General features: G+C 35.5%; 5 protein-coding genes across 7 annotated transcripts; 1 reads left to right on the forward strand and 4 right to left on the reverse strand.

Moving 5' to 3' along the window:
- Positions 1-8863: 8863 nt before the first annotated feature.
- On the reverse strand, positions 8864-9742 carry LOC131655781 (sufE-like protein 2, chloroplastic). Its single transcript, XM_058925590.1, has one exon. The coding sequence runs from the start codon at positions 9627-9629 to the stop codon at positions 9042-9044; it is 588 nt and encodes a 195-aa protein (XP_058781573.1). The 5' UTR covers positions 9630-9742; the 3' UTR covers positions 8864-9041.
- Positions 9743-18757: 9015 nt separating this feature from the next.
- LOC131661479 (uncharacterized) lies at positions 18758-22644 on the reverse strand. Its single transcript, XM_058931033.1, has 14 exons — positions 22441-22644; positions 22165-22324; positions 21799-22056; positions 21482-21656; positions 21249-21310; positions 20977-21140; positions 20743-20852; positions 20441-20499; positions 20209-20343; positions 19880-20127; positions 19627-19774; positions 19393-19468; positions 19220-19270; positions 18758-19096 (listed from the first exon to the last, which is right to left on the reverse strand). Exons 1-14 carry the CDS (start codon positions 22494-22496, stop codon positions 18882-18884), a joined length of 1917 nt encoding a protein of 638 aa, XP_058787016.1. The 5' UTR covers positions 22497-22644; the 3' UTR covers positions 18758-18881.
- Positions 22645-24188: 1544 nt separating this feature from the next.
- LOC131661480 (protein PECTIC ARABINOGALACTAN SYNTHESIS-RELATED-like) lies at positions 24189-31616 on the reverse strand. The gene is made up of 11 exons (XM_058931034.1): positions 31129-31616; positions 30935-30985; positions 30765-30855; positions 30256-30332; positions 29510-29598; positions 27158-27277; positions 26008-26124; positions 25774-25917; positions 25560-25683; positions 25256-25447; positions 24189-24969 (listed from the first exon to the last, which is right to left on the reverse strand). The coding sequence occupies exons 1-11, from the start codon at positions 31426-31428 to the stop codon at positions 24610-24612; spliced, it is 1665 nt and encodes a 554-aa protein (XP_058787017.1). The 5' UTR covers positions 31429-31616; the 3' UTR covers positions 24189-24609.
- A 7657-nt stretch (positions 31617-39273) lies between these two features.
- Positions 39274-45514, forward strand: LOC131661482 (coilin-like). Of its 2 annotated transcripts, none has more exons than XM_058931037.1 (13): positions 39274-39600; positions 39689-39753; positions 39867-40136; positions 40432-40638; positions 41123-41159; positions 41989-42096; positions 42355-42526; positions 42645-42676; positions 43338-43532; positions 43940-44011; positions 44094-44255; positions 44801-45038; positions 45147-45514. In XM_058931037.1, the coding sequence occupies exons 1-13, from the start codon at positions 39397-39399 to the stop codon at positions 45335-45337; spliced, it is 1953 nt and encodes a 650-aa protein (XP_058787020.1). In that variant the 5' UTR covers positions 39274-39396; the 3' UTR covers positions 45338-45514. The 2 variants fall into 2 exon arrangements, with proteins under 2 accessions (XP_058787020.1, XP_058787021.1); XM_058931038.1 differs by having other exon boundaries at positions 42370-42526.
- On the reverse strand, positions 44974-48781 carry LOC131661481 (protein-tyrosine-phosphatase MKP1-like). 2 transcript variants are annotated; one of them, XM_058931036.1, is made up of 2 exons: positions 46443-48781; positions 44974-45542 (listed from the first exon to the last, which is right to left on the reverse strand). In XM_058931036.1, exons 1-2 carry the CDS (start codon positions 48369-48371, stop codon positions 45525-45527), a joined length of 1947 nt encoding a protein of 648 aa, XP_058787019.1. In that variant the 5' UTR covers positions 48372-48781; the 3' UTR covers positions 44974-45524. The 2 variants fall into 2 exon arrangements, with proteins under 2 accessions (XP_058787019.1, XP_058787018.1); XM_058931035.1 differs by lacking the exon at positions 44974-45542 and having other exon boundaries at positions 45568-48781.
- Between the last annotated feature and the right edge of the window lie 23308 nt (positions 48782-72089).

Consider the following 72089-nt stretch of genomic DNA (forward strand, 5'->3'; position numbering starts at 1 on the left):
TACAAGTTAAGATCTAGATAGAAGATTTATTTTTCTCACCATTATTATGGATTAGTGATTGTATGAACTCGTGTAATATTTGTCAAAAATATATTGAACTATCTATGTTTAATAGGAAACTATTGGTCAGTGGAGTAGGCTTCTGAGAGGATGATATAGCTGAACCACTATACATCCCGGTGTAGACCTAATGCCTTAAATTTTTGGGTTAATATATGGTGTCTCAGACACTTGTCTGGTTGCTCTTAAGTCTGATGTGATGATTTTTGGACCGTCTCATGACCCAACAGTGGTATCAAAGCTCGTTTTGATTAGAGCTCCTTGTATCGAAGTCATTCGAAAAGGTGGTCGGGTGGCGCGTTCTGTTGAGTGCAGCAACGTCCTTGCAAGTAGAAATGGATATAAAAACTTACATTTGAGGGGGAGAGCATACCCATAAGAATGGATGAACTCACACTTGAGGGGAAGATTGTTGGTATATCAAGTGTGAGTATGAATGTCACATTGGGTGGAAAGTGAATGTTGAACACTTTATAAGTGAGAAGACTCCTTAAGGTTTTAGATTAATATGTGGTGTCTCACTTACTTGTGTGGTTGCTCCTAAACCCGGTGTGATGTGTGAGTGCACTTTCCCACTAGATGTTTTTATGATGTCAAAACTTAAGAAACTATTAGCATTTATGTACATTGAACAGTGTCTCCAAGTCATTATTTGTGCGAATACATTAGGGATCTTAGCATGCATCCAAAACATGTTAGAAAAATATATCATGCATCAAAAATGGATTACATAGCATCAAAAATCAGTTTCATGTTTGAAAAATCAATTTTTGCTCAAAAAACAAGTGTACAGGTCGACACACACAGGGTGCAGGTCGACACATGTACTGTTGTATTAAATCTTGTAGCTTCTGTTTGCATGAGTTGACACATGCAACATTTCAGATCGACATATACTAAAGAAATTACTTTTATGTGTCGACATATACGATTTTCAGGTCGACACATGTGCTATAATTTTAAAGCCTATAGCTTCTGTTTGAGTGTGTCGACAAATAACATGTTACAGGTCGACTCATAGCATTACATAGGTGTTGCACCCCAATTTTTTAAAAATGAGATCCCACCATATCCCAAGTAGTAGGATCACCATCATTATCATTATCATCATGCATATATCATTTGTTAACCAAAAATACAAAAATTATTGCTTGTTGCTTGTGTCCCAAGACAGGAGACTAGGCAAATTAGGGTTTTGAGGCTCACAAAGAAGTTAAAACATTCTCCTATGTTCAAAGGGTTTTCTCATCAATATACAAGTCCAAAGATGGCCCAGTTCAAGATCAACAACTTTCAAGATCACCTGAGGCCCCAAATTAGGGTTTTGACATAATTCCACTAGAGGGTTGACTTTTAATCAGGACATGACTCCAAGACTCAAATCATGATTCAAGGGAATCCAAATCAACATTATAATTCATTCACATCATTCATCAAATTACTATTGAAGACATTTGATCAAGAAAAATCAAGAAAATTCATCAAGGATCAAAAAGTCAACAAAAGTCAAAATTAGGGTTTTTAAGTGATTTTAACCTAATTTTATGAACTGCAAATTTTGCCTACACACTCAAAAATCTTCCAACATGAAATTTGTAGATCTTAATCAAACAAACAACTTTGTATATTCTCTAGTTTCCATCAAAAATTATTATTTTGAGAGATTTGGAATTTTGAAGATAATGTTCAAAAAACTTAGAAAAATTTTAAGTGTTTTCACTTGGATTTTTCTTAACTTTATGACCATTTTTCTCCATGATCCCAAAAGAATTTGAGGAAACATTTAACAAGTGACTTGAAGTATGTAGCAAGAGATTTCCAAAGAGACCAATAGCATGAAAATCCATGGCTTAATATATGAGATATGATTTTGCAAACAAGGCTCCATGAACACTTGAAAATGAAGAAGAACATGAAGAACAAGTTTGAATTTGATTCAAATCTGCAAGAATCAAGCCAAGACAGGTCCTTTAACTTGTTTAAGAGGCCATAATAAGAAGTTTACATGCTCTTTTGAACTATGATCCAAGTGCTTAAGCCATTAACCATTGAATCATTCCTTCAAGCATAAAGTTCACACTTCCATTTTGAAAAAGAGGCTTTAATCCAACCACTCTTGGATTGAGCCTCTAAAAATGTTTCTTCTGCAGCAAAATCACTTCAAACCTCACAAGAAACCTCTCCATACTCAGAATAAAGTCATGGAAGCATGCTTGAAGTTGTACCTTGCTCTTGGAACTCCAATTTTCACATAACTTCATGAATAAGCAATGTGGTACAAGTATCACATGTGAACTCAAACTTCTGAGTTTTTTCCCTCCACAAAACCTAAACTGTGCCTATAAATAAAGGGTATCACTCCCTTAATCAAATACACCAGAATTCTCCAAGTCACCTCTCACTTGAAATTCTCATTTTTCCTATCTTTGCATTTTTCTAGTGAATTTGAGTTCCATAAATTCTAAGTGTCAACCAAGGTTTCAAACAACTTCTAAATACCATTTAGAAGCTTTCTACCACTTCCACAACCTCTCAAAACCCCTCTAATCAAAAATCACCATTTTCACCTCCATTAAAGCTTCACCAAGGTTTTAACTTGCCAAAACTCAAACCAAACACAAACCTACCAAACCAGGCCTTCAAACACTTTCTATATACCTTATAGAAACTATCCATCATCTCCAAGCACTTAGCAAACACCTCAAACACAAAATCACTCTTCAACCTCCATTAAAGAGTTACCTTGAACCAAAAGTTTGAACCTTCCATTTGGCTCGTGCGTTTTCAGGCCTTTTGTTTCAGATACCTTCTATATCACATATAGAAGCTATTCAAACACTTAATCCAACTCTGTAACATCTGGAACCAAGAATTCCAGCCATTACTTTTCATTGTGTAGGTGCTATCAGGTTTGAAATTGTAGAGGTGATCAAAGCATTCTAAGCATTCAAACATCATCCCTGGACATCAAGCAAGCTTTCCAGATAGTTGCAGCACTTCTGTAACACCTCCAAGTAAGGATTCAACCTCCATTTTCAGAGGTATTAAACTCAAACTCGAGCATTCTTGTTTTTGGCATCATTATGAATGAAACTTTTTATCAATCTACTTGGAACAATGTGAGGAATGATAACCCTAAGGTTTTAGGGTTTAATTTTGTGTGTCCATGATTTAATTTGAAAATCAATAATTAGGGTTCTTAGTAATTTTCCAGAAATTCATGAGCTGTGATTTTAATTAATTTTTGAAAACTATATGGTTGAATTCGTGGTTTCATGTTGGTCATTTTAGAGTCTTAGTTTGTTAAATTTGATTAAGTTTAGAAGAATTTGAATTTGGCGCCATTGATGTCTTGTTGTTGTTCACGTTGAAGAAGATGAAGTGCTGGAAATTCCATTTAGGGTTCATTTTAAAATATAATGTTTTGAAGTCATGTACCTTATGACTACATCATTCTAGCAGAGTTGGTTATGTGTTTGTGTGTTGCGCGTGCGTAAGGTCTGGGGTTCGAATCCCCCTCGCCCTAGACCTTTTTGCTTCTTTTATTTTTTAACATTTTCCAACTTGTTTTCATATATAGTTAACTGAGATCATTACTCTATCACCACGCGCGCTTTGGCTGGATGGTGTGTGTTTTGAGTGCTGAGTCAAAGGGCCTGGATTCAAATCCTTATAGGGACAAAACCCAATTTTTTTTATCACTTATTTATTTCATTTTCTTCACAACTTTAAAAATAGAAAAATCAACCTTTTTTACTTGTTCTTTTTTTGTATGATTGTTTATGTTGTCTATTTTAATGTCATAAATTAAAAATCCAAAAATATTTATTTTTATCCCATTTAAAAATTAATCAAAATCATGTCTTTTTATGTATTAGAAAATCAACCAAAAAATCATTTTATTTTGAATATTTCTTCAAATTAACTTTGTATCTTTTTGTGAATATTTGTTTAGGGTTAGGATATTATGTCTTTGACTTTTTCATGTACCCTTAGACCAATTCTCTTTTAGAATTTGGTATTTAATCATTAAAAAATTAATTAGGTTTAGGTGTGATTCAAAATCCTAATCCAAACATATTTTAATCTTTGTTCACCCATGTTAAATGAACTTGTTTACTTTAATCATTGTCTCTTGTCCTTGTACATATGCTTGTTGATTTACATACTTGTGTTTTGTACTTATTTGTTTATCTTAACCATCATGATTTGTATATATACTTGTTGATTTTATCCTTGTATCCTTGTACTTGTTATCCATTATAATTGTATATATACATTATTTATCTAACCCACATGCATGAGTTTCATATTCATCATCCATCATTCATTCATATATGAATCCACCCAAAGGTATAAACATCCTTGCTCATTACCATTAATGATTATCATACTTACTTGTTTGTATTTTGTGACACATGTTATCACACACACACACACACACACACACTTGAGGTATCTATTGATTGTTTGCTTAAGTTGTTTGTTAAGCATCCAAAAGAATGAGAATGGTATTGACTAAAATTGTCAAAGTACTCAAACTCTTTGCCAATCTCTTTTATTTTGTGTTAAAGTATTGTTAAAGTTTTTCACTTCTTTTATGGTTTTGTATTGTTAAAGCTCAACCACCTCTTTGTTTTTAAAACCTTGGTACTAAGAGGAGAATTATTCTCGGTGAAACTACTCTTAGTCCATTGACCTTGTATTGTTAAAGCTTGGTCCCTTTTATTTGGTTTTGTATTATTAAAGCTCAACCACCCATTTGTTTTAAAACCTTGGTACTAAGAGAAGAATTATTCCTGGTGAAACTACTCTTAGTCCATTGACCTTGTATTGTTAAAGCTTGGTCCCTTTTTATTAAAAACCCGTTAAGTATTGTTAAAGCTTAAAACCCAAAAAGATTTTGGCCACTTTGGCCCCCTTTTATTTTTCCTTTTTAAGGGGAACTACAAAAGCTCTGACTTCCCTTTTCTTTAAAAGGGGTATGTAAGCCTAAGATGCGATGTCTTATCGAGCTCACTTTCAAAAACTTCTTTTCCCATCTCCACACTCTTTTTAAACAAGTTCACATATGTTTTCAAATAGATGTACACAAAAATAATAACATTTTCAAAGAGGTTCCCATGGGATACCATGGATATGAGGGGTGCTTAAAACCTTCCCCTTGTATAACAAACCCCCTTACCCAAATCTCTGATAAGTTTATTAGTTTTGATTTTAAAAACTTCTGTGGGTTTTATTCGCTCTTTCTCCCATTCCTTTTGGAAATAATAAAGCGCGGTGGCGACTCTTTTTAAAACAAATGAGCTAAGTCTTTCCCATGGCTTTAGTCTCACCAATTTCACCGCTACAATAGGTCAACACGTGACTTACATGTGTCGACACATGTTGTAGTTTTTCAAAAAATTTGCATTATTTTTCATATTTTTGGGTTTTCCTTTTGCCTCCAACTTGCACCAATATAAATACATCATACCTGCATCTTTTTCAGTTTAATGAAATTATAAACACGTACTAAGATTGTTCATCATCTTCAACCTCTCATCTATGCATACACACAAACAATATACACATAATCATTCATTGTTTGGGTGTCATCTAGACTTGGTTGATAATGTTCAATTTAGGTTGTTTGTAACCTAAGGTTGGGTTGAGAATCATAGGGGTTTCATTGGAAAAACTTTGGGGGGTTTTGCTCAAAGATCAAAGTGTGGATTTGGAGGTTTTCGATAAGATTTACACAATTGGATACGATTGAGTGAAGAGCTTTGAAGAACGGGTGGTTATTGCAAAGGAGTAGCATGAGACGGTGAATCAATTGGTAATCTTGGGTGACAACAACACGCAATTGGAATTCGACTGAGTGAAAGCTTTGAAGAACGATGGTGTATTGCAAAGGAGTGGCGTTTGACAGTGAATTCATTGGTGTTTATTGAGTAACTTGATCAAACTCAAATTAAGGGAAGCATAGTGTAAGAATCAACATCAAACTTGGGTTTTATAGGGTTAGGTTGCTTCAAACTCTTGTAAAACAATTTTTTACATAGTAAAGATTGGTATCTCAATTCTGAATTGAAATTGGGAGTAGACGTAGCCGTCACGAGGACGATTGGTGAACTGCCTAAATAACTCCTTGTGTCCTCTCTTTATCTCTTGCATTTAAATTTTCATTATCAAATTGTTAAGCACATTGGTTAAGTGATGGATTAGTAATAAATTTTTGGAAATGGTTTTGATCATTGTTGACTTGTTGATAGTTTTGTAATCACTTTGATTGTAAGAGGAATTGAATATCAATAAATTTGAAAGAAATTTCTAAAAAAATCAATCGCACACAAATGTTTGATAATTTTAAACTTTATCGTTTTATGTTTTAATCGGTTGGAAATTGATTAGCTTGTGCCTACTTGAACAGTTAATTTGAGAATTCAATTGTTAACGTTGATTGTCTCATTGTCATACCATACACGGTTGCGCGTATCTGAGTTTCAATAACTTGTTCGATTTAGACGACTTTCGATCTAACCGCAAAACTTTCACTTGTCAAAGTTTGAACTTTTTCAAAAACCTTAAAACTTAAATATTTAAACACACACCCACCCCCCCCCCCCCCCCCCCCCCCCCCCGCCATTCCTTTTAGATGATGTATCGTCGTCTAACATGATGATCCTCCTTGGACCCTCGCACGACCTTACAATTCACCACCAATACAACTATTAGATCAAAGAGTTTACGTAGTATTAAGGTTAAGTGTTATTTTTCATCTGTAATTGTATCATTTTCAATTTACGTATTCTATGAAAATAATGTTTTGTAAAAAAAAAAATACTATTATTAAGTATTATGGTATATAGATGAATTTTATTAGACATTATATATTGTGTTTCATTTCATTCGCATGTTAGAAATGTCCTAGTTATGTTACAATTTTTTTTGTAATTGAAAAAATTATAAAAAATATTTTATATTTAAAATACGGCACACAAATTCAATATTATCTAACTCGTAAATAAGTCCGTCAATTTGGTTTGATTTTGTCTTTAAAATTACAGGTTAGATGATAAACCTATAAGCCCGTCAATTTGGTTTAATTTTGTCTTTAAAATTACAGGTTAGATGATGAACCTAAGTACCTAACACATTAAGCTGAACGGATTGAATAACATATTCGTTAAAACTCGATTCAATCCAACCAGTCAACACCCTATTCAAATATAAAAATATAAATTACTTATACTTAACTCACTTTTAATTAAATTAATTTTAGATAATAAATTACCTCAAAGTTGAAATTGAAATTGAAATCTTCATCATGATCATTTGCGTTCCAAATAAAAACACGGTCTAAGTTGAAATTGAATAATAAAATCCCACCTCCCCACAAAGTCTAAAGCAGCATGAGAAATTGAAATCTTCATCTCTATTCTTTAATCTCTACCATCATCAATATGATGAATCTGTCATAGTCATACATGCACAATAATGGTAAAGCATAATTATTTTTTCTTTGTCACTATTAATTAGATATTCACTAATTCTTTACCTTTTACACTTTCAAAAACACAACAAACCCCACCATGATCATTTAACATAAGAAACAAATTAATTAGAATCTAAATTCAGATCCAAAAATGTACATGGGGATATGCTTTTAGCCCTCTAAAAATAAACGGTCATTAGCATAACATATACAGGTAAACACCAATTTTGTTTTAGAGGTCAGCTATATTTCTTTATTCTGAATCTCTGATTAATATAACCTTTTCAAAATGTTTTAATAGAGAAACAGAGAATAGACAGAAAAAAATAATTAACAAATAATTAACTACAAAAACACATTAATTAATCTGGATTGTCTGATTTTAATCAATAATTATGATTGTTTAATTTAATTAGTTTTTTTTTAACAAAGCATAATTGAACCATTAAGAATATTCAGAGAGGACTCTGAACAATCTCAACGAGCTCGATATTACTAAACAATCTCAACGATCTCAATCATAATATCGAGCTCGCCATTATAAAGCAATCTCTCCTTACTCTGACTATGTGGTTAGTTCGGCATTAGATGATTGGGACGATTCTTTATGATTGCATGACCGATTCAAGATTGTAGAGTTGGAAATTTTGAGAATGGCAGAAAACAACATCACAAAGAAGAAAACAAGGTCATTAATGGCCATAACAACCACACTCAAATAAGAAAACAAAATCGTTATTGATCATATTAGAGATTGAGACGTAAATAAACATAAGTAAATGAATATAACATATAGTCCACTTACAAAATTACCACAATGTAAATGAGAAGAAACTAACCAAAGAAAAATAAAAGACAAACTATGGATTTGACATTTCACTTGTACCCCCTTTGTTTTCGTCACGAATCACGATTCCTAGATTCCACATTCCACTTCTATCAATCAAACAAAATTTCCCCGTATCTAGCTAGTCAAATAAAATCACCCATTTGACTAACTCCCAAATTAATGATAATTTCTCCCCTCCTATAGGAGAAATCAAATTCATGAGTAAACAATTACAGGGTTTTAAAAAAATCCACCATTCCGGAAACGGCCGTCACAAAATGGTATCAGCACATGTTGATATAGTTATTACCATGTTTCATGTTAAAGAATAAATTAGAATTAATTTACATTGGATCACCACAATCAGTATCTCATCATCTGTATCAACCGAAATCATCATCTGTATCAACCATCATCGGTATCAACCGAAATCGTGAAAATCTTTACGCTCTGTTTTCTTTCTTTCAAAAACATACCAGTAAATATTTATATAATTTAGATGGAGAAAATAACAAGTAGTATTTGAAAAAGACATTATAACTTCTATCAGAGTTTTGCTAATACTATGTCCTATCATTAACTATCCTACAACACAAGTTTATCATACAAATGCATCAAACTATGAATACATTTTTTTTTCAAGAACAGAGAAAGAAATGAACCCCCTCCAATTTAAATCAAATCTTGAGTAGCTTTCTGCATGGCAAAGAAAACGTTATGCCACGTGTTAATCCTCGAACGCGACTTAACATTATTCAACCCTAAATTCATTCTCATCAAATCATCATTCTCCACCGTAAGCACTTCCTCCGGCTCCGCCCCGTCCAGCATCCAAACCAAGCACCAACAGAACCCCTTCGAAATCTCCGAATCGCTATCCGCCTTAAATCTCATCTTCCTCCTTGAATCCATACGCGCCACCACCCAAATCTCCGTCGAGCAACCGGATACACGATTCTCCGGAACCCGGTCGGACCGGTCTAAGGGAGGCAAGAGAGACGCGTAGTGCAATAGGCGTTTGACTCGGTCGATTGGTTCCGAGAGAGACGAGAATTCGGAGGCGAGGCCGTTGAGCTTGTCCGTGACGCCGTGAGATGGCGACGGTGTTGAGGAGGAGGCTGTTAATGTGTTGTTGAAGGGAGGTTTAACGGAGAGTTTGAGTTTAACGGCGGCGTTAGGTTTGGAGGAGAAATGCGAAGAAGGCGGCGGTAAGGTTAATAAGGGGGAAATTGCCGTTGCTTTTGGAATTGGATATACCATTTTATTTTCAAGAAATAAAATAAAATTAATTATATATTTTTTGGGGAGAGAAAGAAGGAGAATGGAAATGGAAGAGAAAAGAGGAGAGGAGAGAAATGGGGCGGTGAGGTAGGAGTATGTAGTACTAATAATATATAGGGCATCTATGTATCTATATATCTTTATAGATGGTATTATTATTTTAAGTTATTAGATTTTTTTTATGAGTTGGATTCTAGTACTCAAATCATCTAATTTTTGCACTTCCCTCCACTATGTGATTCAAAAATATTAACTAAATCTAATCACATTAATTTTGGTTTAACTTTTAATAACTTTTTTAGTAAAATTTTAATTAATGGCTAAATTAATTTTAATTCAATTTTGACTTTATTTAGAATCAATTTAGAATATTTTTTACATTAAATTATTTTCACACTATTAACCAATGACGATCTTAAATTATATTGAAAATTTTAGAAAATTTCTTTAGCCACCTCCCTATGGGGTCACCCCCAGCGAAAATCCCAAAATACCCCTGCTTCGGAAATGAACTTCTGAAGCGCTTTTTTTTTAAAAAAAAATTCCACAATTCGGAAGTGCGTCTCCGAAAACACCTCATGGGGGGTGTATTCGGAGATGAACTTCCGAAAACACCTCATGGGGGTGAATTCGGAAATGAACTTCCGAATTATGCAGAAACTGTGTTTTTTTTTTATGTTTTTTCTTAAACTGTCTCGCATTTTAATTAAACGCAAACGCCAAATAAAAATAAGCAACAGATAAACTGAAAATACTAAGATGATAAATCCAATCCAAAAACATTGTGCGAAAGATACAATTCGAAAACAAAACAAAACACGTCAAACAAAACAAAAACACGTTATTCTGCCCGACGAGCGTTACAAAATACACATCAAACAAAACAAAAACACGTTATTCTGCCCGACGAGCGAACTCCTCCGAATGAAGATAATTATACCAATCCTCATCCCACTCAGTCTCAGAACCATCAGCGTTGATCATGACTCTCACGCCTGAAGACTGAGCCTGCACGTCCGAGCCATGGACCCCCAGGGGACGAGAAGCAGAACCAGTCAAAACCTTCTTCTTCTCCTTCACCTCCTTCACTCCGCGAGAGCACGAGGTTGAAGAACCCTTTCTTCCCTTAGCGCCACCCATTCCTGCGTAAAAATGAAGAAAGAAAGGTCCATGAGACCCCCTTTTATAAAAGAAGAAAGGGGACAAAAACGCTTGGGAAACAGACAAGTCATTAAAGAACAAAGACGTTGGAAACCAGCGACACGCCGTCAAAGAAGTCAGAACGCATGCACACAAACTTCAAAGAAACAGGCACAATAAACAAAGGCGTTAAAAATAAAGTACTTGCAAATTAAAACGGACACTCCCTACCCTCTCTAGCCGACGCAGTCTGGGTCTCCCTACCCTGTCTGATGCGTGCTGGTTGGTTGCCTGACATGTTCCTGTAAACAATTGAAATCGATTAATATGCGAGACAAAATAAAAAACTAAAAAAATTGAACTTCTGATACAATTCGGAAGTTCATTTCCGAAAACTGGGATGGAGGTGTTTTCGGAAATGAACTTCCGAAACACCCCTGCGATGGAGTTTTCTGCTACTTCCATGGCAGACCCCAAAATCAAACATAAAATCAATTCAAAAAGCTTCTAAACAACCTAAATACTACTAACAACCAGTCCCATATATCATTTATGCAATTGAAACCCTAAATAACATGCATTTGAATAATGAATCTAACAAATTAGCAACTTACAAATTGAGTGATTTGAGGGCTTTTGAATGTTGTTTAGCAATGTGATTGGAGCCTTGATGCAGCCTTGGAATTCTGTTTGCACAAATTTTCGCCTTTGCTTGTTTTTTATTTGAGTTAGGGTAAATGAATGGGGGAGGGGGAGTGTTTTGATAAATCTGCAGAAATTGCAGTATTTCGGAAGTTCACTTCCGAAATGTTGTTTTCGGAAATGAACTTCTGAAATAAGACAATTTTTTCAAGAAAAAAGGCGTTTTCGGAGATGCATCTCCGAAAACACCTTTTTCTTGCATTTTCGGAAATGCATTTCCGAAGTCAGGGGTAGTATGGGGTTTTCACCAGAGGTGGACTAGAAGGTAGGGAGGTTGGCAAAGAAATTTTCAAATTTTAAATTATTTATCCGACAAAATATAGTGATGTCTATTGGATGACAACATTATCACCATTAAGTCTTTTGAATAATTCTAAATTGATTTATTTTAAAATTATTTTTGAAATCTATGTGTAATTCTCTCTTATACATTACACGAGGAAGTCTTTTATGGACACAATTTCGACATAAAATTTTGGCGCACACTCACATAAAAGAAGAAGATAAAATCAAAACAGTTAAATAATAGTTCCTTAAGTCTGAAATATAGGTAAAAAAAGGTCTTAGATATAAGGAAAAGTCACTTATAATTATTACATTTATTACGAAGATTCTAAAGTCTCACATTGATTGGAAATAGAGCATTAAGAGAGTTTATATAGAGTGACGCCCTTCATCTTACAAGTCAATTTTTTAAGGAAGAATTAGACTCAGTCACATTTCTTAATATGGTATCAGAGTCTATTGATCAGATGGACCGTCCGTCGTTAATGCTCACGCACCAAGCCCAAAAGAGTGTTGGGCGTGAGGTGGTGTGTTATGAAGATACTAAAGTCTCCCATTAGTTGGAGATAGAGCTTGAAAATAGTTTATATGGAGTGACACTCCTCACCTTACCATCCGATTTTGTAAGGGTGGTTAGGTTAAACTCTAATATGATATCAGAGTCTATCGATCGGACCATGGACCGCCCATCAATAATATTCACACACCAAGCTCAAAAGAATATTGCGTGCGAGGGGATGTTTTACGAAGATCCTAAAGTCCTTCATTGGTTGGAGATAAGGCTCAAAAATAGTTTATATAGAATGACACCCCTCACCTTACAAGTCGGTATTGTAAGGATGAGTTAGGTCAAATTCTACTATGGTATCAGAGCATATCGATCGAATCATGGACCGTCTACCGTTAAAGCACAAAAGAGTGTTGAGCGTGAGGGGGTGAGTTAAGAAGATACTAAAGCCACACACTGGTTGCAGATAGAACAATGAGAGAGCTTATATAGAGTAACACTCTTTACCTTACAAGTAAGTTTTGTAGGATTGAGTTAGACTCAACCACATGTTTTAACAACATTCAATGTCATTATTTTAAATTATTTTTTTTTCAAATTTCTAAGATAATAAGTATGGGTAAAATGAGAAAGAATGTAAAGTTAAATGTATCTAGACATTTTTGTTAAAAAGTAATTTTTTTAAAAAAGTTGCTATATATATATATATATATATATATATATATATATATATATATATATATATATATATATATATATATGCGCGCGCGCGCGCCTGAATGCTTACACCTATTATTGTTTACAGCCCCAACTTTGTTATTTTATTACATTTATTATCCTATGCAAATACAAAATTGAAACATTAACCATCAACTACAGAATGATGAAAATTTTCAAAGTGAGACAAACATTAAATTTGTTCATGTTTACGTCTATGAGATAACTATATTACAATATCTCAATTTATATATTTTCATACAAAACTCTCCTGTTTCAAATATAAGCAATAAAAAATTCTATGATCTTAAATATAAATAAAAAATATATATTTATTACATTTAATGTTATTATATTTCTATAAACTTTTATATTTTAAATGTTTGAAATAATTTCTAAAGTAAAAAATAGAGGTAAAATTAAAAAAGAGTGTAAAAATTAAGTATAGAGACATCATTCTTAAAGGTAAATTTTTTTATAAGTTATAGAAATAAATGTTATTAATGAAGCATTTAATATTGGCACACTAATTAAAACATGTGTCAACTAAGCATTTCATAGTATTTGAAATTAATATTTCATCCTGAACTTCTGATCACCTTTGACTGATATGCTCAATGTTAACTAAGCAAGCTTTGACGGTTGAGCAATCCCATTTGATTGAGCTTCCATTCTCTAGTTCTCCTCCACAACTTCCTTCTGACAATCTATTTCCACAAAGGTTAAATGATTTGGTATTTTTTTTAATAGATGATGTCAATAGTCACGCAGTCCGTTCGGTTGGCTCGAATCAAATTTGAGCTTATAATTGATATTAATAATTTATGGACACAAATTTTAAAATTTTCAAAAACAAATAACTGAATTTGAAATTAACATGTCATACTAAATAATTGGCTTTTACCAATTAGTGTATCTATGAAATATGTCCGTATGTATATTTACAGAATAATCCATAAAATAGAAAATCAGAAAATTAACATTGCAATAAAAATAACATTCATAGATTAAAATCGGCATTACATTGATGATTTCAATAGAAAATTAAATATTACATTTCAATAGTCCGGTGGACGCTTGCACATCTCTAAGATTTGCTCGACCGTTCTTTGTACCGTTGCTACGAACTCGAGCAGAATTTTCTCTTTGAAATCAAAATACGTTCGCCACATCGCCAAAATATCCTCTCGGTTCTTGAGCTCAAAGTTGTCGTAAACGACGTTCCCTTGGCTGTCAACTGAAAGTGAACGATACTCGAGCTCCACAACCTTTCATTTGTCTCCGTAAGGTAGGTGATAGTGAATTTCGTCAATGATATCGTCGAGCGAGGTGTAATCATTGAGTTTGAACGTCCACTCGAGTGTTCTGTCGTCGGAGTATGAGACACTTGCGACATACCAACGGATGTTGATATCATATTGAGACACTTTTGTGTTTGTGTGGAATACAATATAAGAAACCCCAAATTTAGAGAAAATCTAGGTGAATATGGACAACTCATGTTCTGTCACAGAACTTTTCGTAGCTATATCCATGGAAAGAACATAGATATTTTGTTTCCGTAGGTATATCTACGGAAAATATTCAGAGTTAACAAATTAAGAACCTTCCGTAGACACATCTATGGAACTTTCCTTGTTACTTTTTTCAACAGAAGAGAATAATAAATAGCATTAGCATGACAAAAATTGATTATATTGCAATGTTAAATAGTGGCTATATTACACTTCCAAAATTCAAAACAAATCAAAAGAACTGTCGCCGGCTAAATATTCAGGTGGTTCCATGGAAAGAACATAGATATTTTGTTTCCGTAGGTATATCTACGGAAAATATTCAGAGTTAACAAATTAAGAACCTTCCGTAGACACATCTATGGAACTTTCCTTGTTACTTTTTTCAACAGAAGAGAATAATAAATAGCATTAGCATGACAAAAATTGATTATATTGCAATGTTAAATAGTGGCTATATTACACTTCCAAAATTCAAAACAAATCAAAAGAACTGTCGCCGGCTAAATATTCAGGTGGTTCCATCTTTGACTTTTTTGCATTTGATTCATTTTCGATGTTGTTCAATCTTTCGAATTTGTGCATCTTCTCAATAAAAAGATTCGACCACGTCTGAGCAATTTGCGGTAGAATGAGTCGCCTATTCAGGTGACGTTGGTGGTATGGGGCATCCCGGTTTCAAGTAAACTTGTACTAAATGACTCGATTTTGCAAGCCATCCAATACACATGATGCAATCATTTGGATTTATAGGTGGTACGGAGCGGGAAAAGGTTTCTGAAAACTCGTATCACGTTAAGTCAATGCACACCCTATCATACGCACATGCAATAAAATGCCCCATTTTCGGGAATCTCATCCATTTTGACACAGTGTGTGACTGTTCAACCAAGGAACAAGAGAGTCGTAAGTCGCTTCAAATTTATCTATCTCTCCATATAACTGTGTGTACGAGTCTTTATGTGTCTTCAACTCTTGGATAAGTTGATGACGGACGAGCCTATGGTTATCCTCTCCCTTACCAAGCAAAGTCGAGATGGCCCGGTAACCGCAATTACCGTCCCCTCAACATTGACAATCTGCTCGATGTATTTTCCCATAAAAACTGACATCTCGTCGATGAATGGAATTTTCGGTAGAATAGGTGTCGGAGGAGATTTGTTTATGTGAGCTCCTTTGATGGAAATTTTTTGAGATTTTTAAGATTTAGGAGTCGATGAGTTGGGAAAAATTTTATCGACGTGCACAAAATAGGAAAGAGAATGAGTAGTCGAGTTGTCAATCGGTGTAGGCTTCAATTTCTTTGGAGCACCCTTTATCTTTACCGGTTGAGAAGGCGGTTTCATGTCGGTAGTTTCGAGATATCCAATCTTCCGCAATTGTTCTTTGATGTGGAGTTTCATGTTGTCATCGGCCTTCGAAAACCTCTCTTGTATCGCTTCTAATTCAGTAGAAATAGAGATATTCAATTTTTCTCCTTCCATGCAACCATCATCATCAAAACTAAGTCTTTTCCAATGAGGGATAACTTTGTCCATTCTTATTGGCTCACCTAGTTTTATCTTTTTAACAATAACACAAACACACGAGAGACCATATATTTTAGAAATAGTGCAACCACATTTTTACGCTATCGGAACCTATAGTTTCACCTCGTTTGGCCTCGTGAAAAATATAGTTCAACCTGGGGCAAGACATATTTTCGATCAATTGAGAATAAAGAATGTTGTCCTTAAATCAATGTTCTAACACCGTAATACTCAGACCAAATGTGGTTTGTATCTCATTATGTTGGTTTTTAATCATGAGATTTACGGAGTTCTGACCTCGACACAAGTCACCCTGGCTATTAACCAACCAGTTTTTAAAACTAGAATGTGTTGACTCAACTTTGTTGGTGGTTGTATTCCCAAGATGTCGAACATTATCAGTCCACGCACAGACAAACTTCTCATTCACCTTAACAAGAATGGTGCTTTCAACATATTTCAATAAATCAGGATACTTTTCACACACACTTTTCGAAATTGAATGAAGACATCGGCATAAAATTCTTTTGTCGAAGAATTTACAATACGATTCCATGCATCAATTATTTGATCAACAATCACACTGGGCTTCACCAATTTTCCACCTTCGGACTCTATTTGTTTCATCCCTACCGCGGATTTAACCTTACTTCTAACATTACATGTTATTTGATATCGACAAAGTAATGCATTAGAAGAAGGAAATACCTTTGCCACCGCATTCATCAACGCGGTATCGCGGTCCGTAACACTTGCCTTAGGCATCTCGACTTGTTCCTTCAAAAGTGAGCGACACACCTCTAATGCCCATGTAAAATTATCCTCTTTATCACACTCCAAAAAAGAAAAACCAACTGCATATTTCTTCTCAGTAAATGTAACACCAATCATCTCAAATAATGGAAGTCTATACTTGTTGGTCTAGTAGGTAAAATCGAAAATGAGCATGTCGAGAACATGTTGAAGAATTTTATCGAATCCGGATGAGTCTAAAAAATATCTCGGACTGTAACTCCATCGTCGCGAGTTTTTTACCGGGACACGTAACTATTATCATCCAACAATTTCAACAATTGTTGCATCTTGCTTCTATCTCTCCTAATCACCTTGTTATTGCGGTACCGGATGTTATACACTTACCTTATATTTGATACATTCTCGAGTTCTTTCCGTTTCAATGTAGCAAGTATATTTTTTGGTTGGACAAGATTCAAGGACATGTCACTAATACATATCTTCTCTTCCGATTTGAGCTGACATACGCTGGGATGACCTTGTAACTTTGAGCACAATTCATGGTTATGCAAACCACAAATAACACTAAATTTTCACTTCTTGCTATCCAATGTATAACCACGAATTTTAAATGGACACTCGCATTTTCTATTACCCGTGTCGTCTCTTTTAAACTTCCTTAGAGGAGTATGGTATTACCCGCTTCTTTCGCATATTATTGTTATGAAAGTGTTTCTTCTTTCCGAACCATTATCTGATCTTCCTATTACCACGCCAAAATTAAGGCTAGTTGCATTCCTACAAATCCATGTGAACATGCTATCACGATCATCAAACTCTTGCTTGTTATTAAAGTCACCGCCGACATCTACCGCATTTACGACAACCCCTTCAACATTAGGAGAAACATTGTTGGTAGAAACTAATTCTTTTGAGAAATTATCGGGGTGCATCATACCTATTTGTAAACAATAACAAAAATAACACAAAATCACAAAACTGCTGGAAAAAATAGTAGAGATATGTTTCGGAGACGTACCTACGGAACGTGTTAATCTTCAACGCGTTCTCGAGCTGAACCTACGGAAGCAACGTTGCATTTTTTTACAAATATTTGATGCTTAATGTGAGCAATGTAATGGACAAAGTTGAATCTTTACCTGAAATTCAGTCTTCTCTTGCTCTATTTGATTTGTTGCACCAAAAAGTTAGAATTTTGGAGTGAAAAATGATATTGAAGATGTAAGATTTTTAGGTTTTGGTGAAGGTGAGTGTTAAAGAAGAAAAACAACAATGGGGGAGTGATCATGCTGGTTTAAAGTATATCAGATAATTCTGGAGCTACATCTACAGAATATTCTGGCGCTAAGACGTTTCGTACATGTAATTACGAAAAAACACCTGAATTGAATTAATTTGAAGGTTTAAAATGCTTCTGTAGATGTAGTTCCGAAAACCAAATTTTGACAAAAAATAATTCTTGATGAATATCTCTGAAATCAGGGATAATAAATGAAATTTCGCTAAGCTTCTAAGAGTACTCAACCAAAAAAAAAAAAAAACGCTCTGATCACCCACTCTATAAGTGTATCCTTCATTCAAGACCTTTTTGGTTTTGAAACTTGAGTTCCATATAGGTGATCCATTCTTTATTGTGACAGTGAAAATGTTTTAATTGCTGAAATAGTTAAAATGCAACCAAGATAATTATGTAAATTATCGGTGCTCCTAATGGTTGTCATGTTAGTCAATTTGGTGATTTTTATCTGTGACTCTGATAATATAGCTCTAGACTTGGTATAGTTGATTATGAGACCTGATGCAAAGCTGAAACTTTGGAAAATGCAAGTTATAAGCCTACAAAGAATAGGGGAGCATAGGTTTCTTCATTTTAAAAACATCATCTGCAAAGAACATTGTTCTACGGAGTATCCTTTCATGAGATTCGTTCCTTTGGGAGCTAATTTCAGTTTGAGCTTATTATATAAAAAGTTTCTTCATTTTTTTTTATAAATATATACTCTATGTGCAACTTCCCCCCAAATTTGACTTGGATTAAGTGCATTTTAACTATTACAAATCACTTATTTATGGAACCAAACTAATTACAATTTAGAACAAATAGTGCAGTTCCATGCATTTCCACTTCCGCAGATAACACCCCTTGCCTTATTACAAGGTCTCTTCCACTCCACACTTCCCTGCCTTTACAAGAACTCAAGTCTCTCCTAACAAAAACCTTAGATAGGTTTGATGTCTTCACAGATATAACCGCCTTCTGTTCACTTAGATTGAAGAAAGCAACATAGATTTCTCCTGCATAACATACAACTCTTGGAGTTAGAAAAGCATAACAAACAATACTTTGCTGTGTGGCATGCGAGTTTAAGTGCCTAAATGAGAATTCTCAAGATTTATCAGTAGTTTTAGTTAACTGACCTGCTCTTCCGGTTGCAGCCCAAGCGCGAAAACCAGCAGAATTAATAGTAGCTGCATAAATGACCAGCTAGCGTTATATGAGCAATGATAAACTAAAGGAAAGACCAAGATAAACCCAAGAAATTGCACAAGGACAATATTTCCTTAAAGTGGTAAGTATTTGCATATTTCACCTTTAACAGGCTCTACTATTGCGCATAAACCTGAATAGCTATTTACCAGGGTCCCATTACGGTTCAACCGCCACATCTGTTATAAGACTGCATATATTAACATCCAATAGAATATACAGATTTACAATTTAAAAAAACAGTGATGCACAAACAAAAATAATCTTTGAATATATCAAAATTACACATTGATTAAATGATACAAATACAATTTAAACATGGAACGACACAATGTACCTGATTTGAATCCCACCTGCAGGGCGAAAATGTACCTCTCTTGAACTCTTTGGAAGTGAGGTTTTGTTTTGGAGAAGCATCCAAGCAAAATTTTATTCTGTTCGCTGCAACTAAGTGATGATAATTTTTATACATATTCTCTTTATCTCTGCATCAATACCAATACAACGATTTCTACTGTTAACAAGAACTCAAATAATCAAATCAAAGTTAAGCAAATAGAGCATAGAGTGACAAGACAAAGCATGATTACAATGCCATGTTCGGTTCTCTCTTGTGCATGCAGAAGGGGTCAAGATGCTTGTTTCCTAAATTCCTTTTCCAACAGATTCTTTCAGGATAATGACTAATACTCTCACTAATCCAACCCCTTGCCTTTGGCTCAGTGCAGCTAGTGAGGCCTAATGAATGTGTATATGATGCTTTTGTTTCTCTGTAGCTTCTTCTCTTTTGCCTCTCAGAATCCTGATCTTCATTCTTCAAGCTTGTAATGTAAGGAAACTGCTAATACCACAAAATACATTAATTTGACAAACATATTATGTCCCTTTCCCCTGAAAAAAAGTTCGATGGATCATATACCTCCATATTAGTTGAGCTAAAAGAATTAATCTCCAGCAGGGTAGGATTTGTGATAAGACCATATGTTGTGGGATCAATCTTCCGTAAATCGCCCCCATACATTAGGGGAGACTTTGCCATTGCCCATAAGGTCATCTGTGTAGGAATACATTCACTCAGTTTCTTTTGATAAGTCACACATATTAACAAATGAATTTATGGGAAAGAAACTTAGTTATGGTTTTATTAATACCTGTGTCCTCTTCTCTTCTAGGTTGAGGTTACTATACCTACGTGGACCTGTATTTGAAGCTTCAAAAGGAAGAGGTGAAAATTCAGTGTCATGATTAAAGGGTCACGAGTGATATTCATACACGAATAAGAAAAGGTAGCAACACAGCCTTATTACTGCTGCGAATTTAAGACGGGATTTCAAAAAAATTATTTTATTTCATAATTTATTCGGTTGTCATTGCTCTATGTGTGTCTCATAGATTCTCGTTGAAATGATACAAAAGCATAGTCAATAGTAAGAGATTGATTAACAGGGCTTACTCTGACAACTAGCAGGATCAGTTAGCCATCCAAACGGTAGCATATCCAAATCCGGCCATGAGTTCCCCATTAAACTTTTTGCCCCTATCATATGCGCAGCTGCAAAATCTCTGATTCAGAATTAAATGAATTAAATTACGATAGGATGATGGAACAACAGATCACAGTTTGAGAAGCAGCAAAGTTGCAACATAGAAAGAAGTATTTTGAAGCAAAACACAGTAATTTAACAACCTTGATACATCAAAATGAGATTTGACATCCACCCATGTATCCCAGTCATCCCCTGTTATACGATACAAATTGACCAGTCCGCTGACATCCTTGGCCATGGCTGGTGTCACTTTGGCTCCAGGAGACAATGAATAGACAATGGGGCGATTAACCTCCCGGAGAACCTACAATAATGACATGTCATATGGTAAGTTTGTCAATAACCCTGGCATAATAGTGTCAGTGTTCGTATGAGAAAGAGAAGGACGGGGAAGGGGGAGACATTATGATACCTCTGACACATAGCTTATTTCATTTAAATCCAAGTCTTCGCCAAATACACAGTCATGTTTCACTGCAAGGAAAATAGACAATCTATCAAAATTATTGCCAGAGAAAGGCATAAGTGCTTACTATAGTTTAGAGCCCATACAGTAGTTTCTGTTGCTATTTTTGCTTTGGTGAAACCCCTAAGGCCCTAAATCAAACATGAGCATAAAAGATTGTAAAATGAAAGTGTAAATACCAAAATCAACATCCCATGAAGCATACTGCTGATAAAGGGACCTCAAAAAAGCTTTGCCAGCGCCCAAATTTGTATTTACACTCATGAAACCATGAGGCATCCATGCACAAGCCCTTTCACGGATCGCTATGTCTTTCGCATACCACACTCGACCAGATTCTTGATAAGCACCCCCCTAAGAAATCAAAAGGGAAGGAAGTAAAACAAAAAGCTTGACATTAAAGTAAAACAATATCATCATACCTTCCTGGTAATGTTACTAATTTAAGAAAGAAATGAAACCATATTCAAGTCGTAGAAAATTTACAAAGCAATACCGTTTTCGTATCTAGAATAGGCGTGTTTGCATTGACAGCTTGTGTACTAATCCCTCTCATAACATGAATTCCAAACTTCAAACCCATGCTATGCACTCGATTCGCCACTTGGCTAAACCCTTTCCCATCATTCGAAGAAGGCCATCTCCCCGGGTCAGGAATGACCCTCCCCCATTTATCAATCACATCAAATCCTAAAGAATCATGAAAAGCGCCCTCGACTTTTCTTCTATACCAAAGATAATCCACCACAACATACTACAAGTGTTTGAAGCAAAAACATCAATAACATATCAGATAAAAGTAGAACAAACAAATACAATCTCAAACACAAGCTATGGTTGGTTACTTGGAGAGAGCACATACCTCGTATCCATGATGATGGAGACGCTGAGAAACAATTTGAGCATTTTGTAGGAACTCTTGTTCGGAAATAGTCCAGCAAAAGGAATCATAGGAATTCCAACCTCTTGGTGGGATGCTAGCTTGTTGTATGTCACTCTCAGAGATATTTATAGATGATACACTGAATTAACACAGACAATTTGTATTAGAGAATTATCGATCACAGTATAAGGGAATATACAACAGAATCAAGTAAATTATAGCAAGATGATAAAAAAAAAAAAAGGAGGAAAATACCATTGAAAAGAGAAGAGACAGAGGAGAATGTAGAGAGAGATGGATAAACACTTCATTACAGCTAGTGCGATTCTTCCATCCACACCAACAAGTCCAACGCACTTAAGTAATAATCATGAGAAATTATTAATTATACGCTACTCTAATTTTTAGAGTACTATTGAGATTTGCTTGTACTGTAGCGGTAACCATTTTAGACTTTAACAGTGTCGTGACTCGCGTGTGTTGGATTTAATGAGGACGGCTGCACACATGTGGTCTTGTTTGCTTCGCATCAGATGTCAATAAAGCACACGTGTGCCTCTTGTCCAACTATTATCACCTAAAATGAAAATCTTGGTGGAAACAAGACTTGGCTGAGTCATCCCTCCGAACCACGAAACTAGATTAGTTTCGTGAAACTAGATTAGTTTCGTGAACCGGAAATGGTGGATAAATCCAAAAAAAAAATAAAAATAAAAATAAAGACTAATGCTACTTGCTAGCTTGAGAAAAGTAAGGGTTTGTGTTTTAATTTATCTATCAGCGTCTATCCTTTTGTCATTTTCTACAACAGGGAAGAGGAATATATTGTCAAGTATATATGTTTTCATAGACCATTATTATTGTACGAAAATCTTAAAAGGAAATTTACACAATTACTCACAAGTTGTTTAATCTAATTTTAAAATTGATTAGAGTTCATAGGAGATGGAAAATTACTACATGTTGAATAAGTAGCCAATTTTGTTCATATCACGTCGATATCAATGCTATAATTGATATGTGTATTTTTGTAATACAATAAATGAATAATAGAATAAATTAAAAGGGATAACGATTAGATGTAATAAAACTTAAAAATCTATGTTAAAAGAAATTAAAGAACTAATCTAATAGTTAAACAATTTAAATGGCCGCAAAAATCTAATTTATTTTTGAAGAAATATCCCATGATTTGCACCAACGAACTAAGCATTGGATAATCACAAATGTTATTTCAACATCGAAATTCAACAATATTTTGTATGGCTAATGTAGGTCGCATACAAAAGTAATGACGTGCAAAATTAGATTACTAGATATATTAGATGTCACAAGTCACAACTCAGTAACCACACAAATGTGTTCGTAGTTAGCTACAATTTGTAAGTGTTTATATCAATGCAGTTAACTGTCCAGAATAAAAGTCAATGTAATTGAAATTCATGAAAATGAAATTGAGATTAATAACATTCAAATTTGTGATTAATGATGTTCAATAGATGGTTACATGCACTCTTAATATTGAGCTGTTTTAAACACATGTTTGATTTATTATCGAACTTAGATGTCTAAAATTGAATTTCAAATAACATTGTTATAGGAATAAGCAAGACAGCATACTCCATACATATTCCTTTTCTTAGGGTTTAGGTTTCAGTGACCTTTGATCTTAGTGGAGACTGGGTCTAAGGTTCACTATTCTGAACATATTATGTATAATACAATTGGATTGACAGTATACTATTTTAGTATTTTATTTATCTAATATATAAAATAGAATACTTTATTTACAAGTTTAAAAAACTTTTACCTGAATCTGTTTCGTTGAATGAAACAAGAGTGTATAACTGACACTCATCATACCTGCCTTCCATAGCAATGTAATTAAAATATTTTTAATTAACACTAATGATTGCCAAAAAAATTCACTTTGCCCTTTTGGGCTGAAGAACACATTTAAATGTTTCCCATTTTTTGGCCACATATATATGCTATATAAGCTATACCTGAAAAGCCTCCTAAGGGCTCTTAAATAATCTTTTAAACAACAAAAGGAACTCAACAACATTTAATTCATCAACAATTTGCACTTTTTTCTCAGTTCAAAAAATTGTCAGTTTCTTTTCAAGAGGAAGAAAAGTGGACTTGGGGTATTGCTACATGTTAGATGAAAAGAAAAAAAACCACCAGGCTTCTCAGCAATGAGAACCCCCAATAGTAGGAAATCTATTCTTTAAAATGATAACCAACAGTCGAACCTCATTTCCTGCAAGCCATTACCTCTTCTCGAAATCTCTATTTACTGTCCCTCCTACCTCAGGGTGAATTAATCACAGACCATTTTTCACTTTACCATAGAGATATATTGAACTCATAACTTAGATGGTATGACCTAGTGTAAAGCATCAATAAAAATAGCTATGGTCAGGCTTTACACATGCAAGGAGTCAGAGGGTTCTCCCACAGGTCGTAGTTAGGGAAAGTCTCTTCGGGCAATCCCGTCCGTGTCTGATGAGTCACAATAACATCTTCTACAAAAGGAGCCCAACCCATGTACGGATCCCCAAAAGACTTGGACATTAGTCCTTTGTCAGGCTTAATTGACTTTAGACGGTGACCCATGTATCTTCTGGCCCCAATTATCAGCTTAGCAAAATTGCCTCCATGGGTCATCACAAATACATCTGACTTCAAGCACACTAAGAAATCAAGAGCTGCAAGGCTCGTCACGTGCTTTCTGAAACCATCTAGCTCCTCTTTAGTTGCCAACTCCTCCTTTGTAACCTAATATTCATCATATTGCAAAAGTAGCAAACAGATAGACATGTTAAGTTATTGATGAATAAATTGAGCATAACAAAGAGCAAGAGATCATTGCATCATAGCTTCACAGCTTTTATTGACAACACAAAATCTCATGTCATGACACCATTAAATTCACTACATAATGGATTTGATTTTCACTAAACAAACCAAAGAAAGCAATAAAGCTTCTAATAAACTTAAAGAACTTCAAGGCAGAGCACTGTGCTCATTTTTTATAATTCACATGGCAGTAGAGAGGTCTTACCAGATTAGGGAACATATTCCTTAAAGGAGCCATCCGATTCTGTCCACCATAAACTTGTCCAGAAGCTACATAAATTTGAGTTTCCTTCATATAGCCCATAGCCCGAAGAATAACAGCCACTTCGCCAGGCTCTAGAGGGCAACGCCCTTCCTTTCGCTTCTGCAGAGCCAATTGCCACAAGTGGGAACCATTCTGCATTTTCAACAATTATGGGGTGATCAAAATGTTCCAATGATATTGAGAGGTTCCAAGTGCTCATTTTGATCTAAAATTTAAAAAAAAAAAAAAAAAAGTAGTATGGCACCTTATACCGTCGAGGCCACTCCTTTTTTCTATATTCTGCCATTTTAGCTTTCTCGTCTCTTGTCCCCACAAAATCACAAAACGATAGGCCCACCATTCCTTTTTCAAATCTAAGATGCAATGCCCTGTTTACAGTAAAACTGTTAAATTACTGACAATTAAAAAATGCACCTAAAATCAGCTACAAGTATTTGATCGTGAATGTCATCACATACATATATGGGTTTGAACTGCCTGTTCTGTTTCTCATCCTCGATGCTAGTAAATCTGCCATCCGCTCTATATCAGGAAGAAACTTCAGAGCGTGATAATTGACTCTACATCTCAACTTGTTGATTTCTGAAGGAACATTGTCATATCTGAAACAATAACAGGGTCATTATGACAACATCAACTACATAAAATAAAATAAGAAGTGGAATCTAGCATTTGTATCATCGTTGGCCTACCCTAGCCTATCAACAAATGGTTTCAGAGCCATAATCTTTTTATCCTTGATGCGAGGCAGAACATTGTCAATGTAAAACTGTGCAGGTGCATATTTTGGAATATTCTTCACAGTTCGTCTGAAAGACAACACATTCTTGCTTTGTTAGTCAAGTCAGTGGCATCAATATTGAGCAATTATGGAAAATGTTGATAACAGTGGTAATAATTTGCCAAAGTTAAGAGTAGCATGTAAAAAGTTGGATATAAAAGGCATATACAAAGGAGATTTGGTTTGTGTCTTCTCTGTCCATTCACAACAACCCATGGCCTCTCAAACCATCATCAATGCAGGATATTCATAGTGAAGTAATTTAAACTCATAATAGTCAAGCTATTTGGTCTAAACACTCAGCACTTGAACCAAAATCCATGTAAATAAATCCTCGGATGAAATAGAAAACCAACATAAAAACTAGTTTTTACATACTGGCAAGGGAATTTGTGTGTTTGACAGACTGAAATAAAGGGCACGGGAATCTAACTGCAAAATCATAATTGTAACGCCATTTGATAACAAAATGCAGCAGATCAACCAAACCTTATGTCAATCAGTTCATGAACGAAACAGCAAACGAGCATGATACTGGCTTTGGACATACTAACCAATCCCTCAAATTGATATTACACACACACACACATATGATTGAGATCATCTTAGTTCAAAAGTAACTTTTGTCATAGTTACTTCATTTAGCAACTTCTTTGTAGACATTGAATTGATGAAACTTAAATATCTACAATGAGTTATTAAATAGACTAACTCTGACAATTTACTTTCAGAGTAGGTGGAGACATATCAAGTGAGAAGGTCATCTTTACGCGAGTAGAGGAATAAAACTTGGCCCTTAGATCGAACCATGAAATGTCGGGGTTAGAAGATAAAATCAAGTGACTTTTTAAGTGGTGGACCATAAGAAAAACATTCAATCTTGACCATCCATAAACAGTTATATGGCTAAGATTTACTCCTCCACTTTCGTATAAAGAAGTCCTTTCACTAGATACATGACACATTCCTTGTGCATATGTAAATAGTTCTTCATCACTTGCAGCAGCTTGGGATTTAGATTTTTAACAGACCCTACTCAAAGGGACAAGAATCTATCAAACCTTATACTAGAAAATAGCTCTGTTTTATCAGTAAACCATTCTGGGATATCGCGGACAATACGGACATCATACTTTAAGTAGTCAATGAAGTGGTCCACGTCAAAAATGTCTTCAAATTTCCTGTAATTATAAAATGTACCATCATTGTTAGGAATCCACGATCAGAAAAAAGAACAACCAAAATGGTTTTATTGAAAAACTGAAGAATCAACAGAACAAAGAGAATCCTGTCTTAAGAGGGTTTCCCCTTTTACAATTGAACTATTGTACGGTTTTTTCTAAATTAATCAAATCTCAATCCTCTTCTACTAAAATTATAAAATTGACTGAAAAGAAATTAAAAGTTAACACATTTTTCCATTAGCCAAACTCTTTGTAAAAAATGCATTTCATCATTGTGTCTACCTATTAATATCCCATTTTGATTGTATTGATATTTTGGTGGGTAACAAAGGGGAGTGAAAACACAAAGACTAGATCCAATCAACAGAAATTAATTTAATTATGGTTCACCGGACTATTTTTATACCACAGTTCAGTTCACTGATCATGTTGTAAGCAGCAGTTCGTTTGCACAATAATGCTAACAAATTGGTGTTTTAGAGATTAGTTCGGTTGGGTTCTTAATGCAGTTTAGCTTTTTTTTTTTTTTTGGTTATGTAAACAGTCCTAAATACCACGCCCTTTAAGTTACTAGTTTCCAAGGTGGGGAGACTTTGCTAGAGACTGAAACCTGGTCCAACTCCCTATCAATGCTCCCCTGTCTGACCTCTGGGCTGGGCCAGATAAGATTTTGGTAGGGAGGGGGGCAACGAAGTCTGGCCTTGAATTGGGTCAACTGAACCAACAAAAGGTGTTTTAACAACTCCCATTCAATTAAAATCTCCCCACCTATCTGCTGCCTGAAACCTACTGGGGCTTAAGTTAGGACCTGATTCTTGCTCTTGAGAAAAAACTTATTTGAGCCTCTGGGGGGTTATTATTGATCGTTATTCGGCTGTAGTAGAGGCAGCACGGTCGCTGCACCGATCTGCTTGAAGAAGAAATAGGGAGTACAGGTAGGAGCCATGTCTCATTAATAATTGCAATCTATTTGCCTATAGGTTTTGGCTTGGCTCATTAGTTCAAACATTAACTGCCATTGGCGGATTGGTAGCATCCCATCTCCTTGCTCATGTACCTAAATTTAAGATTGATTTGAGCCTGAGCCAATGGGCAAAGAAGAAGACCCATTTTGCAGAATGCCAATTCCGCCCGTTTCTGTCTCCAGATCCAAAACATCTACGATACTGCGACTTATCTTTGACATACCTGCAAATAATGGCTCTGTCAGTAACTAACAACCGACAGGCCACCACCTGGACACACTGGTGGTGGAAGCATAACCAGACTGGTTATCTGAATCCTCATGGTTGATGCTGCATGAATCAGTGTTGTGTCTCCCTCTCTGTCCTTTATATTATTCTCCTCCACCGTAATCTCATCCTCAAGTCAAACTTTCTGCCATTGGATCATGCTCTAATTCCATCTCTATAACCGGTTTTTCCTGCAGCTTCTCAAAAGACTTTATCCAACGCACCTTTAAGAAGTTTTTTGGGTCTAGTACCCAACCAAACAGAATGCTACTGTCAAGATAAGGAAATTTGATCTTCTTCGCACAAAAAAAAGGATTCTTGGTTGCTGCACTCCCTCTTGTCGCTTTCTGAATCCTTTGTCTGTTGCTGCAGCAAGGCTATCTCTGGTGAGGGTCATCGCTTCAAACTTTTTTCCTCACAAACATGTATCTGTTTCTTCACCCCCTTACCAAATCTGCGGTTGATTTTTCATGTCCCTTCAGCACTCTCCTTGACCTCAGAGGGTGGAACTTCCACCCTTCTTTTATTGAACTGAAAAATTAACAGGACATGGAAATAAATCTGTCCTATAAAAGTTCCCCCTTCTACAACTAAGCCACTATTCTGTTTTTCCATACTAACCAACCCCAATCACTCAACCCTCTTCTACTATTTTTCCTTTATTTATTTAATTGAGCCTCCTCGACAAAGTAACTAATTCTAACTGCTTAAACTCCCTTGTATTGTATCCTTCTACTCTAACAATACTCAGCAAGGTGGTTGTTATTGAAATCTTCCATGCAAGGCAAGACAACATCTACAGGCGAGAAAGGAGGGAAGTAGCGGTGGAGTGATAAAAAGTTTAGCCAGATTGATTAGAAATTCAAAAACTAATGACATGGGGTAAAAAATTTATTATATTTATGATGTGATATGTCAAATGTGTGCTTGGCAAAATGCTGGCAACAATTTAACTGATCAAAATATCATGAAAAAAGTTTTGGACAAGAGATCTCACGTTTGGTCTTTCCAAATTTGGTCCTGTTTCAACACAGGCAAAATAAGAGTCGCATTCATTATTTTTGCAACAGCCACTGCATTGCATATCTGCATTATGGAATAGGGGCCAAAATAAATCATCAATTGATAAATACTTATGAAATGATTCTACAAAACTTAATGCAAAGTGTCATTTCATAGATAAGTCTTATATAATATTATGATTCTACAAATGCAAAGTGTCATTTTATGTAGCCAACTTCTACGTACACAGCAGTAAAATCAACATCATGGATCAAATGAGAGTGAAAACTCAAAGTTAAATAATAATTGCAGTGGTATTGCCAGTGCATCAAATTTGACACAGCACACTTTTGTGATGGCGCTTTAAAACCAAATAAGAATGCAGAGGCTCGTCGGAAATATTACCCGAGCACCAATATGGACTTATAGTCATACAGTTTACTCAATTGATTTTATCAAAAAATGAAACCCGGAATAGAAGTATTGAACAAGTATGCAAATAAATACTGTCATTAAATTTTTCATTAGGTTCATTTTTAGTTATATCAGTCAGCTCAAAGAACATAGAGCTCACATATTGGACAGCAGGAACAAAATTATCCATCTAAAGTATACCAATTTACCAGGTAATGATGGCAACGCAAAAGAAAACGAGCAACAAAATGAAAAACTCGGTGTGAATTTCAGAAAAGGAAAACAGTCTAGACTAGAGCGTGTCGCAATTGAAAGAACTACCCGTACCGCAATTCTTTGCTGATTTAGACCACCTTCAGCGTGAATGAATATATAGCCATTTGTTGCATTTTCATGAGGAAGTTCTGTATGGAAGTATAGAAGTACTATCAGCAACAGCAATAGTATTAAAAACAACATTATATAGGACTAATATGAACATACCCACACTAACCTATATGAAATGATTGGGGAATGGGGAATATTACACTGAAAGGGAAACTTCGAAGAACCATTTATAGAATGTCGACATACAGAAGGACAGTATCAAACCATGAAGACCATTCATAGGAGAGGGTTCAAGGAAGAAGAGGGCAATAAAAAAAGTTTTAAGGGTCCATCCACTTCATTAACTAAAAAACATTGTTGAGCATTAGTTCAAATATCTATCTTAAGGTACCAATCGTAACTGTTGTTTGTCCGTTTGTCAATGCTACTGACAAACGATACTTATGGCATGGTTTATTTGTAATGCTAATGGGAAAGTAATTGCAAACACAAATTAGGGGCCAGGAAACCTGATATGGCACCATCCCTGCGCTCAGCACATGGCTTCCACGATGTTGTGGATGAGTAAGGATTTTCCCAAAGAGATGCTGATTCTTTGACCTAAAAATATACCACACAGGCTGAGTGAACTGTGTATGTGAAAAACAACATCAAAACTATAATCCTTTGGATAACTCACATGTGGACAGTGAAGAACAATCCCGTCTTTTTTACACAAGTAAGGGGAGTTCTACAAAAGAACGAAATCAGAGTCAAATTATTATCACAACTTGAAGGAGATAAAATTAAAGTAAGACATTATTGATTTCTTACAAATTCAATGCATAACTAGTGAAGATTAGAGGGAAATCTAGGAATGCGGGGAGTACTGACCAATTTATGGAGGATTGTGAATAAACCAAGCAAGCCAGCAAGCACTAGAAGTAAGGTGAAGAATAAAGAGATCTTGGAGTTGTGAAGAGGAACCCTATGGTCGTCGGTGAAGTAGGAGCAGAGGTGATGAAAATGCGAGCAGGGAGGACGGTCCCGGTCCTTAGGAGAGTGGCGATCATCGTCGGAGAGGTCGTTTTCGGGGATGAGTGGGGAGGAATCACCGGCGCCGGCGCCGTCGCGCTTCATCGGAGAAGAAGTGGTTCGGGAGCCGATTGAGGAGGAGTGACGGAGCTCCGCCATCGAGATGGAGCAGTGTTTCTGTTTCTCTCTGGTTAATGATTAATGTAATGTAATGATAGCAGTTTATTTAGTAAGAAGTAGTAGGTAGGTAACACGGGAAAGAGTAACGTTTTCTTCTTTTTCTGGGGATGTCCCATGTGAATTCAGATCTACTTGATTGTGCAATTCTTTATATTCTTTTCCACAATAAGGAACCACTGTTCATTGTAATCAATCGTATAGGATTAGATTACTTGCTAAAGTATGTAATGTAATTTCATTTATCTTGCAAGGGTATTGTAGTCATTCCAATGCTCATACCATTTATTTAATAGTTTAAAAGAGAAAAATTAAAAAAATATATAATAATTGAGTTTATTTCGCATATTTAAAAATTATTTTATGAGAGTATATTACCCTAAAACATAAAGGATGGGGATTGATTATTTAGGATTTTCTTTAGTAGTAAAGTGGTTGAAATTCAATTTTTAAATGTGAATATGTGAGATGTTTCTTGTTTGAATTTGTGTCCCTGTTACTAATATTTTTGCATAACTACTAATTAAGTTGGCTTAACGTAATGTCTAGAATTTTTAATTCAACTTACAAGATTCAATATTATACCAAACTTTTAGGTTTTCGATAATTCACAATTAAAGTAATAAAAGAAATTTGATTGTTTTAATATTTTTTTAAAAAACAATGGAAGTAAGAGAAGTTATTTTATTTATAAAAATATTTATACTCCAAAATCACATAATGTGATTTTTACACTTCTTGTAAAATCAATAGAAATAATGGAAGTAGAAAGGTTATCTTATTTATAAAAATATTTATATTATAATATAATATAATGTGATTTTCGTTGGAATAAAATTGGTTTATACCATAACTTTTAGGTTTTGATGATAACAAAGTATTTAAAGAATAATCGGGTAAACTAATGTGTCATGAAGTGCACAGGAACAAAAAAAAATTATAGTGATTGAAAGTCAGTTTTGATATTGCACCGAACATTAAAAGAGAATCTCTAGTGAGGCAAATTATGAAGATCAAATTATGAAGAATCAACTTCTGTTATAGTCATCTTTTGATGATAAAAACTTGAAGACTCTAGATTCTGATCAAGTCAGCTTCAAAAGATCAAGTCCACCTCTAAAGGACCAGAACTTGAAGTCAGTCAAAGCTCAAGAACCGAGGAATGTCTGACAAGCAGAAAGTTGTAGAAACCTGAAGATTTACAACTAATAATTCCTTTTGTAGCAAATGAGCTTCAAATGGGATTGCAACGACATTAACCATACCAGGAAGCTTTGCAATAGATCCGTTGATGCTTCTCTCAAAGACTTTCTTATGCCAGAATTTCTCTCCAATGACTTTTTCATAGATCTCTATAAAATGAGTTGAAGATTCAGAGAAACATATAACACCACGCCTTAACAAGAAAAGAGAAGTTACTTTGCCAAAGCAAAGAGCACAAGTAAACTTAGAATTTCTTACCAATTGTACATTCTTAGAGTTTTTTGTGTTATAATATGTGTTACACATTTGATTGTATATCAAATGTAATTATCACTTTATCACTATCATTTATCTGCTGGATATATTATTTGAAGTCTCTTACTTGTGTGTTTAAACATTTGGAAGTTTCTTGCATGTGTGCTTGAACATTGAAGTCTCTTGCCTATGCACTTGAGCAATCAGAAGTCTCTTGCTTGTTTACTTGAGAATTAAAGTGTTGGTGTAAGTCCTAGAGGCCAATACTTTTGGTACTTGTATCGCCTTCATTAGCTACGTTTGATGGCTGCAACGACCCATATGAACATTTCCCTTCCATTGACACACATATGGTCATCATTTGAGCCCCCGACTCTTTGAATTGCAGGCTCCTATTTGGCACCTTTAGAGACGCAACCTTGAGGTGGTATAAGATTTTTCTTCGTCTCTCTATCATTATCTATTAAGACTTAGTGAAGAAACTAGTTCATCACTTTGCAACAAGCAAACACAGAAATATGGGTGCCACCAGTCTCTTTAATATTCGGCAAAATCCTTTTGAATCTCTAAAGGCCTGCCTCGCCCGCTTCAATGGGTGACAATCACGGTAATTCATCTCAGCCAGGAAATGTTTGTAAGAGTATTTCAAAATAGGCTCAGGGTGGGACACTTCAACGAATCCCTCGCCCAAAGGCCACCAACGTCCCTGACTGCAATCTTGACACGAGCATAATGTCATATGAAGGGCGGGGAAAGTAATGTTGAAAAGAAAGCTCGAGATGTGAAATAGTGCATCTTTAATAATGACGACTCACACCAGTCATAAAGGAATCATTACATATTGACCGTCAAAGACAAGACAATGTTCAAGCAAAGTATAAAACTCACCGAGAGCTTCACACCTCTAAACTTTGTAATATAATTCATTGTTTTTGTGCTATATTAGTAAATTTTTATTCAAGATTACTATTGTAATTTGAATGGATGGCAATTGCATAGCAATGTTCTAGAGTTTTTGCGTATTTTTATAATTCAGTTGCAAAAGTCCATTTTAAAGCCATATTATAAGATCAAATTTGGAGAAATATAATTAAAACATCTCAAAATTAAATAGGTCAAGCCATGACAAAATTGTGTCATGACAAAATATTAGGCGAGACTTTGGCAAAATTCAATCAACTTATGGCAAAATTTTAGGCCAAACTCATACAATAATTACAACAAAATCAATGAGAAATATTTGTAAACATATGCCAACATAATAGAGAAAATTATGTCAAATTTAAAATAATTAATTGATTGAAATCTAAACCAACACTAACAATAATTACATATTGCAACTAAAATTAATGCAAGTTAACATTCACTACCAACATTCCATTATATTAACATACTAAAACACATGCTCATCACAAGTTCAAATAACCATAGATCAACACCATTTTTTTCTTCTAATTTAAAAATTACACTTTATTACAAAATATGGTCAAATAACAATGACAAAACAATACAAATTATTTTAATTTTTCCGGCAACAATATCTTTATTAAGTTTGTTCTGCAATTTCGTCTTCATTTTCTGGGAATCTTCAAACAGCTCTGATCTTTACAAGTCAAAATTGGTGGGCCAGCTGCAATGGCGCGATCTTTGGTGATGGTCGAGGTAAAAAAAGGGTTGTACTTGCGAGGAACTCTCATGCCAAAGTAAGAATAGGAGCAAAGGTACAATAGAAAGTTTAGATTTGAGAGAGAGATTCAATACCTTGCACTCTAAGAGATGAGGGCTATTTACAATGTTCTCCTTAGAGCACGGCTTGTGGTCATGATGTTTTGGGCTGAGTGCAATTCCAAGGCCCAAAATGTAGGTGTCAGTTGAATTAGTCCTCATCCAGCCGAACTAGCCGTTGGCGAGGATAGGAGTACTGTCGTGCTCGGATGATCCAGCTTTGTGGAGGGGTCACCGTTCACGTGTGCTCGGCTGGTGGGCAAAAGGGAATAACGTCTTTTGCTCGTCCTAGTTCGTGGTTCAATGTTAATTGGACCGTTTTACACTTATGAGTGGATTGGGTCAATGCTTATTGGTCCAGGACTGCAAATAGGAGTGAATTAGGCCTTTTTTGAATATTGGGCTAGTTCAGAACAATAGCCCCTCAAGTCGTTGCTTTTGGGCGTGGGAGTGATGACTTTAGATCAATTTTGATGTACAAAGAGAGGAGGTACCGAGGAAATGGTGTTTTGACGAGAATAAGTTCGTGAGATGATGAATGGTTGAACTCGGCGAATGGGGATATGAACAGGTTATCTGAATGTGAAGAGATGGCGTGTTTGTTCTTGCCTTGAGCCTCGTGCTACATTTAATGCATAATCATGGCTAATCTATCCCTAAGAATTAGAGTTTAATGATGATTTTGTCTGCCCTAGACTGAGCGTGCAGGGCACCGGGGTGGGAATAGGCCAGGCCGGCCTACAGGGGCCTACGACCCAGCCTACATAGGCCTAGGCCAGGCCAGGCCTATTTAATAAAGAGGTCGGGCTTAGGCTTTTTTAAAAGCCTATTTTATTAAATAGGTCAGGCTTAGGCTATTAAAAAAGCCTATGAAGCCTTATAGGCCGGCCTATATTTTCATATATATTAGAGATATGTTAAATAAGTCGGTTCATGTATCCATATATATTAGAAAAAAAAGCTAAATAGGCTACCCTATATATATATATATATAACAAATGCAAAATAGGTTCACTTATATATGTATATATAGGCCGACCTACAAGACTTCTTAAGTTATATAGATTAATTGAAAACTTTAATGAGATACAGGCTTTTTAAATAGGCTCTCAGGCCAGGCCAGGCTTTTAAAAAGGCCAGGCCAGGCCAAAAAATTGAGCCTATGATAGGCCTTAGGCCAGGCTTAGGCCTTTTAAGTTTACCGTAGGCCAGGCTCAGGCCTTCTAAAGCCTAGCCTAGCCTAGCCTATTTCCACCCCTAAGGGCACGTGAGGGGGTTTCAAACGTCTATAAATACTTGAAACCCTTATTCATTTGAATTTTACTCTCTCTCTTCATACTCCTAAACTTTGCCTCTGCTCTCCGTCACCGTCGTTGTCGCCGCTGTTAGCTCTTCAACTTCTCAAGCTTTCAACTTTATTCCACTCATTCTAAGTAAGTTTAATCTCTTATTTCTCATTTTTTTGTTACGTTCTCTCTGTTTTGTTTAGAAATGCATGTGGTTAGGATAAATTAGGATGAATTTATGCGTTTTCCAATGAAGTGTGGGTGGTTTGCACGACGATGACATTTTCTTCATTGTTGCCGATGAAAGTTTAGCATGAGTTTGTTGTTTCCTCCATCGTGAGTGGTATTCTGAGGGTGGAGCGTTTTAGATTCTGGTACGAGTTCTTCTGTTATTGGAAAATTGCATGAATTTTATGGCGGAACTTCAACCGAAATATGGAACTGCTGGAGACTCCGTTTGTCACTCACAATGAAGATGCTGGGCACCGCTCTCAAAGTCATGCCTATTGGTTTCCTCACTAGGGAGGTTGGCTATCTGCTTTTCGAGTAGGGGTATGGACCGAGGACACTATTCTCGGGCAGTTCTACACCCTTTCACTTGATTAGTGGTAGAAAGATGAATTTGATTTGCAGTCGAATTCACTTGTTTCCTCTGCTTTTCAGGTGAAGATGCTCGACTCTTCCTCCCGTCGAGCAAGAGATCCCAGTAGAAGAGTGGGTGACAACTGTTGTGTTAAGGACGAGGTTCCTTTTTACCACGGACGCCATACTGAGGTCAGAGGGTTTGTAGGTGCCACCCTAACCGAAAGCGACTAGGGTGTGTTCGTTCCCGACAAGGAGGAGAGGATATGTACTAAGTACGAGTCTGATCAAATTCCTATGTACGAGGTGGTATTTAGAGAAATAGGCTTTCGTCTTCCCTTTACGGATTTTTAAAACGCTGTCTTCAACCATATGGAGCTTGCTCCTAGCCAACTTCATCCGAACTCCATTGCCTTTATGAGGGCATTTGAGTTTTCTTGCCGATACCTCCAAATCGGGGCAACGATCTCTCTCTTCTTCTAGTGCTTCCATGTTCAGCGTCAAACTTCCAAAGGGCGATATAACTAGGTTTCCTTAAAGCAGTCGGAGAAACTCTTCAAGGCCTTTTTCGAAGTCGGTGAAACAATTTAGAGCGAGATACTTCCTTGTTTAGCTGCAGACGAGGACGACATTAAACTTAGTCTTCTGTTTGATGAGTTAACGAATTTGATGACGAATATGATGAGTTGAAGTCCTTCAAGAATCAGGCAGAGCTGGTCGGACACTTCCGAGTGTTAAAGGATGATTGCTTGGCCACTGCCCAGAGGACCTATAACTCGACCATTGCTCAATTGAGGATAGTAAATCTGGGGGTTGAGTTGGTGACGACAGGGACCAGACATCTTCACTAGGTTGTGGACGGGCAGATCGTGCTCCAAACCTTGGGGATGGTAGCGGATGTGAAGAGTCCAACGCTTTCGTTGAGCAAAGTGTGCCCATGGAGGAAGAGGATATTTAGTTGGTTGTTATGTTATCTGTTACTTTTTCATTTCTGGCCTGCGTGCCATTTGTTCGGATTTTTTAGTGGGGGTATGCCCCCTTTTTATGATGTACTTATTTTACCGTCCTTGGCCATAATGGTCTAGTGACGGGCACAACGCTCTTTGGCGTTTCGCCGTTTTTTATGTTAAGTCCTTAATACTTGTGTGCCCATTTTTATAGTTTCTTTTATTATGTATGTCGTATGTGCGCGTAGCTTCTGTTATTGGGAGTTTTGCTCAATAATTGTATAATCGACAAGTGTGGAGAACTTGGTCGATTTGTCGGGGGTCACATGCCTGGAATGGGTGAATCTCAGGTTCTGTTGATATAGTACTTGAATTTCATGGCGTGAACGGTCCCTTCACGACCAGGGCGTTCTACCATCGTGGTACGATTACGATGGGGGATCTACTCGTCAAAAGAGCGGATACTTGTTTTTTTGTTCCAAGATGAGGTGCCCAGCTTGTACCTAGGCTGGCACCTATGACCGTAAACATCTCCTCGTCGAGGAGATGGTGTGCTCGGTCTTAGTTGTAATATTGTTTTATCTTTTCTGTGTTCCATGGTCGAGCAAACTCTTCTCCTTGTAAATTTTCTAGGTAGTAGGATCCATTTTGCGTTTTTGCTCGGACACCATACGGACCTTCATAGTTCGCTGTCAGTTTGCCCTCGTGAGAATCTTTGTGATTTCTCTTGAGTACCAAACTGCCTACTTTGAACTCTTGATTGATGACCTTAAGGTCGTATCGCAAGTCAATTTCTTGTGTTAAGGGATGCTTCGCGGAGGGCAACACATGTTCGAACTTCTTCGACCAGATCGAGCTATTCTCTGAGAGCTTCTTCATTCATCTCCTCATCCAAAGGAGCTTCCGTTCATCTGGTAGGTTCGTGTATCTCGATGGGGATCACTGCTTCTGTTTTGTAGGCCAGACGAAATGGAGTTTCTCCTGTGGTCGAATAGGGAGTGGTTCGGTAAGCCTAGAGTACGTTGTGTAGCTCCTCGACCCACCTTCTTTTAACCTCGTCGAGCCTTCTCTTGAGGCCTCTCAGGATTACTCTGTTCGCAGCTTTTGTGTGCCTGTTAGTCTGGGGATGCTTGACTGATGCGAGATGTTGTATGGTTCCCAACCTTGTGATGAATTCTTGAAAGTTTTTGTTAGTGAACTTTGTCCCGTTATCTGTGATGATTGCAAACAGTACGTTAAACCGAAAATATGTTGCTTTTGTATAAACGGAGCACGTTTTGTGCTGTAAACTTGGCCCTGCGCCTCTATTTCTATGTCCACATTAATTTTGGTTAACAAACATTAAATAGATAGACTAAACTATTAGATGAAAAATATTAAGAGGACTTTTATTTAGAGACTAAAAATAAAAATTTAGGCTATGTTTGAATATCACAAAATGAACGGAGCGGAGTGAGATGAAGCTGAATGGAGCGGAGCAGAACGAAGATATCATCCTATTGTTTAGAAATTTTAGGACGGAAAAAGACAAATTGTTCATTCCGCCCAAATCGGAGAGGATGAAATATGGGGTGATAAGTGATGGAATGGAATGAAATCCACACCACTCCTTTCCGCTCTGCTCCATCCATTTTTAAATTATCCAAATAATAGAATATTATTTTGTTCCATTAGGGTCCGCTCTATCATTCCAAACAAAGCCTTAGATATTTAGTGAACAAGTAACATATTTAACCCAACAAAATTATACAAATTTGATTATTTTTGGTTGTATTTTACATTTCCTATAATTATTCAGACCAAGATTAAAAAAAGAAAATAAGGAAAGAATCAGCGTTGTGTAAATGTGAGTGGGGTCTTATATACAGTCAGTCATCCAAGAGTGAAGAAACCATTTGTGTTAGCTATCAAGGGTTTAAGAAAGGGTCACCGTGGCTGGCAAATCCGCAACAATGACGACGGCGATGACGGAAAAAGTGAGACTCCGATTGTTCTTCGACGATCCCAACATGCTCAGTAAGTCAAAGACGAACCAAGGCTTGAACCGTTGCTGGTTCCTTCTAAAACCCCACCTCACCACCATTTCCGATCTCACCTCTCACCTCCAAACCCTTTTCCGCCTCCACCGCACCTCTCCCGCCGGCATCACTCTTTCGGTATACATTTCTGACACCTGCATGCCCTTTTTATTCCTCTTTTATCACTTCATTGTTCCGTTTGTTTAATTTATTGTTTTTGATTCAGATGGATGGTTTTGTTTTACCATCGTTTGAGTCTACTTGTATTTTGAAGGATAAAGACATTGTGTGGTGAGTTTTATTTTTTATCTAATGGTTGAATTGAATTTTGATGATGTTGTTAACTTGTTAACTTGTTATAGTTTTTATTACTTATTATTGTGTTGTTTGCATGTGTATGGTAGTGTGAGAAGAAAGGGAAGTAGTTTAACTGATGGTAAACCTGCAATGCTGCCATTAGAAGCTTGTGAGAATCGGTCTACTGAGGCTCTGGAGCTTCTTGCAATTGAGGGGATTCAAGAGGAGAGGCGAGAATATGAAACTGTTAACCTAGATGATGATGATGATGATGTTGATAATGATCAAACTGAAGATGTGGTTTATGTGGAAGCTAAATCGGATGGGAATACAACTTCAAAGAAGAGAAAGGCGTCCAAGAAGCTTAAGAGCCCTAGGTTTGTTTCTTCATATTTTCTAACTGTTATGCTTACAAGCCTGGGAGCTTGTTAAGTTGTATGAGTTTTGTCGTTTAAGATGCATTTTTTCGCTTTAGGGTGTTTAGGAATCTAGTTTCATTGAAGTAACTTTTGTAAGGATGCTCATCATGGTTTGTCCGAACTACTTGTTTTGATTTTCAACTTACCTAGGGATCTGCCTTTTGTAGTTATTTATGGTTTATAATTTCTGTAGCAGTTATCTGAGGATGTAAATGTTATCTTGTTAGTTTGATTCCATTATTTTTGTTTTCAGTCAGAAGAAGATTAAGATGTCTACCACGGATAACTTATCAGTCATTCCGGAGGTCAATGATGAGGAAAATGGAAGTTTGAAAGACGGTGCTCACCGCCAGCCAAGTCCTGCCAAGAAGTCATCAAAAAAGTTGTCAAAAAAGTCTAGCAACCGTGATTTAATTAAACAAAAAGATGACCAAAATGGGTCAACAAGCGATGAAACAAGGTGCATTTTTACCAGAGATTTATCATTTATACGATGTTTGGATTTTATACATATTCCATTTTCTAATCGTAAATAACAGTGTGTATTTGGAAAATTTTGTGCAAGACACTTAGCTGAGAAAATTTCATTGACAATTTGTTGAATGCTTGGTAATCTTATATTCTGGCCATTTTTTTGTTTTTCTATCTACACTTTTTGATTGAGAGATGCACTTACATGAAGTAGGAAACGGGGTTTAATGTATAAGCTGTTTTATTCCTGTATCCCTACTATCAAATCCCTTATTTTCATCCAAATTTATACCCTTGATCCCCCACAATGATGATGTTTGTTTCCAACATATTGAAAGTAGGAAATTTTTTTGTTTACCTTTTTTTCATCCAACTTTATACCCTTGATCCCCACAATGGTGATTTTTGTTTCCAGCATATTGAAAGTAGAATTTTTTTTTGTTTACCTTTTTTTTCTTCTATATTTCATATAGGTCTCTTCAGCCTCAAGGTGAAGGCGAAACTAAAAAGGTACTGTTTTATTTTATGGTTTTGAATACACAGTTAACTGAGGCTTTATTACCTTGATTAACAGATTTGAAATAAAATAAAATAAATACTCAGATTGAAATAAATTAGAGTAAATACTTAAATTGAGCCTCCAAAGATACACGGGGCGTTGAGTTAGTCCTCCAAGGATATTGGACACAAGTTTGGTCCTTTGTAGTGTAAATTCAGCATCAATTTTGGCTTAGATCGATGCCCTAAGAGATAATAAGTGAATAAATTGATGTCCATTTGAAACATTGGATTGCCAAATTGATACCTAAAATTCTTTGGAATACTGGCTGAGTCCTGTGTATTTGGAGGATCAGTTTTACTTCAGTAAAAAACACTCCTCTCCCTAGATAATAAAGCAACATATCCTTTATATTTAGGTCAAGCAAGTAGTATACTATAGCACTTGGAGATTACTTGATGCCCATTAAATAAGTTATTGCTGTTTTCATGGACCAATTTCCTTGCTTCTTCATGTCATCCTTACTACTAGCCAATCCCTTCACCGAAAGAGGGGAAGACTGGCCGTCTCCTTTGTATTTGGAGGATCAATTTTACTTCAGTCAAAAACACTCCTCTCCCGAATTCTGAAATAATAAAACAACATATCCTTTATATTTAAGTCAGGCAAGTAATACTATAGCACTTGGAGAGTAGTTGTTGCTCATTAAATAAATTATTGCTGTTTTTATAGACCAAGTTCCTTGCTACTTCATATCACATTTACTAGCCAACCCCTTCACTGAAGGAGGGGTGTTCAAATTATCCGCTTTAATTTACTGTTTTTATTTTATTTTGTTAGTTGCCTAGCAGAAGTGCTCGGCGGAAAAAGGCCAAAAGAAAGTGGTTGAGGGAACTAAAATTAAAGGAGAAAGAGAAAGAGAATGAGAATGAGAACGAGAAGGAGAAGGTAATCTGATCTAGTAATATTACTGAAGAGGCCATTTACATTTTATATGAAGATTGAAATGAGTTACTCTTGATACTACTTATTACTGACATTTTCTATACACGGTGGTGTTTACTTGTTGGGGTATACACTTCATATTATTGCAAGGGTGGAAATCATACGTCAGTCTTATTGGGATCACTTTTCTTTGGTTATGTTTTCAAAATATATTCAATCATTGTTTTTGAAAGAAAATATTGTTCTATTTCACATTTTCAGCTTCATCTGGATCAGGTGCTTGAAAAAGATGATCCACAATTACCTACCAAAGATAAGAATTGCATAGTTGCTGATGTGCTTCAACAATCCGATGAAGAAAGTGAAGCAGATGACGACATGGTTCCTGTGGAGATCAAGCCAGGGCACATTCGGTTTCAGTCCCGTGGAAAAGGTTTTTAAAGCACCTTTGTTACTGTATAGATTTATAAACTAGCGACTGTATTTTTCGACTTTAGAATTGCTTTCATGATCTGATTATATGGTACATATTTATGGTGTATTTGATGCAGATAAGGCAGTGCCAGAGAATCAGTTCCCAGTGGTTTGTTTGACTTTCCTCTATCATTTACAATTTTGGCTGTGTTTAACTTATTGCCCAAAAGAGTTAATATCAAATATGTGATATAATCAATCTGCACATAGTTGTACTGAACATTAGTATGTTTGCATTTGATCTTTTGTTTTGTTTTGTTATTTAATTTAATTTACTTATTTGGGTTTTAGACTATAGCTTGATGAAGGATATGAAGTTTTCCAGCCTCGAGTGACTTGAAATCCAATATTGCAAAATTTTAAAAATAGAATTGTTACTCTTAGGGTCCTTTCCTAGGTCTGTAATGGATGAATGGAGAGAGTTGGGGGTAGCTGAAATTATTTAAGACTAAACCTTGGACAGAATCAAACTGTTCCTTAATATTATCAATTTTTAGCCCTTTATTGATTTTGTTCCTCTAAAACAGCCCATGCAATTCATATCTTAATTCTAACTGGAGGGCCTAATAGTTCAAATAGTTTAACTGACTATGTTCCTTATCTACTCAAGAAATTTGGCCCATAATGTTAATTCTGTTCCTGTTTGATTATAAAGTCAAAACCTTGCAGTAGGAAAAAGTTTATCTTGGTGGTGTTTGAATTTCATGAGGCGTGCTACCATTTGATCACAGCATCCCTGTTGATGTGTATATGTTATATGGATGTTTCAGGACACATTTCAGTGGAGTGGTACTACCAGCAAGAAGAAGGGTCAGAAATGGGGTAAAGAGAGGACCTCATCCCATAAACAGGATGATTATGAGCAGCCCCGTCAAGATTTTCCTACTGTTCAGAATGCTGGGAAAAAAAACACATTTGACGCAGTAGATTTTGAAAAGCTTACACCTTACACAGACTTGCCAAAGGTTATTATTTTATTTTCTTCCAAGTGTGTCCTTGTGGCATGTCTCATCCTACCAAGCACCCAGCGTTGTCCATGGGGGATGGCGGTCCATGGCGGAGAGCCAAAATCCCGCCATACCGGGTGCTTTGTGGTGCCATTATAGCGGATTATGGTGGAAAAACCTGCAATATCGGTAGATATTTAGCATAGCTGCAAGCCCAAAAACCGCCATGTGTATCCGCCATAGCGGATATTTGGTAACACTGCAAGCACCTATGAAGTTAATCAACCAGCAGTGTATTTGATGTTTTTTCAGCGGCCTTTTGTTATACCATTCAAATTCAGAATTTTATTCTGTGCTATGAATCTGTAAATTGTGCTGCCTTTTATTCTTTTGGTGCTACTAAGTAGTTTCTTCATATATTGCAGGAAGGAAATGTTATTGCTTATCGATTGATTGAGTTATCAGAATCTTGGACTCCTGAGATCTCCTCCTTCAGAGTAATTATCAAGTCTACTTTTGGACTATCTTATAAAAAACAATTTGTGTCAGAAGTAAGAGTATGCATTCATGTCCTTGCAGGTTGGTAAAGTAACACAGTTTGACAGTAAATCAAACAGGATATGGCTAGAGACAGTTTCAGAATATCCATTTGACTTTAGGAAGAAAATAGATGACCTAGACGACGATGCAACACCTGCACAGTACGATCCTTCCCCTTATCAGGAAGATGGTTCTTTAGAGGTAATGTAATTTCATTTTGTTTTTTCCTTCTCAAAATCATTTTATGCAGTAGCTTATTTAATGGGGGGTAATTCTTGAAAAAATTGGTGCCGATATTTTTAGTCTTGCATCTAGTTATACAGCCCCACCATAAAATAAACTAAAATAAAATTCCATTATCCAACTGGCATGTGAGTTTTGCCCGATATAGCAAGCAAATACTACCAAGGTTTATTTTAAGGACAAAATTTAAGTGCCATTCATGAATATAATACAGTAGATGGATTGAATTCTTTAGTTGATTTAAAATGGTTTTATTTATGCTCTACTTGTACACAATTCTCGTGTTGAATTGTGATTCAAAAATAGTAAAAACAGCACAAAGAATTGTACCATCATCTTGGATTGAAAAACGGGCTGCATATTTAATTTTAGATGGATTTAATTTTATCTTACTCAATCCTGGCATAGCATATACGCTTGACAATGAATGTCCAATAAACTTGTTTATCTGACAAGAACATGCTGTGTATTTGCATGAAAATGAAAGTATTTTCCTTCTGCAGATTGATTATGTATCTCTTGCTGATGTTCGAATTATTAAGCATGGCCACTCGAATTTGGCAACTGTAGTTGCTTCTAATGATGCTTTAGTAACTCCATCAAAAGCAACTAACAGAAGTACTGATGCTTTGGTAACTCCAACAAAAGCAACCAACAATAGCACTGTTGAAAAACATGTTGGTAATCAAACTCCTGTTGGAAGCTCGAAGCCACAAAAGGAGGGCCATACCCCTGCTAAAGGTAATGTACATCTTACAATTCTTAAAGTATACGGTTTATTGTATATAAACATGAAAACATCTTAATACACCTGCACCATACTTACGTATGGGGATTCTCTTTTTACAGAAAACGGGGAAGTTAACGTTTGGGATGAAATCAACGAAGCATTAAAAGCAAAGAAGGCCCGGCTGTCGCAGGGGGATGGTTGGAAGAAAGATGATAGTTCAAGCAATAGGCCATGGTCTCAGAGAGCCAAATGCAGTGCACTGGGTCCTACAATGGCACTTTTAAGATCACAGAATGGCTTTAAGAAATAGTCCTACACTTAAGCCTTGTTTACTGCGTGTCTCTTTTCCGCAGATTAGTATTACATGTTTTTTTTGTGGGTATGTATATGAACAAATTACCCATACTGCCATCTGTAATGAATGCTACACGTCCTGATTTCAGTATGCTAGTGGGAAAAATGTTTTGGGGTGCTTATTTCTAGTCCAGCTTTTGGTGTTAGTAGGTGTATTCCTCCTGAAAATGAAGTAGAAAATTATCAACTGCTAAGCAAAATCTGGATATGGTCGCATTTAAAGTGACAAACATATGCCGTTAGTATTTTGTATAGTTGGCCAACTGAATTGTATATCATATAATGGTATAATAGTATTTTAACTGATAGTTGCATTGCATTTAAACAAACTAATAGTTGACTGAATCAGACCAAGCATGTTAAACTAAATCAATTTTCCTATTAATCAAATTGAAACTTCATTTTGTTTATCAGTGCAAACAGTGACCAATAACTGATGGTACTAACATTTTACAACATTCAATAAGTGATCATTTATACACTCTAGTTTCGCTGTCGTTTCATGCAAAGGTTGTTTGATTTGTATACATCAATTTAATATTAGTGATTGATGGATTGCTTGCATTGCTGGCTAGCTTCGCCTCATCATTATGGCAATAGTGCTGAACTGATGAGCAAACAAGAATAGGAAAACACCAAATGCACTTAAAATCAAGAGAAAGATAGGCTCTATATCCCACTAAATTTAATATTTGTATATTTATATATTGGTTTGTACTTCAACAGAACCAGTGCACAGCACGCATACAATCTTTAATGGGCATATACTGAATAGAGTCTGAGCGTGTGTGTGTGTGAGTGCAAATGTACATATAGAAATCAGCCGATTCCGGCTCCACTGATTCTATTCATTTCTCCTCTACTTCAAGCTCAGCCATCTTATTACATAACATGATACCATGATCTTCTTTATTACTAATCTCACTCTGCTGTTTAACAGCTGACCTAATGATATCGTTATCTGCTATTAGCCATTTCCTACTGTTTTCATGATCAGATTTATTGTAACTATCATCTTTCTTAACATCTAAGTCAGGCAAATGGAATGACTGTGATCTTACCAGGTTCTTATGGACTTTAGAGGATTCATTGACAGAGGGTAGCAACATCCGAGGCGGTATATTACTCCCTCTACGCTGTGCAATAGAGAGAAAAGATCCTTTTGATGGCAAATACGAGTTTTCCCCTCCCAAGGTGTGATCAGTTGAAAATGACTCTGAAGGTGAAGATAGAAGAACTTCTTTGTTAAGTAAAGAGGAACTCGTTGAGAAAGACAGATCTTTAACATACAAAGGTTCAATTGATTCCTGGCCAGATGGTGATGGCTGCTGAGAAGACACAAATGACAAGTCTGACCAATTGGTAGAGGACGGCGAAAATGTAAATGAACTTGCGTAATCAGAACTTGAAGGCGAAAGTGTTGGCGACTTGGAATTGAATTTCGGGCTGCTGCATAGAAAACCACAAGGAAAATAACCGCCACAGGGAGATAGTGGCGGCAAAGAAGAAACACCAGGATCAGATTCAGACAAGTCCATGGCTTCAACAGTATCTTTTCCTCTGTCCAAGCTGGTTAGATAGCATTCAAAGGAATCTGGGGAGCCACAGTCACTGGGATGATTTGATGATGGTGACGCTGACAAGGGATCATCATCAGCTACAAAATCTTGTTTTTCTTCCTCCATAATCACATCACACTTCCATTTAGGAGATGTTAAGATTTCTTTCATCACACCACTAGCAAACTTCCGCCTCAATCTTGCCCAGCCATGTTCTCTAGCAGGAAGACAAGTTTCCGATCCAGCACTAGTTTCAGAAAAAGGCGGAACAACCCCACCAGAAATTGCCTTATGAAAAATCTCGAAATCCAAATCATATGCATCGACTTTTCTTAGACCAATCTCTTTCTTTTCAGTAGGCAAAACCAGTTGTTTATCAGAATCACCTGACACACGTTGTTCATCAGAAAGAGCAGCCCAAAACTCAGTTGATTCTTGATCTTCACGGATGCTCAGAATCGGACCATTTGCCCTTTCATAGCGCACAACCTGAAAAGCCGCACTCTTTGCATTGCAAGACATGAACAAGTTACAATTTTTTCCAATCCAAACATAAATAGCTGAAGGAACATGAACAATGAAAGCGCCGCGAGAATCAAGTGCTAGTGAACCTGGTTGGTTAACCATCTTAGGAACAAGATGTAGAGGATCATACGGAGAGTGAGGAGCCATTCGATACATCCTTAGAATAGAATTAGGACTTGCAGGCATAGCATGTACACGTTTCTGACACTGCAAGAGTTGACAAGCAAAACCCATGTTAGGATTTGTGACTCCCCTTGCAGTCTTCACAAACTGAAAAGCATCTTCAAAGCTCTGCCCTTTCCTCCACATGAGATAAGCAATCACCAAAGCCGTCGATCGAGAAACCCCTTGACAGCAATGAACAAGAACACGACCACCTTGTTCTCTAACATCCTCAAAGTAATCAAACACATCATAGAGAACACATGTTATATCCTCCGTAGGACTATCCTGCAACCAAAGAGTTTTATAAACAAAATCACTTTTGAAATACTCAGGACAAACAAATCCAACACAGTTAAGCACATGTGTTATTCCTTTCTGTCTAAGAAGCTCATGGTTTTTCGCCACCGTGTCACTTCCTAAGTAAATATGTTCAGCAATTCTAGAACACTCTTTGTCAAAGAAAGCCAATTTATCTCTTTTAAACTGAAAATCCTGCACAGGTTCATTCGTTGCGATGGAACCTCTCGGAGTCTGTGGAAGCGGCCAAACACCAAGATCATCAGATCCAGCACTTGGCCATTCCTCAACGCTACGTTTATTGATAGAAAGAGGTTGAAGAGGTGGCAAGCTTGGTCGCGGTGGTTTACGGCTGTTTGGAGAACGATCTGTCCATGAAGCTGAACGTGAATAGGTTCTCCTGATGGAGGGTGGTTTCATCTCTTTTTCTTCTTCTCCTAACATGTTGATGTTGCTAAAAGGGTGATGAAAAAGATTGAGAATTGATTCACACCCATTGAAGCATTTTTGCTATAGTGTTGAATATTGAGTAGGTAATGAATTGGGGTTGTTCAAAGATGTGGTAATAGTAAAAGGGTAAGAAGGTGGTATTTGCGGTTTTTGAGTCTACAATATTGTGTTCCATATTCCCACCTAAAACACTTGACTTTGTCTTTGTTTCTGTCTTTGTTTTTGTTTCTGACTCTGACTCATTCTTCGGGGAAGGGATTGAGAAGATTCAAACAAACAACGCAACAAACACAAAGCAATAGGTAGTTACAAAAATAGAATGGTTCTGTTGCAGGGATGGAAGAACAATTCTAGGATCATGTCCAATTTATCAGAACAGAACATAAAAGAAACATAGGCAGATCAAAGAGTATGTTGTAGTATTATTATTTATTTGCTTGCTTGTAGTTATAGTTTTGTTGAATTGAGTGGGGCCCATTAAACCATAGCCATGCATGCCACGTAGGAATTTCTCACTATCGAGAGTCCTGGTCTTACACTTACACATGCGAAGGAATGTGTCAAAGTGCCACGTCACCAACCATGGCCTTTTTTATTTTTTCCTTTCGAAATAATATATATTTTTTCTATTGCAGGAGTAATAATTTTTATATTAGTAGGAGCAGCATGGCAAGGCACACATATAAAAAATTGGTAACCTATTGCTGTTTTTATTAGACTTGGGAAAGTCTACTAACTAACAAACTATCCTAAGAAAACAAACTAGTTATCATTGAACAAATTATCACATGATCTACCTAACTATTAAGAAAGTTGTAACTAACTATGCAAGAAGAAGTAATAACCGATAAAGGAGTAGATTATGTAAATGTAACAACTCTTGGAGTCAATTCGAGGGGGTTAACGAGAGAGTATATTATATTTGAGACACATTTTGTGAGAGACACACCACTTGTCCATCTAAAACTTTAAGGTGATAGGTGTGTGGATAGTAAGCCGGTCCATTTCTCGAACCAAAGACTCTGATACCACTGTTGGAGACAATTCGAGGGGGACAACGAGAGAGCATATTACACTTAGGACACACTTTGTGAGAGACACACCACTTGTTCACCTAAAACCTTAAGGTGATATGTGTGTGAGTTCTCTTACTTATAAAGTGTTCATTCTTCCATTTTCTAACCAATGCGAGACTTCTTCCTCACACTTGATTCTCAACAACAACAAGCCTCATTTATGGTAAACCTAATGTATCATAGTAAAACCATGTAAAAAATTGTACCTACCTATCTAAGACAATTAAAAATAGTTATATCATTTCAATTTGACCGACATGTGTCAATCAATCTCACGCTATAGCATGTCTTCAAGGTAATCTATAAATTGACTCAATTCAATATAAGCATTACTTCAATCAATAAAAATATAACATCTCTTATAAATTCCAAGTGAACCATGGATAATATTGAAGATTTAAACATGATTTCAGTTGAGCCTCATAACAATTTAGTGGTATCATTCAATAACTTTGACACAATTGATCCAGTGGTATCATTCAACAACTTCGACACAATCGACCAAGTGTTATCATTCAATAATTTTGATACGATACTAACCACACCATCAAAAGTGTTGTCGCTGTCACTACACTTGTCTTCATTTTATTCATCATTTTCTACAATCTCTAAGAAGCTCGATGTTGAAAACAATCTCTTGTGGTGCCAATGGTCAAAACTCACTAACTCAACCACTATCTTGTTAACCCTAAAATTCCTCCTAAGTTGCAACAATTGCATACACATAATTGAACTTAATCTCCCAATAGTTTCAAGTTTGAGAGAATAAGATCAACTCCTATTTGCTTGACTTTTATCTATAATATCCAAGGAGATGCTATATCTTGTTATATGATACAAACACTTATAAAACTCTGAGATGAAATACATGTGTGTTTTCAACATTTGTCATCCAGATAACTTGCGCACAATAATTACCCACAATGACGTATTCTGCTTCCTTTGTGGATAACGCAACACTTGCTTGTTTCTTGCTATGCTAGGAGACAAACGAGATTCCAAGCAAATGAAACATACTACTGATACTTTTTATATCCAATTTACACTCAACAAAATCATAATCGGAGTACCCAACTAAAGTAAAATCTACCCATTTGAGGTACAATAAACCCTTAAGTGGTGTGCTAGTGTAAATATATATATATATATATATATATATATATATATATATATATATATATTGATGTTAATAAATATACCTTCTTGTATTTAGATGTATTTAGTTGACTTTTATCACTCAAGATCATAGATAAATTAATAATATTATTAAAAAATATTTTTAAAATAAAAATAATAATTTGAAATCGAACTTTTTTAATTAAAGAATATTTTTTTAATTATTAAAATAATATTAATGATAATTTTACATTCGTCTCCAAAAAGATTTAAACTTAACACAGGAAGTAAGACTAAACTTCTCAAATATAAACTCTTAAATTTTAAAAGAAGTGATCACTCAAATCAGGGACGGATCTAGGTGTATAGTATCGGGGGCAACTGCCCCCACCCGCTTCTTATGTTATTATAAATTATTTAAAAAGTTTCTTTCACCCAATGAAACACAAGTAATGTTCCCACACAAAAAATCAGTATTTCTATACTTGATGAATTAAATATACATAAATTATTGATTCGTTGTTTTGTTACATATTAAAAATAAAAATAAAAGAAAAATTATACAATAATTTCAAAATATAATGACTTATAGAAATCTTTTTACATATAAAAGATTTTTATAAAATTTTTATATAATTTTTATATATAAAAATAAATTTAATTGAAAAACAAAGTGTATATATATATATATATCTATATATATATATATATATATATATATATATATATATATATATATATATATATATATATTAAAAAAGGCTATGTAATTAAAAATAAAAAAAATTGCAAAAAAAACTTATCTTGATCGCATGTGGCACGGCGCTGAAGTCCATGGTATGACCTCACGTCTGGAGCGTTAGATTGGATGGGTTGGAGATCTGAGGGCCAAGAGAACACAGGTACATGATATGCCATGCATCTTAATTCATCGGATCCATGAACTTGCCAAACGCGCGCGCGCCCTCTCTACTTTGAATGGACCAATGGCCGGCCGACACGCAATCATCTTCTCCAAAGAGCCTGCAACTTTGGCTTCGGTTTAGCTACGACTTTTGGTTCGTGGCCTTTGAACCTGCAAATTTACGAATGCACGAAAACGCAACAAGAAATATTTCGCGATACTACCAGTGTGATCGTCCGGTTCTTGCGAACTCAACCATATCCCTAATTGGGTCTAATTTCACCTGTGGTGGAAAACCCTAAAATAAACCCTAATGTTCATCCATGGCATGTTACGGTATATTCACGCAAACACTGAAGCAATAACCCAGAAACATTCCAAATAGCATAGGGATCAATAATATGCAAGCAAAATTCGTGTATGCATCATGAATTATGCTAATCGAATCAAAATAATTTCACGAAAAAAACAAGGCATAGTTACCAATTCCAATTGAACAAAGACCTGAGAACGATCTGGATAGCTTCCAGGAGACTTGGGGAACGTGTTTGGACCCTTGAAATGCTTTGAATCCTCCTGCACACAAGAAACCGAATTGGATTTTTCTTTGAGTTTTTGGAGCTCGAGTTTGGTTCTATTGGATGCAGCCTTTTTGTAACCCTTGCCTCTGGTGCTGATTAGTACTTATAATAGAAGGATTAGGTCAACATAACATGATCAAATCTCATTGAATCTTTGATTTGTCAATTTGGAAAATTTGATTTGTGAATATTGCTAATTATGGCCAATATTGATTCAATCTTTTTCAATTCTCTTTTGCACGAAAATATATAGTTTATGAAATATTATTGATAATTGATTATGATTGAAATCAAAAAGAAATCCAATCTTTTCAATTTTTTCCAAATATTCATTGAATATATATTTTTAAATGAATAAAAATTCAAATAAAAACAAATATTCAATATATTTTCGTGGCTTTAATATTTTGGGCTCTAGAAGACTTGAGGATCAAGATTGGATAAAAAGAACTTGGGCCCATTTGCAAAAATATTCAAGTTTCTTCACATTTTTCCCTCCATAATAGTCCAACTATAGCAAGGCCTATCTCTCTCAATTTTTGAGGTATGGAAGTGTTTTAAGGCTTTTTAGAAACCTTAGAGAGTCCTCTAACCAATGTCTTTGGTCTCATGTCAAAATTATTTTCCATGCTCCTTGTGTGTCCTTTTGAAAAAAGTGACTTTTTGTTGACTTTTGAAAAGGACCTATAATGTTTTGGTCCATATCTCTCAAATGAAGCATTTTTAGACTTGGCATGTGAGAGACAAAATTGTAGAGAATCAAATTTCCTTCAAAATGAGCTTTGGATGGAAAATTTCTGATGTTCCATGTGAGAGTTATGGCTGGTCAAAGTTCAGTTGACTTTTCCTATGCAAAACCCTAATTTAGAAACCGTTTGATTTGTTGATTTTCGATCTTTCCTTGATGAACCATGATCAATTCTTGATCAAATGGTGAATGATACTTCAATATGAGGATCTTGACAAAAAATCAGAAGTTTTGACTTTGCTTTGAACACAATTGACTTTTTAGGTTAATCAGTCGATTGTTGATTTTCTGAACAATTGAGTGTCCAATTCTTTGAGATGAGCTTTGATACTTGTCATAGAGATAGTGTGAAATGTATTGAGCCATATGAGATGTTTTGGAGCCATTGATTCACTGATTTTCCTTGGAGCAGACCAAACCCTAGTTTCAGAGCCTTGCATAGGAGAGTGTTTTCTTGGAGCTTTGCACCCTGATTTGAATTTGTGTAAGAGAAGAAGTATGGGCAAATTTTGGGGTATGACAACTGCCCCTGTTCAATTATCTTAAACCTGAAGATGTAGAGTGGTTTGTATGCCGGTCGGTATCTGAAGGTGGAAGGTGATTGAACACTAGAATACCAAGAAATTTGCCCTAGCTGATGATGAAGGGACTTTTGTCGGGGATGGGCTTGAAGATGCCATCCAAATGGGAGTATGAAGTGAATTAATCGTAATGACTCTGTTGTCATGATTGTTTCTGAACTGAATACTGGGATTAGATGTGTGACTTACTCGTTGTGACTCCATTGTTGTCGTGATTCCTTTATCTTAACTCAGTTGTCGTGATTCCTTTATCGTGATTCCTTTATTGTCGTGATTCCTTTACCGTGACTCAGTTGTCGTGATTCCTTTATCTTGACTCAGTTGTCGTGATTCCTTTATCTTGACTCAGTTGTCGTGATTCCTTTATCTTGACTCAGTTGTCGTGATTCCTTTATCGTGACTCAGTTGTCGTGATTCCTTTATCTTGACTCAGTTATCGTGATTCCTTTATCTTGACTCAGTTGTCGTGATTCCTTTATCTTGACTCAGTTGTCGTGATTCCTTTATCTTGACTCAATTGTCGTGATTCCTTTATCGTGACTCAGTTGTCGTGATTCCTTTATCTTGACTCAGTTGTCGTGATTCTTTTATCTTGACTCAGTTGTCGTGATTAAGTCTGTTTCTTTCTTTGATTGTGTCAGCACCATTCGTGGTGGCCGAATTAGGTCTTGGAGAGATGATCGTGTCAGTACCGTTCATAGTAACTGAATTAGATCGTAAATATTGTTTATCTGCTTGTACTCGTGTCCTGAAAAAAGTAGAGTTAGTTTTTATGCAATGTTATGATGCATGTATTATGAGTTTCTCAAAATAAATGAGAAACTAGCATGTGAGGTAATGTATGCAATGTATGAATATGTTTATGATATATGATGTCAGAATAGGATTTGTCCTTGATTGAGAAAATAAATCTTTGTATCATTGTGATTTTGATATCTGATCTTGTTTTGAAGATGCTCAACTGAGGGATTTTTGATTTTGCTTGGGGATGACCAGTAACTTGATGTACCCTGATTGGGGATTAGAGATATTAATACACCATGTTGGAGAAGAGCAAAGTGTTGGAGAAACGGTAGTGTTGAAGATGTAAACTCTGTTGGGGAGCCATGTCTTTGAAGATATCTTCTTGAGAATTGCTCTGTGGGGATATGATCTTGTGAAATCGGAGCTGTGGAAAGGCATGTATGCCTTGAATGTTGCCCCTGGTATTATAGTAATTACCATTCCTGGATTTGATTAGGACACACCGCTGAGTATTGATCAAGATGTCAAACTGGACTTGCATAGATTTGCCCCAGTTAGTGGGAACTTTTGGAAAGATTTGCCTCGCGAGGACTTTATGAGATGTGCACTATGGGCGACATGCCCCTAGTACTTAGTATGATGCCCCTGACTGATCGGGAAGTAGCTTAAAACCCACTTGGGTGCATGTCCCTGATTGTTTGATACTTCTGAGAGCTTTTTGAAACTCGACCTGATTGCCCCCAGGTTGATTGGGCAAACGTGCAATACCCCTTGTATACATAGGAGACATTGCTCCTTTGGAGTAATCTTGTCTGTCGGGATAATTCTCAGTCATTAGTTGTACCCTGTTACAAGTTCTTTCTGATGATAACATTTGAAATTATGTAGCAGAATAGGTTTAATAATGAATTCATGAGATGCAATGCATACGTCTGTCTTGAGTTTTTGAAAAACATTAAAGCAGGAGATGTAAAAGCGCGATATTTGTAAAAACCTGATATTTGTAACAATGTGATGTTTGTGAAAACAAGATATCAACTAATCATTTGTAGTAAACCTTAAGGAGTCGGGATACCTTTTTGGTGACCGTATGCTTTCGAACTAACCATGCTTCAGTTAGGACTTTCAAGGGTTGTAACGTGGCTCAGTTAATGGTTTAAGAAACAAAGAATAAAGGCTCAAAGTTTGATTGTACCCACCCCTCTTCGTGACGATCTTCAGTCCTAAGCTCAGTTAATTCAGATTATGCATTCGGGTTCCAAGAGACTTTTGGGTTTGCACCTTTGATAATGATGGTGGTTCACAAGCAGATAGAACTTTTGAGATGGCAGTCACTTCTTCCTTTTGGTAGTCACAACATTGTGTTGTTCAGGAATTTATTGACTTCTCTTTTTCATCTTTTTGATATCCCTAACTTTTGCCTGAACTGTCTATTTTGAGCTTACAGTCAGCGGGAGGCCTTGATTTTTGCCTAAGTCTTCTTTTTGATATATGTTTTCTCATTTTTTATTTTTGAAAGATATTGACTGCCTTGCTTAATGATTGATGAACCATCGTTGGCTTTTGATTGATGTCTCCAACACTTCTTTGATGTGTGCGGATGATCGCTTGTGATCGAAACCTTTGTTGAAAGGTGTACTGAATGATTCTCTTAAAATAGAATGCACAGCTAAATCAACTGAGAACTACCCTGCCCCAGGTTATGATCAAGGGTTTTAATTAGTACAAGAAAGAAACTTCTACTTCTTAGGCTCAAAGTGGTTAACGAGGGATTATCATCCTTATATCTCCACTGTTTAGGAATTGAAACAATGCCTGTACATCGTCAACATAGTCCGTTCAAAAGCATATTGTATGAGGTTGCGGTATCGTTTTCGTCATCCTCCCTTAAAAGGCCTACAGCTTAGCAGGAGTTGAGTATCATAAAACATATGAAAAGTAAAGACATAATTTTAAAATGAGTGATAGCGAAATAAATTATTCAAGACAAACATATGCAAGGCACTGATGATGATTATTAAAATAAGATAATGTCTATCATAATTCGAATGTTTAAACAAACAGAATAGAAATTTGCGAATGAAAGTAAAACTAATGATTAAAAGTTTATCCTTCTAGCTATCCACATTATTAGCAGTTACATTAGGAGTCTCAGGAGGGTCAAACTCAACTTCTCCAGCATCGATCATATCTTGGATTTTGTTCCTCAATGTCCAGCAGCTATTCGTATCATGACCAGGACTATCAGAGTGGTATGCACACCTCATGTTAGGATTATAGCTTCGAGCAGAGGTGCTAGGATTCTTAGGGGGATCCTTTAGAGTGATCAACTCTAACTTCAACAGGTGTTGTAGTGCCTGAGCCAGTGACATATTGATCTTTGTGAACTGACGCTTAGGCGTGTCTTGCGTGCTTTGACGACTTCTCTGAGATGTCGGTATGGAGATCAAAACTGCCCCAACAGATTGGCCATGGTTATTATTTGAATCTGACTTCCCACTGAGAGGCTTCTTTGTAATACCTGAGGATGTAGCGGTTTGAATCTTACCACTTCGGATGCCATTCTCAACACGTTCCCCAGTCAGTATAAGCTCAGTGAATCCAGATGACGAACTTCCCAACAAATGACTATAGAAAGGGCCAGTCAATGTATTCATAAACATATCTACCATTTCTCTGTCAGCCAAGGAAGGTTTGACTCATCCAGCTAGATCTCTCCATTTTTGAGCATACTCCTTGAAACTTTCCTTAGGTCCCATAGACATGCTTTGTAGTTGCATGCGAGTTGGTGCGAGATCGGAATTATATTGGTATTGCTTATAGAAAGCAACAACCAAATCTTCCCAAGTATGGATGTTGGTACTTTCCAGTTGATAGTACCATTCGAGTTGAGTTCCAGATAAGCTTTCCTGAAAGAAATGGATCCAGAGCCTCTTATCTGCAGTGTGAGGCTGAATCTTCCTTACATAAGACCTCAAGTGCATCTTGGGACAGGAGACTCCATCATACTTAGCAAAGGCGGGAGTTTTGAATTTTGGAGGAATAACAACCCCAGGAACGAGTCCAAGTTCTTCAAAATCCAACCCAGGTACCTTATGGATTTCCACGCTTCTCAGACGCTCTTCTAACATCTTGTATTTGTCATCGGGATGTTCTTCCTCATGGTAATAGTCCTCTTCTTCTTCAGAGAGTTTGGCAGAATCGTGGTTACTTTTTGCCTCACTTTTGGTACTAGCATCATCATCTTGCTCATCTTCGTCACTGTCTTCAGAGGTTTCAGCATCCCTGAGTTGCAAGACCGGTCTAAGCTTTTTCACCTTAGTCTTCTTACCCTCTTTGGGAGTTTCAGCTTCTTCAACCTTTTTTAGAGGGCCTTTGAACCTTCTTCCCAAATTAAGAACACCTTTAGGTTTCTTGGTCTTCTTTTCCTTCTTAGTCAGAAGGGATTTCAGCTCATCTTGCCCCTTGGACAAATTTAGGATCAAGGCTTGGAATTCAGTATTTTGAACTTGGAGATTCTTCACAGATTGTTCGAGATCCATGATGCTGAAATAAACAGCGAGGAAGGATGAGAGACCTATTGTAAGAAACCTGTTATGCGGTGTTATGAATGCAAATGCAATGCTTTCAAGGATCTTTAGGAATTAAGTTAGCAACATTTAGAAAATGATTTGGTCATGTCTTTGTCTGAAGAAATCTGATTTTTGTCTTTGAATGTCTTTCCTTGAGAATCAAGCTCACCATATCCAGTGGGTCATAGCCTCTGATTCGGGAACGTCTGCATTTGAAGGTACATGGCTAGAGGAAAATAAATCCTCTCGCCCCTTGATAGGTACGGCGTCTCTGAATTGGAAGGTATGTGGCGAGAGAAAAGTAAATCCTCTTACCCCTTGATAAGAGTTCAGTCCTTGATAAGAGCACCTGAAATAGTGCGCCCTAAATCCCTAAGATCCTTGAAAGGGTTAGTTAAATCATGTTATGCATATGATGTCATGGTGTCAGGATGTTATGCAATGCATCAGGCAATGTGTAAGATGGTAAAGACGAGTGAGTCCCAAAGGAAAACCTGCGAGAAAACCAAAGGGTTAGTAGCAAGCACAGACAAGTCACACCAGTGTCCTTAGGTTTTAAAGGCTCGCGTGAAGTTCGTAGGTAAGTACCCTCCCCACTGAAATTAAGTTGGTTCAACCTGTCCTAGAATAGTAACTGGGTTCTATGGTGCTCATACCCCTGATCTTTCTCGCGGGCATTGTCTCAACATGGCACTCGATCGGCCAGCCAAAAACATCCCTAGAGTCCAATCTCAATGAGTGTAGCATCGAGTATCAACCGGCTTTAGTCAGGAATCCAAAGCCAGCCATCTCGCTACTTCCTATAGGCCAAAGTCAAGTTCAACTAGGGTTTTAAGGGCGAATTAGTGCTTATGACACCACGCGGTAGCCAAATGTCTCCTCGATCATATTCAAGGGCCATCAGGACAAACCAAAGCGTCGCACTAACGGTGGCCACCAGTTCAACCATAACGATACATGTCGTACAGCCTCCCTGGTCTCATGCCACGTACCTAAGGTATACTAGATCCGGGTATAGGATCTTTCACACAGCAGAATTCCCAAAACAGCCTTGAAAATTAAAACAAGCAAAACAAACAATAGAAAACAATTAAAGTGAATCCTAAACTTTTAAGGTAACCCCTCTTTTATCGAAATAAATCCCCAACAGAGTCGCCAGTTCTGTAATACGGTGAACTGACTTTTAAAGAAAATGTTGCGGATAGCAAGAGTCGCCACCGACTTTTATTTTATCCAAACAAGTTAGAAAGGCTAAAAGAAACAGAATAAAAACCTTTTAAAGAAATCTGAGTTCGGGGGGTAATTTATGCAAAGGGAAGGTGTAAGGCACCCTTTGCATCCATGGTTTTCCATGGGCTCTTAATTGCTTTGCTTGCTTTCGTTTTCAGAAAATGTAGATGAAAGAGATAGGGACTTTAGCTTGTAAATAAGCGTTGCCCTTTTGAAGAATTTTGAGAAAGAATATAGTAAGAGGTTTAGAGCAAGGCAAAGCAATTAGGGGCAATTACCTTGAACTTAGATGATAGGTCTCTTTTTAGCCTTTCAGGATGAAAGGGTCTATCCTTGCCATAAGAGGGCAGGAAGCCTTTCGTTGGGAGGTTGAAGGGTCATCTCGTTATCATTCGCCCAAAGACTGACCCCTGCCATAGAGAGGCAGGTAGTCTAAGAGGAAGGATCCAGAATAGCCTTTCGTAGGCAACCAGAGGATACCTCAGCCTTTTTCATCGGCAACTTCCGAGGGTCGAGGTCATGTTAGTGTATCGAAGGCAGCATCATTAGGGACCATGACCTTTAATCGAGGAAACATGGCTGAGGTATCCTCGTATTCGAGGGACTGGCTATTCTGCAAAAAAATACACAAGGCAAAGGCAACGGGCAACAGGCAACAGGCAACAAAGAGGGTTACCCAAAAGTGTGCGTGTGTGCACCAATCACGTGATTAATTCGATTAAATTATCTTATAATTAGTGAGGCTAATTCAATTTAAAGTTGCACTCCCTAAATTACTAACCACGCGGATAATATAAGGCGAAAACAACAGCAATATGGGGGAGGGGACAATGAAACCAGCGGATCCCTAATAGGGTTTGACACAAGTAATAATAAAAGACAAAAAATATCAGGGTTAGGGTTTAGGGTTACCGATACTCGTAGCTTTGGCAATTTGACAAACCCTGGAAAAGGCAACCAAAATAGGGTGAGTGTATAATCAATTCGGAGGCAAGCACGGCTAACCCTAATTTTAATAAATAAAAACAATATTAAAAAAAAAAAGAAATAAAGGAAAGAATACTTAACTTTTAATTTGATCTGATGTGGTTGGCGGTCAACAGAAACCTCAGAGGTAGACCTTCGGGTTTTGAAGGCGCGTAGTCGGAAGCGTTGAAAGGTAACCCTGAAAAGGCAAGGCAAAGAAATAAAACATTCAGTGTAGGGCATGATCTTCGTAAACCCTGATTAGGGTACGAATTTAAATAAGAAAATGCAAACGATTTAATTAATTATTGGTCTTGCGACCTAATTAATTAAATCGGGATAAGAAAATTAAATCAAGAGTAAAAATAATCTTTATGAGATTTTTGGAATTTAAATAAAATAATTATGATTTTTTAAAGATTTAAATGTAAATTAAAATCATTAAATAAAGTGATTAAATAAATATTAATAAAAGGAAAACAAGTAAATTAAATAAATGAATAAATTAAATAATAAAATAAACATATAAAAGATTTTTATAAAATTTTTATATAATTTTTATATAGTTTTTATATATAAAAATAAATTTAATTGAAAAACAAAGTATATATATATATATATATATATATATATATATATATATTAAAAAAGGCTATGTAATTAAAAATAAAAAAAATTGCAAAAAAAACTTATCTTGATCGCATGTGGCACGGCGCTGAAGTCCATGGTATGACCTCACGTCTGGAGCGTTAGATTGGATGGGTTGGAGATCTGAGGGCCAAGAGAACGCAGGTACATGATATGCCATGCATCTTAATTCATCGGATCCATGAACTTGCCAAACGCGCGCGCGCCCTCTCTACTTTGAATGGACCAATGGCCGGCCGACACGCAATCATCTTCTCCAAAGAGCCTGCAACTTTGGCTTCGGTTTAGCTACGACTTTTGGTTCGTGGCCTTTGAACCTGCAAATTTACGAATGCACGAAAACGCAACAAGAAATATTTCGCGATACTACCAGTGTGATCGTCCGGTTCTTGCGAACTCAACCATATCCCTAATTGGGTCTAATTTCACCTGTGGTGGAAAACCCTAAAATAAACCCTAATGTTCATCCATGGCATGTTACGGTATATTCACGCAAACACTGAAGCAACAACCCAGAAACATTCCAAATAGCATAGGGATCAATAATATGCAAGCAAAATTCGTGTATGCATCATGAATTATGCTAATCGAATCAAAATAATTTCACGAAAAAAACAAGGCATAGTTACCAATTCCAATTGAACAAAGACCTGAGAACGATCTGGATAGCTTCCAGGAGACTTGGGGAACGTGTTTGGACCCTTGAAATGCTTTGAATCCTCCTGCACACAAGAAACCGAATTGGATTTTTCTTTGAGTTTTTGGAGCTCGAGTTTGGTTCTATTGGATGCAGCCTTTTTGTAACCCTTGCCTCTGGTGCTGATTAGTACTTATAATAGAAGGATTAGGTCAACATAATATGATCAAATCTCATTGAATCTTTGATTTGTCAATTTGGAAAATTTGATTTGTGAATATTGCTAATTATGACCAATATTGATTCAATCTTTTTCAATTCTCTTTTGCACGAAAATATATAGTTTATGAAATATTATTGATAATTGATTATGATTGAAATCAAAAAGAAATCCAATCTTTTCAATTTTTTCCAAATATTCATTGAATATATATTTTTAAATGAATAAAAATTCAAATAAAAACCAATATTCAATATATTTTCGTGGCTTTAATATTTTGGGCTCTAGAAGACTTGAGGATCAAGATTGGATAAAAAGAACTTGGGCCCATTTGCAAAAATATTCAAGTTTCTTCACATTTTTCCCTCCATAATAGTCCAACTTTAGCAAGGCCTATCTCTCTCAATTTTTGAGGTATGGAAGTGTTTTAAGGCTTTTTAGAAACCTTAGAGAGTCCTCTAACCAATGTCTTTGGTCTCATGTCAAAATTATTTTCCATGCTCCTTGTGTGTCCTTTTGAAAAAAGTGACTTTTTGTTGACTTTTGAAAAGGACCTATAATGCTTTGGTCCATATCTCTCAAATGAAGCATTTTTAGACTTGGCATGTGAGAGACAAAATTGTAGAGAATCAAATTTCCTTCAAAATGAGCTTTGGATGGAAAATTTCTGATGTTCCATGTGAGAGTTATGGCTGGTCAAAGTTCAGTTGACTTTTCCTATGCAAAACCCTAATTTAGAAACCATTTGATTTGTTGATTTTCGATCTTTCCTTGATGAACCATGATCAATTCTTGATCAAATGGTGAATGATACTTCAATATGAGGATCTTGACAAAAAATCAGAAGTTTTGACTTTGCTTTGAACACAATTGACTTTTTAGGTCAATCAGTCGATTGTTGATTTTCTGAACAATTGAGTGTCCAATTCTTTGAGATGAGCTTTGATACTTGTCATAGAGATAGTGTGAAATGTATTGAGCCATATGAGATGTTTTGGAGCCATTGATTCACTGATTTTCCTTGGAGCAGACCAAACCCTAGTTTCAGAGCCTTGCATAGGAGAGTGTTTTCTTGGAGCTTTGCACCCTGATTTGAATTTGTGTAAGAGAAGAAGTATGGGCAAATTTTGGGGTATGACAATCATCATCAAAACTAAGCAACTATTGATTGACTTGCATATTTTTTATCCATAAGCTTCGCCATCTTGAATCACTTCTTAACTATACTTGAAAGCACATAGATCCACATATGTGAATGACTCAAACATATTGAGAGATTTTTTAAATTGAATTAATACAAAAGGTGGTTTTATATCTATCCTAGATGAGGAAGAATATAAAAATAAGACTTTAATGGATGCCTCATGTTTTAGATAATGACACACTAATTGAAAACTCATGATGAAGGCCTAAAAATTAGGTTCATCTATAAGTTTTCAACCGCAAGATATCAAAGAATATCTTGTTAAATGTTTGTAAATGGAAGGAAGAACCCCCATTTCTTGATTTCCAGACAATAATATCTCCATGCCTATTTGTTAGGCCAAAATCCTAAGAACCATAAACGACACATTGTAGGAAATAAAGGTGATATATCCCAAAGAGTCTCATCACATCATGGCAAGGTAAATGAAAGAATATCAAAGATATGAGTAATGAGACATGTTTGGATGAGTCAAATATTCACCAAAAGATAAGGGCGTGAATATAAATATGCCATACCAAGCTTGGGGGTCTTATGTTCCAACTTGAGCCGACGAGTCCATTCAGTAGGTCAATAACAGCGCTGGCCCATAATGAGAAAGTCCAAAATGACTTTCGATGGCAGGATTCGTTGAATCAAGTCTTGATAGAAATGAACATTATCACCTAAAGGCAAGTGCCTTTAAATAAAAGGTTCTAGGGACTTGCAACTCTAAAATTAAACTATAAAGCCTAACACAAGCATTTGAATTCAGGCAAACACTTGCTTATCTTAAAATTCATCTCACTTGCAATTGTCACCAACTTTGTTGTTAGAGTGTTTGTAGATACTCCCAACTTTTGACACCAGGCTAGAAGTTCAAATCTCCAATATTGAATGAAGTACATCATCAAATATGAATTCAAATCTCCAATATTAAACATCTTGAATATATGTGTGATCACACACACATTATAAAAATATTTAGCGTATTTGATATGTCTATTTAATATATTAACATTAGTATTTTATATATTGATGTTAATAAAAGTACCTTTTTGTTAAAGTTTCTTATAAAGTGAAGTTGTTTGATTAGAAAGTTTTTCATGATAGATTACCGTTAAGACGACAACTCGCAAGAAGGGGAATCATCAATAATCCTCTTAATAAAGTGTGTGTTTTTTGTAGCTTGTATGAAAAAGAGGTTGATGATGTGATGTTGCATTGTCAAATGACAAGACGAATTTGGCAGAAGATTCATAGTTGGGTTAATTGCAATCCTCCAATAGTAGATGCACCACTTGTCGAGGGCTACTCTAGTCATTTCCTAAATGTGCAATCTATTTTGAAGGGGAGGGTTTCAAATTGCAGGGAGGAAGTGATATGGTCGACTGTTTCTTAGAGTATTTGGAGAGCAAGAAATGACATAACTTTTAACAATGAAGTGAGAGTTGTTGAAGATATAGTTTTTAAAATTAAGATGTTTTTTTTGGTAGTGGCTCCAAATTGATTCAAAAAGATTAATTGTAATTTTTATGAGTGATGCAAATGCCCTCTGAATTACCTTTAATTGGTTTGACTGTGTATTTTATCTCTCATCCTTTCTTGTATTTGGGTTAGAGTATCCTAGTGCTCTTATTTGAATTCAAAATTCTTATAAAAAACCTTTTTGTATTTAGATGTATTTAAGTGACTTTATTACTCAAGATAAAAGATAAATTAATAATATTACTAAAATATATTTTTGAAATTAAAATAAATATGGATAGTAATTTTTTTCTGAGACATTGAGGGGAGCATTCCCTCAATAGTCAAGACTCAATCTTTGACCACTAAACCACACACACGCACACATATGGCTTTGACCACTAAACCCCACACACGCACATTAATTTAAAATTGAACTTATAGAATTTTTAATTAATTAAAATAATATTAATGATAATTTTACTTTCGTCTCCAAAAAGATTCAAACTGACACCATGAATAAGACTAAACTTCTTATATATAAATTTAAACTTACACCATGAATAAGACTAAACTTCTCATATATAAACTTATGAATCTCAATAGAACTGATAACTCAAATGACATTTTTTTTTGTATCTTAAAGATTATTTGTGAAAGAATATTCATAACATTAGAACAAGTATGCAAATATTTGATAATTGTTGTTTTTATTCCTTATAAGGATGCGTCATATATCTTAATTATCATTTAGACTGACGTAGCCGGAAGTCATAAAGAAATAGCAAACACTAAACCTAAAATAAAAAATAGGGTTGCAAATGCAAATATAGAATAAAACACAGGGTTGCAAGCGTAAAACCTGTCTGATAAATTATGGAGTCCACCAAAAATAAAGAAAACTTTGAATTTTATTATAAAGAAAGATAATTTTTATGACCAATGCAAAAGTCTTTCAATACAGAAATAAAACTAAAACTAAAAGACACCGTAATGAGCTTTTAATCGAAAACAAAAATAAACAAAAAAATTTCCATGGTATTAAAACAGGAAGTTACTTAAATATTAAAACTAAAATTTCTTAAATATTGAAATGCTTTCTGATGCGCAATTTCTTCTTCGATACACGCAACCAGCCTTCCTACATCAGTCTCTTCCACCTCTGAAGAACTCGACTCTGAGTTTTGTTCTTGATAAAGAGCTTCATCTGATTTCCCCTTGCTGTATGTACCAACTGGAAACTCTCTTTACACAGAAACTCCACTACATCTCCTCCCACATTGAAAAATTTATCTTCCACGCGTTTAGCTCGCATATGAGGCAAATCGTTTGGTAGCTCATATGTGGTCAACTCATTGAAATCCTTTAGGATCCCTATTACTTCTTCTGGAATCGTTGTTTCATCCTTTACAACATTCATCAATCCTTTGACCACCATCGGACATTAATATGCAGTTTCTTTTACTGCCTCATCAAAATCCTTTTCACTTTGCGTCATCACCAAGAAATTAGACTTCTTTCCTCCTGAATTCTTATCAAAGTGAAATACAGAAGCCATAGAAATTTTATGTGTGCCACATATAAACATCACCATGTTATCCCTTCCTCGATAAGAGATATCATTATTAAATTGGCAAGGTTTACCAAGTAAAACATGACAAACATCCATATCAAGATTTTCATCCTTTACATAATTTATTTTCAAATATCCCACCTTTTCATCCATGTCATGATTTTCACATTTGCTTATAGGCAAAAAATTTAGTAGCTTTGAATTTTTACTTAAAAGACATTGCTCCTCAGATTTCAAAGCAACTGCAAATGTCATTAGTGACAAATTATGGTGTTTTTGAATGTGAATAATTGACACTTATTGGCTTAACTCTTTAGTTTTTCTTGCAATTAACCTCAACTTGTTTGTAAATACGTTTATATTGTGTATAATCGTGTTTTTGTGTAAATATCATTCGATTGATTATTTTTATCTTATTTTTTGTAGGTATTCAAGCAATTTTATTATTTCATTGTTAGATAGAGCATTGAATAAGCTTTTCAACGCTTCAAACCGTACGTAAATCGGAGTTACGATTCAAAAGTTATGGTGAAAACACGTGTTAAATTTTTTCGGGACAACATGTTTCGCGCTTAGCACCCACAGAGCGGGCTAAGCGCACACTACGAATTTAATTTTTGTATAAATAGGTTAAAATTAGATTTTTAGGTTATGGGTTGGGTATTTTTGAGCCCCAACTTCACCACCTTCATTCTTTTGATGTTAGAGCTTAGAAAATAACATTTGGAGGTTATAATCGAATGATTTGGAGTCGAAGCTTCTTTGCTCGTGATTGACATTGCGAAAGATTTGGTTTTTTACTTCATTCTTCTCTTTGTAAGCTTCATTTATCGGAGTTTGTTTGTAAGTATACCTTGTTTGTATGTATATTTATTGCTCATGGTATTGTATGAAACCTCTTTTACAAATCAATGTTGATGTTTATCCTTGTTTTTGCTTTGTGCCAGGATTTGAGTTGCTTTAGACATAAACTCCTCAAATATTGTTCTTGGATGAATATTTTCTAGGTTTTAGACTCTAGAGATAGATTTAGACTTAGGATTCACTTTAGGTATCGACTCTTAATGCCTCCGTGTTGGTTGAGTTGCGCGAGACATCGCCAACAAGATTAAAATGGTTGATATCTCACTTTGTGTTAGACATAACCTCGGTGTGAGTGATATGCGATGATATTGACAAGTAATTTAAGTTGAGTACGACTGAGTAATAAGTTTAAGTATTAAACGGCTATATGAAATTCAATTCCGAGAGTTCTCAAATATCCAAAGAATGTATTTATTTCCTGTTCATATGTTTTATTTTCCGCACTTTACTTTTAAACCATTTAAACCCAAGCTCATTACCGCGGAAATTATTGAACGACATTCTTTCCCACGCATTGATCCCTGTGGATACAATAAAACCCGTAATACTTCCAATCATTTGCTTGCTGCTTTACCGCATCAACAAATTGCAAACGAATCTCCACCCACTTCAGTACAAGAATCAAATTGAAAAGATATTATTATCAATTTAATTTTTACAATTGATTGTGAGACTCTCATTTCATAAATGCCTTTGGGCATATCCTTCATATTTACCAAATTCATCATCACCATAATTTATTTTGGTATTCTTTGTTGCCCCTCTGACAATTTTGGACCTTGCCTCTTTAACAAAAATTATCTCCAGGACCTTGCCTCTTTAACAAAAATTGTCTCCAACTTCTTTAGTTTAAGAATGCTACTCTCTGGTTTGTAAGGTATAAAGCTTTTCTGCAAACTGTGTAAACTGAAAGCTTTAACTTGAGAAAAGCAATCAATGAAAGTAGATGAATTCCGTAGGCTTGATGATTTTATTGTCCATGTTTGATGCATTGTTTGATCCATTATGGATGGTGGATGTAGAATGGAAATTGGATTATCCGCTAGTTTTCTACCTCTAACACGTCCTCCTTTTTTATCTCTTCGTTGATTTCCATTTTTGTTGGCGTTCTTCACCCGATTTTTTAAATTCGCCATATGTTCAGTCAAAGCAGTTAGAGTCGCGATAAAATTCGCGGTAATTTCTTCAAGATCAGCTCTGGTCGATGGTTGATCCGCCATGGTTGTCAAGTTATGAAAAGAACAGGAGAAATCTACTCTGATGTCAACTGATGCAGTTGGAAACTCTAAAGGAATAACAACCGCTAAACCTAGAATAAAGAACAGGGTTGCAAGCGCAAACCTATAATAAAACACAAAGTTGCAGGCGAAAAATCTGTCACATAAACTCTAGAACCACGAATGAAGAAAACTTTAGATTTTATTATAATAAAAGATAATCTTTATGGTCATGCCAAAAGTCTTTAAATACAGAAAACAAAGAAACTCTAATGAATTTAAAGACATCGACTTTTAATCTAAAACATAAATAAAACTAAAAATTACAATAATATCAAAATAAAAAGTACTTAAATATTAAAATTAAAATTATTTAAATATTAAAATATTTTGCAATGTGCGATTTCTTTACAGTCAACCTTTCTACATCATTATATTATCAACTGCAAAAATAACAATTAAATATTATAAATTTAAAATTAAAGATATTTTGTTCTCTCTACTATTTAGTTAGCACAAAATATAACAAAATAAAAAAAGATAGTTTTACCACCGATTGACTAAACATACCTATAAACAATACTATTTGGTCCCTAATTTGTTGGTTTCTGTTTTTTATGTAAACAAAGGAAATATCCTATTTGATCGTGTCTAAGTAGTAATTGTTAAAGCATATCATGCACATAGTAGTTTTGAGAAAAATGCCAAAACAATAATATAAAGATGCGATCGTTTTCAGGAATGGTCAAAGAAAGAGGGTTGTTATATAGCAAGTGTGAATTATTGTGTTCAAAGAAACATAATACTAAAATATGAAATTGGTAGTAATTCAAATAATTAAAATAGTTTATAGTCAAAAAAGGTGGCCATGCAACTAGAAGCTATAGCCGCCTTTAGAATAATCTTCGTTAACACGTCTTCACATCATCCCTTAATTTCCATGCTTTTTACAACAACCTTTACTTTGTCTTCTCTGTCATTAATTTATTATTAACTATAAACATTATTTAAAAATGATTTGATAGATGTAATTTAAATCGTTTGATCGAAAATTGATGGATGAGATCAATTAATGTGCGTGTAAATGAATGATTTTTCATATGCAGGAATCTAAGTCGTTACTTGATGTTAGGTAGTATATAGAAATAGATTGAATAGAGCAAGATTTTTCTTAAATAAATTAACGTGGTTCATTTAAAATTATAAAAATGATATGATATTTGTACTTAGTTTTTTTCTTCTTGAAAGTATATGATGTAATATGTTAACCTCCTTAAAAAGTTATTCCTACCAAAGCCTTTAAATAACAAGTTCTCTGATTATATATGGATACATCAATAGACTTAATAGCATAAGTCATTTCTACCGTATATGTTATAAAATATAAAAAATAAAATAAAAACTCCTCAATATCATAAATATTTTTCATAAATTTTATAAATGATAAAAATATTTAAGTCTGAAAGTTAATTTTAAAATATTCCATTTATAATAATACAAATACGTAACAAATGTATAAAGTGTGTTCAAATATTAACTATTCGATGAACCATCCAAACAGTAACATCCAGAGACACTCTTAATGTAAGACAAACTTTTCCCCTCTCACATTCAATAACGTTAAAAAAATAAGAGCAAAATTTTCAACTCATAAATTTTTCGTGAGCACTATCACCATTTTTTCAAAATATTTCAATTCCTACTCTTACTCACTCAAATTAACTTTGTTAATAAATTTCAGACATAATTTGTATTGTTTTGCAGCATTTGACGAATATTTGGTGACTTTAATCTCTCCATTTCCTCACATTTTCTAGTTAGTAACATACATTGGTTTTCTTTTTAGTTTTGATTTAATGTACATGATCTTCATTGCATTCTTTCTTTCTAGGGTTGATAGTTTGTTTTATGATTTTGTTAGATTCGGGGTTAGGTTTTGGTGTTGTCGCAATCTCAGGTTCGCATGTGTCTGAAAATTATCATCTAGAGGTCCGTTTGGATATTAGTTGTTGGACAAAACATAGATCCATTATATCCCATCTGTTGAGATTAAAAAGTGTATTTGCTATGTTTTGATATGTGCACCCATGTCTAGGACCAAGTTGCAATAAAAAAAATTAGGATTCTAATTTTGATATGCGTACTAATGTTTTTTCTTGCCATGTGTGAGTATAAAAGAATGATTAAAAAAATGACTGATGAACAACCAAAATATATTCATAGTCGATTATCACAACATGCTTCAATTTATAAAAAGGAAGCTAAATATTTTTGAATCGGAAGTACAAAGCTTGAAATAGGCCAAGCGTCTGGCACCACTGAGGGATCTTCGTTACATAGTGAGAGGTCTAATTTTCATGAGAGACCCTGGACCCGTGCACCTTTTTTCCGCACTTGCTTATGCACATGAGGGATTTCCCAGAGGCCCATTTAACATGTTATTTCTTCCCTATTTGCAGACCATGTTGCTCCTCAGATTTGGAACATAAAGATAAATAAAATATTTAATTATAAAGAATCCTATTTATATTGACTTGAAGCATCTTATTATGCTTATTTATATTTATATTTACATTAATGCATCTTATTATGCATTAACTTTTGCAATTTCGTGAGACACTAAAGTGTATAAATCATGGTAGGAAGATTGTGCAGTTGATGAAGCATGGTTTCATCAAGTATTAGCGACATCCAGACGAAAGGATGTTTATATGAATGGTTTTCAATTAACATACTATGGTGTTCTATTTGGATTTGTCGAGAGATGGCACACAGAAACATTGTCATTTCATCTTCTCTTTAGTGAGGTGAGCATCACTTTGGATGATGTCTCATGCATCATGCATCTTCCTATCATAAACTAGTTGTTAGATTGCACTACCATTCAGAGAGTTAAGGCACTAGACCTAATGGTTACATACTTAGGAGCTGATTTGGGTAATGTTGATCTTGAGATTACAAATACTTAAGGAAGACATGCATAATTTGGATTGCTGAAGACTATATAAGAGGAGCATTTGACTCACACTGTTACAGATTTGGTTATGATGCACATGTTATTTATCACAAACTGTATGCACTAAGAATATATTTCATGTACTAGGTAGGTACAACCATATTCGTGGACAAAATTGAAACTTATGTGGATGTTGTGTATGTTCGTTACTCCATGGACCTTAAGAGGATTCATGAGTACATTTGGTTTATTTGTACTTCAAACTGGACAAAGCAAGTAAGTGGAAGACAATAAAAATGATAGGAATCATTTGTCTCTTTCAAGTATTATATTTTTAGTATTGGATATAAATACTAATGTATTTTTTGAACTATTTTCAGGTTTGTATCATCTATTATTTTCCTGAAATCGTTATGTGGAAGATTGTGGTTGAATATGAAAAATAAATACCTTGTTCTTCCTTTATTAGTCCATATAGAAGGAATACATCGACATAGACTTACAGACACTCTATAGACGGTATTCTCGCAAAATATATTTGTTTGATCCCATACAACAAGCACCATCAGACATGACATTTACAGGAGATCTGATGTTACTTTGAATGGCTAGCATCTGAGTTTCAACTTATGTAACCTCATCTATCAGAGTGAGTATTGATGTATTTCGGGTATTTGCAGAGTATCCATAAGGAATCTACATTATTTGTACCTCCCATAGTGTATCACAGAGATGTTCATGAGATATTCGTAGAATACCATGAGCATTTAGTGCCAGAGGACGTATGAAGTGTTCCATATAAAAGTCCATGCAGTATTGTATATGACTACATAGAATATTATTACAAAGTTTCACACTCGTATATGGCTCTAGCACCAGAGGGAGATCCCCCAAGGTCATCTCATCAGGAGAACTTAAAGGAGAAAAACCTAGACCTTGTTGTAGATGTGTTGTCTAGATGTCATCGTATTATCACTATACTCGAGGGTGTCATATCAAAATGAAATGAACAGGAAGGCCCCCATATCTAGAACTCAATACATGCGATATTAACAAAGGAAAGTCGTGTTCTTCATAATATGAGCCAAAATAGGGGTAGGGATGTGCGACACATTCCCTATCAATTTTTTTATCTGCATTTTTGTATACTATATGATTTATTATTTACAATATTGATTATAGGGATACATGACAAAGTTGTTTGTTTTCATATGATAATTGGTTTTATGTGTTAAGTAATGTGCTTTTATATGCATATATGTAAAAAAATTATGTGCATATATTGTTTGTTATACAAGACCAAAAATAGTTTATTATAATATATGAATATAACAAGTCAATTTAAATATAACAAGTTTTGTTGGTTTAATTTTTTCCTTTATGATAGAATCAAGCGTTTGTCAGGATATTGATATATGGAAACATCCTG

The sequence above is a fragment of the Vicia villosa genome, linkage group LG3, assembly GCF_029867415.1.
Source record: "Vicia villosa cultivar HV-30 ecotype Madison, WI linkage group LG3, Vvil1.0, whole genome shotgun sequence".
Lineage (NCBI taxonomy): Eukaryota > Viridiplantae > Streptophyta > Magnoliopsida > Fabales > Fabaceae > Vicia > Vicia villosa.

Bases quoted from the DNA above. Each gene is read 5' to 3' on its own strand.
- LOC131661479 (XM_058931033.1), bottom strand. From the start codon at position 22,496: ATGAAGTGTTTATCCATCTCTCTCTACATTCTCCTCTGTCTCTTCTCT. The intron at 20,344-20,440 runs GTATTAATAAAA...ATTCCTACACAG, and splicing joins TAGAAGAGAAGAGGACACAG to ATGACCTTATGGGCAATGGC. The intron at 20,128-20,208 runs GTATATGATCCA...TGGTATTAGCAG, and splicing joins TTAGCTCAACTAATATGGAG to TTTCCTTACATTACAAGCTT.
- LOC131661482 (XM_058931037.1), top strand. From the start codon at position 39,397: ATGACGACGGCGATGACGGAAAAAGTGAGACTCCGATTGTTCTTCGAC. The intron at 39,601-39,688 runs GTATACATTTCT...TTTTTGATTCAG, and splicing joins CCGCCGGCATCACTCTTTCG to ATGGATGGTTTTGTTTTACC. The intron at 42,677-43,337 runs GTTTGTTTGACT...TGGATGTTTCAG, and splicing joins CAGAGAATCAGTTCCCAGTG to GACACATTTCAGTGGAGTGG.
- LOC131655781 (XM_058925590.1), bottom strand. From the start codon at position 9,629: ATGGTATATCCAATTCCAAAAGCAACGGCAATTTCCCCCTTATTAACC.
- LOC131661480 (XM_058931034.1), bottom strand. From the start codon at position 31,428: ATGGCGGAGCTCCGTCACTCCTCCTCAATCGGCTCCCGAACCACTTCT. The intron at 30,986-31,128 runs GTCAGTACTCCC...GTTCTTTTGTAG, and splicing joins TCACAATCCTCCATAAATTG to AACTCCCCTTACTTGTGTAA. The intron at 26,125-27,157 runs GTTTGATAGATT...GTTGTCTTTCAG, and splicing joins GAGCTATTTTCTAGTATAAG to ACGAACTGTGAAGAATATTC.
- LOC131661481 (XM_058931035.1), bottom strand. From the start codon at position 48,371: ATGTTAGGAGAAGAAGAAAAAGAGATGAAACCACCCTCCATCAGGAGA.